The following is a 72,089-nucleotide window of genomic DNA, read 5'->3' on the forward strand; positions in this document are numbered from 1 at the left end:
CCTCTAAGAATAAACCAACCCAACCTCTACAGTACTTCAAACAAATATCCCAAGGTGAATTTATGGATTTGGTCGAAGCAAGCAGACCTTCCGGTTGCCCTTCTGACCCTTGCCCACCACAAATCTTCAAGAACATTCTTCTATCTACTTCTGCTGCCACACCTGTAAGAAGAATCATTAACAACTCTTTAACTACAGGAACATTTACCTGTAGACCTGAAAAAGGCATACATATGACCGTTATTAAAGAAAATAAACCTAGACCCACAAGACCCCAACAACTACAGACCAATCACAAATGGACCTTTCCTGGGCAAACTGATAGAAAGAGCAGCATTCACCCAGACGTCACAATTCATTGAAGACAATTCTATACTTTCAGACTTCCAGAATGGATTCCGCCCAGGAAGAAGCACTGAATCGGCACTCATAGCAATCTGGGATGATCTTAAAAACACAGTCGACCGCAATGGAGTTGCTGCACTACTTCTCTTGGACCTCTCGGCTGCCTTTGATACGGTTGACCATGACACCCTAATTCAAAGACTCCACGAAGCCGGCATTCAAGGGATTGCTCTCAAATGGATTACTTCCTATCTTCAAAAACGATCTAATATCATCCACCTTTGCTTTTCAACATCTACATGATATCTTTACCAGAACTGATCAATGATTTCCATCTCACATGCTACAACTATGCAGATGACACACAAATACTACTTAAATTAGAATGCCCCAAAAACATTGAAAACTCACAAATCTTCAGTTGCCTCAGAGCTGTTGATCAGTGGATGCCCTGGAGCCATCTCAAACTAAATACCTCCAAAACAGAAATACTCATATGTGGTGACTGGAAAAGTTATGACCCTCTGTGCGTCTGTCATGACGATCTCGGACCACCTCCTCAATTATCCAAGGAAGTTAAAAACCTTGAAATCACCATGGATTCCAAGTTAAATATGAATGCCCAAGTGGACAAATTAGCACGAACAAGCTTCATCACCTTGAAGACTTTACGACGCATCTTCCCCCACTTCAGATTTCCACACAAGGTGCAAGCTACTATCTCGCTTGTACTATCCAAACTGGATTATGCCAATGGCCTCTACCATGGATCATCTCTATCTATTATGAAAAAACGTATCCAGAATTCCGCAGCCAGGCTACTATTACATGTAAAGCCGCAAGCCCATATCTCCCCTGCCTTGAGAGCACTACACTGGTTACCCATTGCCAGAAGATGCACTTTCAAACTGCTCTGTATCACCCACAAAGCTATACATGGAACAGGACCGCTTTTTATCAGAAACAAAATAACCAAATACATCAAACAAAGAAACCTCCACTTAAAATTGGCACCCCGCCTTAGAACACCACCATACAAGAAAAAGACTGTAGGTGCTACATCCTTCTCAGTTTAAGCAGCCACACTATGGAAATCAATACCCCCAACTATGAGAGCCACAGATAACTTTCTTGTCTTCAGAAAACTACTCAAGAGTTGTCTCTTTCCTTCATAACCACCATATTCAAACAACTACGGACTGCATAGGCCTTTGTTGATAAATATGTTTTCTGATTATGTGTATATTTCTAGTTATGTATAGTTCTTTAGAAAATATGTATTGCTACTATGTCATAACAATAATATACACACACACTCTTTAAACCTGTTTGACTAAGAATATATACCCATGGTTCTAATTATGTATTGTATGTGCATATGTGTGTGTATTCATGTGTGTTTGTATGTGTGTGTGTATGTATATATATGTATGTATGTGTATATGTTGTTTCTGTGCTTGGCATGTTCGTGGGTGATTGCATGGCTCCTGGGTGGGTTGTTATACTAGATATCCATGAATTCCTGCTCTCATCTTATCACACTTATCTACCCATCATCATCATATGTCATGTCTCTATCAAACTATCCTCCCTTCCCACTCTGACTCATCCCAAATCCTTTCTACTACTTTCATCTCCTAAATAACTCTGCCTATGCTCTTCCCTCCTGTTAGAAATGGGGTCTTTGGTTGGCAGTCAGGTTACCCCCTGTCCAAGCAAGGACCATCACTCTAGTCAGGGTAAGTCACACACAATCGAAATTATCCTGTGCCCACCCTCTGGTAGCTTGGCACTGAGCAGTCAGGCTTAACTTAGAAGGCAATGCGTAAAGTATTTGTGCAATAAATCATACAATAACACCATATAGCACCACAAAAATACACCACACAGTGTTTAGAAAAATATATGATATTTATCTGGATATTTGCAGGTCAAAAACGATCAAAGATGCAATAAGAAAATGTAAAGATATCACTGAAAAGTGATATAAAGTGTCTTAAGTCTTTCAAAAGCAAACAAAGGCCCTCATTCTGACCCTGGCGGACTTTTCGCAAGACTGCCGAGTTACCGCCGCGGTGAAGACCGCCGACCGCGGCGGTATGCCGCTGTGCGCATTCTGACCGCTGGGAGCGTTCCGCCGGAAAACCGCCAGCAGCCACACTGGCGGTCGGCGGGAAAGTGGAGACTGGTCAACCTCCACCGCCACGCCAGCAGAACACCGCCCACAGAATTACGACCCACATTTCTGTGTGGCGGTCTTCTGTTGGCGGTCTTCTGTTGGCGGTCACCTCCCCATGGCTCCCGTCGCCTCCCGGAGGACCAACGCACAAGGTAAGTTGATCGTCCGTGAGGGGAGGGGGTGGGGGGGTGTTGTGTGATGTGGGCGTGCATGGGGGTGTGCGTGTGAGTGTGTAGAGGGGGTGTGTGAGTGCGTGTATGCGGGCGGGGGGTGCTGCTGTGTCTATGGGTAATGTGTGCTGTTCGGCAGGTGCGCATGTCTGCATGTATGTGTGCGGGTATGTGTCCCCGTTGTGTATGTGTGTGTAGGGGCTGTGTATATGTGCATGTTGGGGGTGTGTGCATGTCGGGGTGCATGTATGTGCATGTCGGGCTGGGGGTGGGGAGGGGGTTCGTACCACCTCTGGGGGGTGGCAGGGGGGTGGAGGGTGTGGGGGGAGGACTCGGGTGGGTAGTGGGGGGTGGGGGAGACCCCTATCAGTGCCAGGGAAGGAATTCCCTGGCCCCGATAGTGCTTACCGCCATGGTTCGCACGGCGGTTCCCGCCCGCAAGAAACCGCGGCGGTAGGCAGGGTCATAATACCCTTGGCGGTCTTGGGACGACCGCCGGGCCAGAGTGCGCAAACTCCAGCCCGGCGGTCATGACCGCCGTGGCGGTCGGAGTGGAGAAGTGGCGGTCGGTCGCGGCGGGGACCGCCGCGGTCAGAATGCCATTTTTAATACCGCCGGTCTGTTCGCGGTCCGACCGCCGTCTCTCCGCCGACCGCCAGGGTCAGAATGAGGGCCAAAGTCTCTTTCAAGCACAAAGTACCTGGTTTGAGTGAAAAATCTCTGCAAAGGGCCGCAAAGGAGGAGATGCAAGGAAAAATGGTGTGTGCGTCGGTTTCGCCCCTTGACACACGGACTTGTGTCATTATTTTCCACGCGGGGAAGACGTTGCGTTGGCTTTCTGGCGCACGGACGGCCTCCTCTTCGAGTTGCAGGGTTTTCAGATGCCCCGGGGTCTGTGCGTGGAATTCTGGGCTTGTTGGCAGGCTCTGTGTCGTTCCAGTGGGTGATGCGGGGAAATTTCTCCCTCGCCGCAGGCGTGGCGTCGATTTCCCCTCTGGGAGTCGGGCGTTGTCGTCCAAGGTTGGCTGTGCGTCGATCTGGTGTGCCATGCGTCGAAGTTCCTGTTGCACCGCTGGCGCTGCGTCGATCTTTTCCTTGCAAGGTCGAGCGGTGTCATCCCGGGTCGGCATGCAGTGAATTTTTCACCGCGGAGCAAGCTGTGCGCTAAATCTTTCGCCGCACAAGGAGTCCAGTTGCAAGAGGGAAGTCTTTTTGGTCCTGAGACTTCAGGGAACAGGAGGCAAGTTCTATCCAATCCCTTGGAGAGCACTTCTTCACAACAGCCAGGGAACAGCAAGGCAGCAGGGCAACACCAAGGCAGCAGTCCTTCAGAGAAAGCAGTCAGGCGAGTCCTTTGGGCAGCCAGGCAGTTCTTCTTGGCAGGATGCAGGTTCTGGTTCAGGTTCTCTTTTCCAGGAAGTGTCTGAGGTGGTAGGTGCAGAGGCCCTGTTTCATACCCAAATGTGTCTTTGAAATGGGGGAGACTTAAAGAGTGGCTTAGAAGTACATCAGGTCCCCTTTCTGTTCAATCCTGTCTGCCAGGGTCCCAGTAGGGGGTGTGGCAGTCCTTTGTGTGAGAGCAGGCCCTCCACCCTCCCAGCCCAGGAAGACCCATTCAAAATGCAGATGTATGCAAGTGAGGCTGAGTACCCTGTGTTTGGGGTGTGTCTGAGTGAATGCACAAGGCGCTGTCAACTAAACCCAGCCAGACGTGGATTGTAAGGCACAGAAAGATTTAAGTGCAGAGAAATGTTCACATTCTAAAAGTGGCATTTCTACAATAGTAATATTAAATCCAACTTCACCAGTCAGCAGGATTTTGTATTACCATTCTGGCCATACTAAATATGACCTTCCTACTCCTTTCAGATCAACAGCTACCACTTCAATAATGTATGAGGGCAGCCCCAATGTTAGCCTATGAAGGGAGCAGGCCTCACAGTAGTGTAAAAACAAATTTAGGAGTTTTACACCGCCAGGACATGTAAACTACACAGGTACATGTCCTGCCTTTTACCCACGCAGCACCCTGCTCTAGGGGTTACCTAGGGCACACCTTAGGGGTGACATATATGTAGGAGAAGGGGAGTTTTAGGCTTGGCGAGTACTTTTAAATGCCAAGTCGAAGTGGCAGTGAAACCGCACATACAGGCCTTGCAATGGCAGGCCTGAGACACAGTTAAGTGGGTGGCACAACCAGTTCTGGAGGCCCACTAGTAGCATTTAATCTACAGGCCCTGGGCACAAACAGTGCACATTACTAGGGACTTATAAGTAAATTAAATAGTCCAATTGGGTATGATCCAATGTTACCATGTTTAAAGGGAGAGAGCATATGCACTTTAGCACTGGTTAGCAGTGGTAAAGTGCGCAGAGTCTAAAAACCAGCAAAAACAGTGTCCAAAAGTGGAGGGAGGCAGGCAAAAAGTTAGGGGTGACCACCCTAAGGCTGTCAGGTCTAACACCTCCGCTCCCACATCTGAATCACCAAACCTCACTCTACTACCATGACCTCCCACACAACCCTACTAAATTCTCCCTCATTTATCTCACCCTGCTACTATGCTCTCCCTAACCCTTCCACAGACTCTTCCCTCCTCCATCCCCGTTTACTCATCCCAAGCCTTTGGGTTGAGTAAATGAAGGATATACTCCCAATTAACACTTCTGGATTTCTTTCCTCCTCCACTCCTCCATTACTCCAGTCAATCTATCTAACAAACTCTCATGTGCGCGGCTCAAATTAACTCATAATAATACTAAAACTGTACTCATATTTCCTGATACTAATCCATCACTAATTCTTGTTGGTTTCCAGAGTAGCGTGCTACTCACCGAAAAGCGCTTCAACGTCTCGTCAGGGGTAGTAAGCGCTATATAAATACTATTACAATACAATACAATACAATATGACCATCAGCAGCTAAAGGTCCAGTGGACAATTTCCGCTACGCCCTTGCCGCATACATATGGTCAGACACAGGGGAATATCATTCTCATACCTAGCACCCCACCATTGGAACAGACTACCTGTACATATACGGTTCTGCCTAGACTTAATCCATTGATTCCGCCATATCTCTCTTTCCTGTTATTGTGCTATAGCACTGAGAGACCCTCTTGGGGGTGATTCGTTTTGGCTATATCAGTTTAATTAACATAGCATGCTACCTGCACTTTGAAGGGTCTAGAGAGATCCCTATTGCAAGTGTTTGAAGAGAGTGACTGCACCCACCTGAAGGGGGATGTTTCTCCTCTCCATAGGGCTGCCTTTAGGAGGCAAACTTAAAGTGCATTGCTGTTGGAAATGGACCTATCTGCAGAGTTTTCCCTGGCTTTTTGCCTCAGGCCTCCTGTTTTTAATCCTGTGCTGAATTTCATTTTTCCTGTTTTATGACTCTGAGAACTTTACCACTGATGATCAGTGCTAAATTGTAAGTGCTCTCTGTCTAAATGGTATTGATGATTGGTTTAACCCTGATTGGCATACCTGATTTACTAGTAAGTCCCTAGTTTAGTGCACCATGTCTGCCCAGGGACTGTAAATCAAATGCTACTAGTGGGCCTGCAGCACTGATTGTTCCACCTCCAGGAGTAGCCATGTAAACATATCTCAGACATGCCACTGCAGTGGCTGTGTGTGCAGTTTCACAGCTAGTTCAAACTGACAACTGCACCCACTTGCCAGGCCCAAACGTGCAAGTTACCCATAAGGTACACCCAAGGCAGCCCCAATGGGCAAGGTGCAGTGTATTTAAAAGGTAGGACATGTACTGCTGTGGTTTACATGCCCTTATTGTAGAAAACTCTTAAATACAATTTTCACTACTGCAAGGCCTATCTCTCTCATAGGGTGACATGAGGATTGGCTTATATATATTTCTGATGTTATTTCCCATAGGGAGCAGATAGAGATGTGGAGTTTGGTGTCTCTGAACTAACTATTTAAAAATACATCTTTTGGTGAAGTTGTTTTTTAAATTGTAAGTTTGAAAATGCCACTCCTTGAAAGTGGGCATATCCTTGCTTAACCACTCTGTGCCTCTGTCTGTCTGTGGAATACACATCTGTGTCAGGATGGCTGTTAATTCACTCTAGACGGTCACACAAAGGGAGCTGAGGTGTGCCTTAAATATCCTGATGAGTTTCCCTGGGCTAGAGTGGTGGAAGGAGTTGACATTTGCACTTGAATAGGGTTGTGCCTTTCCTTACATGAAGCAGTCGCCAACTCCCTGGAGTGTGTCTGGGGGCAGGGCAGGAAAGGCAGGGTCTTGTGCACTACAAAGACTTTCCTTTGAAGTTTGCCTACTTCAAAGGCAGAAATTAGTATAAGTATTGCACTTCTGAGACCACAACCTTAGAACACTTCTGTACTGAGGACATTCTGTCAAGGAGGAGAGCAGGATGCTGTAGGAGGAACTGCTACTCTGCCTGTTGCTTTGTTGTGCTGACCTGCTGCTTGCTGCTTCTGTCCTTGGAGTGAAAGGACTGGACTTTGCTTTCTACATCCTGCTTTCCAAGGATCTCCAAGGGCTTAAACTGAGCTTGTCTTCTGTTAAGAAGTATCAGATACATCAGAGACTTCACCTGCCAGTGCCTGAACTCTTCTGCTTAGAGCCCTGACTAGCCAAGTGGTGCCAAATTCAATCCCTGGGCCCTTGGAAGTGGAAACTGGTGTCCTGATGAATAAAATCCATGCAATGGATCGCCGCCGCTGAAAATTGACTGCCTGGCTTGCAGAAGATGACTCAATGCAGAGCCTGCCTGCAGCTAAGGAATTGACACAACACCTACCTTGTGGTGGAAGGATTGCCGCAACTCCTGTAGGACTGATGGAGCATCTGTTCCACCGTGGCTCTATCATCAAAGTGTATCTGGATTTTCTAATGCATCATCCCTGGGTGCCTTTTTCGTATTAACCCCATACCACAGGAAGAAACCGAGGTTGCTTGACCAGAAACCAAGGCAACCCCACCCCTGTGGGGAGAGACCCAACTCATCAAATCCCCTGTCAGCAAGGAACCAACGCATCACCTCCCCTGCGCACTATGGAACAGACTCATCACTTTGTTTTCCCAAATCTCACCTCTAATGCGGCCACATCATCTTTGTTTTTGACGCCTTCCAGGTACTGTGTGTTAAAAAGAGACAAACATTGATTCCTCTGGAATAGGACTCTTTGCAACTGTTTAAAAGTGATATTTTTGCTTGCGTATCTTGGATGTTTTGGTCTTGTTTTATTCAGATAAATATTGGCTATTTTTTAACTGGTGTGGAGTTCTTTTGTAGTGTTTTTGCTTTGTTATTGTGTGTGTGTGTGTGTGTGTGTACAAATACTTTTCACAATGCCTCTGAGATAAGCCTGACTTCTCTTGCTAAACTACCAAGGGGTTGAGCAGGGGTTATCTTAGCTGTCTGTCTAACGTACCCTGAAGAGAGTGAGGGTCTCTACGTGGACAGGGTGCAAATCACTGTCTACTAGAGACCCCATTCATAACAATTGCCTTTTTGTAGCACACTTTTAGTGCACCTCCTAAGAGCATGTGTGTCTCTACGCCTGCACCCCTCATATATACAGGCACAGGCACAAAGTGATTGCCTTATTTTCTTCAGGCCACTCCCCACTGCAAATGAGGAATCACCCTCTCATGACAGCACTGACGCTACATGTGTGTCAGACCTTTTAGAATTACAGAATGGGATACAAAAGCATCTGCAGCCTCTTCTGAAATACTTTTATGCCCCGGGGGCACACAAAACTAATGCACATTCCCATTGTGCACACAGGACACAAAGTAATATATTTCCCCAGGAGGTACTATTATAATGCAGAATCATCATTAGTGCACTGGGCATGAATTTACCTACCTCCTCAGAGTTTTGTTTTCCATTGAGAAAAAAACATGTGGTTTCTGTTTTACTATGCAGTGAAACCACATTATTCTCCTCACCGACAGATGCAAATCTTGGATTCAGGTCATATTTCCATGTCAAATCCCTCCTGGGATTTATGCCAAGAGTAAAAGTTGATCAGTATAAAATGTGTGTCACACTAGGAATGTTAAATTGGGTGCAAACAATTGTTGAGACCAATTCGGAAAAATTGAATAATTGTATATTTGTTTTTAGAATTGGATCTGTTTAGCACCTTTATACAGTTGTGTTTGAGCATTTTCACATAGTCGAGGTTAGTGGAACTGGTTTTGGAGCTACATGGCTGTGCTGTGGAGATAGAAGTCAACCCATCTCCAAGCTAATAAATTGCATAGGTGCTTGTAACTTTGGCAAAGTTTATTAACAAATCTACTTAAAATCTGAAATCCTCCATTACAAGGCCCTGCACCCAAACACCTCAGGCACCTATTTACTGTTCTCAGACTTTGGCATACATAACAGCGGGGTAGCTGTTGAATGCCAATTCCTTCACTGAACCAGCAGTGGAGGCTGGCCTCAGGGTCTTGCCTATTTTAACAACCTACAACAAACAGGCATAACGGGTGGACAAGCCCTTCCACCAGACAACAGTATCTTAAATATGCACAGTGTCCCATGGGACTCATTCAACATGTGGGACACCCTTCAATTAGTTTGTGGAGCCCACCAATCAATGTACTATTTTAAGAAACCTTGCAACATTCAAATTGTTATTAGTAGAGTCGGTAGCAGAATCACAAACTACAATGATGCACTACAAGGGTTAGCTGCAGGCCCTGGTCTGCTGTCAGGCCCTGTGGCCCACCCTTATGTGCATCAAACCCTGCACCACACCCTACCAGGCCCTGTGGCCAACCCACTATAACAACCAAAACCCTGTACCACACACAGCCTCTATCTGGGTGTGAAAATGGGCGTGAGAGGGTCTGTGTGTATGTGAGAGTGTCTCCACTATGTTATGTCATCCCCAGGGGTGTGGCATTCCCTGGGGCTTTTGGGGGGCCACGCAGACACGCCCAACATTGGTTTGATATTCAGTCCCGGGGAAGTGGTGGTCCCAGGGGCTGATGGGGGAGGTCATATGGGCCTCTTCTATTACAAACTAATGTTCAGCCCTAGGGTGGTGGTGGTCCCCTGGACGCAGGGGGCTGACAGTCCCCCCTGCATACTTATTTTACAGTGCCCCAGGGAGGTGGTGGTCCCCGAGGCTTTGAAAAGCCCTAGCAGGAGGGTCTGTGCACGCCCCTTTTTTTTCCACCTCTTATTGCCCCAGGGACCGGGCCTACCCGGGGTAAGTGGACGAAAGGAAAAGTGTGGCAGACTGCTCTAACTATAACTCATGGCAGACTGCAGTAACTATAACTCATGCTCCACCATGCACAGTTTTTTCTTCTTTAATTTGACTGCTGATGCTTTTTATGATGTATAGTGAAATGTGTGTGTTGACCACTAACTTCGTGTTGCACCACTTTGCACTTGGCTTGGCTGTCCACTGTCACACTAGTGATCACCAGTTACAGACTCCATTTTGTATTCAGATAAGCCTTAGCTTCATTCTGCCCATTGACTTTATCATAGCATTAGACACTGCCATGTTAAAGGCTGCCAGTAATTTTCCACGTTGTCTGTCTTGTTTTCATTCTGTCTTGTTTTCCTATTGAATCCCAACAAGGGCTTTGGCTTATAAGAATGTACTCAGACGGCAGGGAACGGCCTTGCTTTCACTTGACATCTTGGGATTGTGACCAAATCCCAACGTGTTAGTTTCTAAGCATACCCAAACTAGCAAGCGTGTTTGAATACGTTTTGCGCCAGCGGGAGGGGTTTTTCCATAAAGCTCCTTCTTCAGTTTTTTAAGATATAAAAGAGACCCAGATCGACAGTAGGAGATTCAGAGACTTCAATCAGGATTCAGACTTCAGATGCCTGACATACATTCCCGTGAGAGTAGAGATCTCTCTTTCTCCCAGTCAAACAGGGTCTTCAGCTTGCTGCCAGAAGAAAGATGAAGCACCTGACAGGTCCTACGGTGATGGATTTTTTATTCATTATTTGCTTTGCATTATAATAGAAATACATATATTTTCTTTGTATATTGCAGTGGAAAATCATTTGTGTATGATTTCATTTATTTGTTGTAACTATTTTTAAATGTGTGCTTTCAACATGCTAATCTACTTTTAGGAACCTTGATTAGTGAAATAAGAACTGTCTTCTTTGGACTAAAAAGTGCATTCCAGAGGTTTTTTTGTTGGTACATAAGTATTTCAGCTCAGTCATTAGTGAAAAGCAAAACATGATCTTACTTGAAATAACTGTAACTACAAATGCTGAATTTCTAAGGGTATGTGCGAGTAAATTCAGAAGCTAACTATTATGTCCTTGTAACCTTTGGTTCTTTAAGTGAATTTCTAAGTTTTTTAAATTCTATTTCCTAACTATAACTTCCCTGTAACCATGGCCAGGCTCTGAGAGCAAACCCCTATAACCACCCAACCCTGCACTGTGTATGACCTTTGGCCATGCACAGTGGGGGTTTGTCGCAGGGCCTGGACTGTGACATGACCCTGAGGCCAACCCCCTATAACCACCCAACCCCAGCAATGCATGATTGAAGGGGATGCCGCTCTAGGTATCAGAATTGGTGTGACAGGGTGCCTCTGGGTGTGAGAGTGTTTGTCTGGGTGTGAGAGTGGGTGCATAAGGGTCTGAGTGGTTCTGTGAATAGATGTGTGACATCAGAGTGGGTCTGTGAGTGGGTGCATTGGCATCTGAGTGGGTCAGTGAGTGGGATGATCAGTGTCTGAGTGTGTGTGTGAGTGTGTGTGTGAGGGTCTGAGTGAATCTGTGAATGGGTGCATGAGTGTCTGAGTGGGTCTGTGAGTGGGTGCATGAGTTTCTTAGTGGGTCTGTGAATGGGTGCATGAGGGTCTGAGTGGTTCTGTGAGAAAATGTGTGACACTCTGAGTTGGTCTGTGAGTGGGTGCATCAGTGTCTGAGTTTGTCTGTCAGTGAGTGCACCAGTTTCTGAGTGGGTCTGTGAGTGGGTGCATAGGGGGCATTAGGGTCTGAGTGGGTATGTGAGTGGGTGCATGACTGTCTGTGTGGGTCTGTTAGTGGGTGTCTGAGTGGCTCTGCCAGTAGCTGAATTATTGTCTGAGTACTACCATGAGTGAATGAATTAGTGCATGAATTAGTCTGTAAATGTTTCTTTACATTTTTTTGCTGATATTTGTGAATTAGTCGCAACATTACGCAGCAATATTATAGGAGCATTACCCCGTATTTGTGAATATCGCACACAATTAAGGTTCATTGAAAGAGGGCATTCTCTCAAAACCATACAACAGGCATGTGAGAAGGATATACATGTCAAAGGAGAAGAGCTGATGATCAATAAAGTGAAGAATAGCAAAGAGGTTCAGCCAGTAAGATTCATCAATTCCTTCGATAAGTAGCCATATGAAACTTTGAGAGGTACTGAAAACAGATGAACATTTAGACAAGTGTATTGGTGATGGTCTTTAAATAGCCATTAAAAGGTGTACATCTCTTAAAGATACTCTCAGCTGCAGCTCAGTTGAATCAGGTGGGATTGCTGAATGCATACGAATACAAGGCTTTTTTTACATGTCAAGCATGTAAATATAGTACTAATTGTAAGTCACTCCAATTATCAATGGATTGTCGGCCATTCAGAATAATGAAACATCTTACATGTAATTCACAGAGTATGTGTTTAAGCACTATGCTGTCCATACAAAAAATATTATACTGAAAGTACGATCCACAAAGCCAAAAAAAGATTGTTAGAGCTTATGAGAGCAACTACAAATGAAGATAAACAACATCCTATTGCATGACACTTTTAAGTTAAAGCATGATAGAAACATCAGTCTTTTGAGGTTTTGTGTGTTAGATAGGATTCCTATTTGAACCAGAGGGGGGAACCAAATGCAAGAGCTGCGAAGACTTGAGCTCAAATTCATCACCAGGGGCGGGACCCTACATCCAGGAGGACTAAACATGGATGAAGAATTGGCAGTTCATTTAGATTAATGGTTGTAATTGTTAATTTGAATCAGTACAAGTTTCAGGGTAGATTACGTTGTGAAAATAATTTTCATCTCTCTTTTTTTTGTTCTCTGCTACATCCTTTGTTTTATTCTCTTGAATGTTAGTTTGCTAGGTTTGTTTGTCAGTTTTGTTATTGGAAATATAAGATGTGACAGGAATTTTATGTCTGTTTTTCTTTTATTTTAGAGGAACTACTCATGGCAGAATAAGGAATAAGGAATTCAAGAGAGACATGTATATCTACTCCAGTTGGGTTTTAATATTTTTGTAGAATGAGATGTAGTATGAGATGAGGTATTGTACAGATTATATTTCTTCTTCTTTTTTCCTAATTATTAGGAGGGACTGTGACATTTGCCCACTTGGGCAGAATTGTTATTCTATATTGGTGGGTTATTGAAAGTGAATTGGAAATTTTAGTTATCATAGAGTCTCATTTATTTAACTATAGGAATGACCTATGTATTTATGCAGAAATGCAAATATTTAAGTCTGTACAATAAGTTAAGTATGTGATAAATTTGGATGTTCACTCATGTAATGAACAATGTTATAAAATGGCTGATGCATCCTACATGCAATAAGACACTGCAGGAGAGTTCAATTTTTATGTTGTGCTCTTTGGTATCACGTGGTGTATTTATCTGAGGAAAATGGAAATGTAACATGACCCGTGTTCAAGGTTCGTATGGCTCCGAAAGATGTTGGGTAGAACTTCTGTTGCATATGTGACTTAAATAAACACGCTGTAAGGATTTGAGCTGCAGCCAGTTTCTCTTCTTTGGCGTCTGAGGGGTTGGCCGCAGGGCCTGGCCTGTGCCTAGTCCCTATGGTCAATCCCTATAACAACTGAACACTGCATGCCCCCCCTCCTCAGGCTGATATTGGCCTCTGGGGCCCCCTCCCACAGGGCCCAACATAAATATTTACTTTTTTGAGGGAAGGGGACTGCGTGGAGCCCCCAGACCGTTCTCAGCCCCTGGGATCCCATCTCCTGTGACCCGGCCTAATTTTATGGTGGGCGAGGGAGGACTCTGTGGCCTTTCTCCCTAGGCTGATCATGAGCATGGGGATCCCATCCCCCTGGGCTTGGCCTAAATATTTATTTTTGGGGGGCAGGGTCTGCGTGGCCCTCCTCCTCAAGCCCGATCTTGCCCCAGGGACCGCAGCTGTCAAAGCAAAAGCTATGTCCCAGGGATTGGCACCCCGGAACAGAACAGGACAAAACAGGAGCCGGCCTTGTGGGGTGGTGGACCCTAGGGCCATTAGTGGCTCCTTGAGGGGGACCACAAGGCCCCCCTCCCACAAAAATAGCCCCGGAGAGCTATTTTTTACAGTTTGCCCCTGGACTGTGGGGGTGCCATGGAGCCCCTCACACACAATCTGCTAAATGCCTCTGGGAGGTGGCAGTCCCCGGGGCTGCAGTGGGAGACTGGGTGGCTCCCGATTACAAGTGATAAAAGCCTCAGGGAGGTGGTGGTCATGAAGATTCATCTACCCACGCCAAAGATATAGGCAAGTAAAAACATGCTTTTTCTATAAAAACTAGGTCCTAACTCTAACTACCTAACTCTAAGCAGCTATAGATATAGATAGACAGATATAAAATATTTAATATATATATATATATATATATATATATATATATATATATTTATATATATATATATATATATTTATATAATCTACATATATATATATATTCATATTTATATCTACACACCCACTCAGACACTGATGCATCCACTCACATACCCACTCAGACTCACACACCCACTCATAGGCCCAGCCAGACACTGACACATCCACTCACAGACCCAATCACAGACACACCTATCCACTCACAGACCCACTCAGTGAGTCACACAGCCAGTTACAAACTCTCATTCACCCTCTGAAAGAGATGAATTTATGCACCCACTGATGGACCAACTCAAACTCTCAAACACGCAGTCACAGACACACTCAGAGAGTCATACATGTAGGAAATTATATATATATATATATATATATATATATAGAGAGAGAGAGAGAGAGAGAGACAAAGAGTTATGAATTTTGAATGGGCTGGTGTCCATTCAATGCCTGCCTTTGTTTTGTGTAGTTGTGACTATGTCGCGAAGATCGCGATGTCATTGTGAATATTTTGAAAAATTGAAAAACAAATTTTATAAAGGAAATGAACAACTTCGGGCATTAGGGTGGCCCTGAGAGGAGCCTTTGTGTTCATTGTGAGTATGTGACAGCTGCATATAAGAGTGGATGCAGTATTGAGGTGCACCCCATCACTTCTATAGATACCATCCATGTCAAAGTTCAGGTTGTTGTTGTAGATACAGTCCATGTTATTGTCTCTGAGGAATACAGAAACAATTTTATTAGCATGTTTCCTTGCTTTGACAATCTGTGGACAGAACTGATTTGACCACTTCCATTTCGACCTATGCCATACGTTGGAGTACTCCAAGACAGCATTAGGGTAAAGTGACATCAATTGTGCAAAGCTAGCCTTCATTAGGATATCCAGTCCTACCTCAGTCAGTTTGCCTAGGTCATTACAACCACAGGGCACAATCATGAGGTCAGGAGGTTTGGAATGCTCAATGCTTTCAACCAAAGGGAGCACCTGATCCTACTTTAACCCTCTCTAGCAAATCCAATTAATGTCCATATTAGCCAAATCCAAGTCTCTGTCAATACCACTCTTCTAGTAGCCTCTCTTGCAGGAACGACATAGATGTGTTCTACAATCCACACTCTAACCATTTTGAAGTGAAGCAGCAGTATCAGACAGGAGAAGGCTGGAGCATAATGAAATAGTTATGAAAATAGAAGGCAGTTAAAATGGAAGTGTGCTCCTAGTTTAAAAACACATATTTAATTGGATGCTGTCAATGTGCTAGGGATTAAAATTAGGTAGTGTCTTGAAAGGATGAGTAATTGATCTATGATTGGTTCTGGTAAAAAGAAAACATTGTAATATAGACCTGAGTGTGCTTTTCAATCTGTTTAGTACACCCCACCTGTTGCAGTTCATTTTGTAACTACTATGTCCCTTCTAGAATGTGTTGTGAACTTGTGACCTACTGGTTGTAGTGGGTTGCTTTGGAGAATGTGCTAAGAGTGTTTTGGAAGAAGGGTGGAAGGGTGTTACAAAAGAGTACTCTCTTTTTTTAAATTAAATATGTTTATATGCATTATTGTTTAATAAGGGTTTAAGTGCCTAGTGATGGATTCCTAATCCGGATTCCGCAGCAACCACAGCACCGAATCAGCCCTCATCGCCGCCACCAACAACATCAGAACCATACTGGACAACGGCAAAGCTGTGGCCTTCATCCTCCTGGACCTCCCAGCTACGTTCAACACCTTCTGCCACCACACCCTACACACATGCCTCAACGAAGCAGGAATCCATGACAGAGCCCTGGACTGGATCACCTCCTTTCTTACAGGCAGAACTCAGAGAGTCCACCTCCCTCCATTCCGCTCTGAAGCACCAAAATCATCTGTGGCGTACCCCTGGGTTCGTCCCTCAGCCCAACCCTCTTCTACATCTACATGGCTCTGCTTGCTAACATCGTCCGATCTCACAACCACAACATCATGTCATACATCGATGACGCGCAGCTGATCCTCTCCCTCACCAAGGACACCACCAAGACCAACCTCCATGAAGGAATGAAGGCCATCGCCGAATGGATGAAGACAGCTTCCTGAAACTGAATTCCGACAAGACAGAGGTCCTCATCTTCGGCTCCACCCCCTCCACATAGGATGACTCCTGGTGGCCTGCCACACTGGGAACCGCACCGACACCCACCTACTACGCACACAACCTGGGATTTATCCTGGACTCTTCACTATCTATGACCCAGCAAGTCAACACCATCTTTTCCTTCTGCTTCAACACGCTCCGCATGCTTTGGAAGATCTACAAATGGATCCCCACTGAAACCAGAATAACAGTCACCCAAGCCCTCGTAAGCAGCAAACTGGACTATGGCAATGCCCTCTGCACAGGAACCACAGCCAAACTCCAGAAAACACTGCAACCAATCCAGAATGCCTCTGCACACCTCATCCTGGACATCCCCAGCCCCTGCCACATCACAGCCCACCTGAGAGACCTACATTGGCTTACCGTCAAAAAGAGAATCACGTTCAAACTCCTCACCCATGCTAACAAGGCACTGCACAACACCAGACCAGAATACCTCCGCCGAATTTGCCCTCGCCACCGCCCCACGCATCCACAGAAGAACCACCGGTGGCAGATTGTTCTTGCACCTCACCTCCAAGATGTAGAACACTCTTCTCACCCACCTGCGTCAGATCAAGAACCTCCTTACCTTCAGGAGACATCTCAAAACATGGCTGTTCGAGCAATAGCACCCCCCCCTCAGCGCCTTGCAACCTTCACGGGTGAGTAGTATGCTTTACAAATTCCCTGATTGATTGATTGATCGATTGCTAATAAAGTGTACTGTACTTTTAAAGTTATAAAACTATCAAGCTACAAATGTTTTTGGACACCCATTTTTGGTGAATTGGTCTCAACAATCGAGATCAAGACATAAATATATACAAGAAGTTCACTATATTGGGCTTCTTTATAAAAGTGCATGAACGGGTTAAAACATACTAACCATTCAAAAGAGGACTTACAAAGCTAAAATATGAAAGGTATGTTTTTATTTGTTGCTTTCCACATAGTGCAAAGTTAAAAAGGTTGCCATTTGTGGTTGCTTTGTGTGAGAGTTATATGTCATTCTTATGCTTAGTTTTCACAATTGCTGAGAATATTAAATCTATCTAATAAATGCAAAAAAAATTTTTTCACCAGCGAACTCCATCTTCAGGTATGTGAACTACATTTAATTCTGAGAAACAAACATATTAAAAATGCATATGTCTATGTGACATTGTTGAAAGAGCGTGTCAAATATATAGAAAAGTATTGAAAGTACCTGGGATTATCTATGAGTAGTAGTGTGAATTACTTTATATATTTATTAATAGATGACTGGGATGCAATTTGTCTGAGGTGCAGACTAGGTGTGTGAGAATTTGGTTCACAAACTGTTGTCATGGACCTGCATATTGTAGATATGCTGTGCTACTGCATGCTCTAATTTCTAGAATAAAAACTGAACACTAAGGGTTAAAGTTATACTTAGCAATGTATTAGAAGATATGAACATTTTACATGTCTGTACATGATGTGCTGCTCACAACAAATATTTTTCTTTGAATTCTTGGACATGACAGTTATGTATTAGGTACAATTTAGCATAGGTGTTGGTAAACTAAGGGGCAGGCTTGTATGTGCTTAGATGGTTAAATACGTTGTTCAAACTAATATTGAGTCAGATGTGTAGAACAAGACTGCTAGGCATAGTTAAACATGGGTCACATCTACTAGGGCAGACCATGTCTGTGCATTCACACTGCCAGCTTCTCATGGCATATACAAGCTGTTTCTCATGTGTCAAACACATGTTTTAGTAGACATTACTCATCTCTGAGATATGCAGTATGTATGTTATTAAGTATGGTGTTTAAACATGAGAGATGTCATTTTCAGTTAATTAACTTACTCATGCACTTGCAGCCCCCTAAATCAAGCAGTACAAAGAGTACATCACTCATAAAGAAACCAACAGGCTTGTTTCCAGGGCATGGCTATTCTGTCTCACCGAGTCAGAGAAGTAAACAGAGGCTACATTCAATCACATACTGAGAAAGTACTTGTGCATGTATAAGTATCAAATTCAATTGGAGACTCAGCCACATATCCCTGTATTTTCTAACACAGGCACTTAGGTATTCTTCCAGCCGTTTTCATACACAATTAGAAAGCCACAGAGGCACTAAAACAGAGAATCACATATCAGCACATTTACTGAATCATCTCATGGCACTTCTATGGGTAGATTCCTACATTCAGTGAGGAATATAGGCAAGTTGTGACATAATCATTCTACGTATGAGTACAAATATTGCTTTATTCATGGGTAAGGCCTTCTAATGCAGAGCCTGCATGTGCACTCTCACTGCCTATTCAAGTTGGCCTCCAAAGGCCCTTTGTCAAGTCTAAAACCCACATTTTAGTAGAAATAACTCACCTCTAAGATATGCTGCTGGTGTGCCATCAAGCAAGGTGCTTTGTGCTTAAGTAATTGAGATATCTTTTTCATTTTTAGAATCATGTTCATTCACTTGCAGATCCCTAAACCAAGCACTATATTGAGTATACTACTCATAATGAAACTGACATACATGTTTCCAAAGCATAGATTTTCTGTCTCACCCAGTCACAGAGCGACACAGAGACTTCTACATTTATTCACATGCTCAGAAAGTACTTGAATATGCAACAGTACCAAATGCAATTAGAGAGACAGCCACATACCCATGTATTCTCTAACACAGGCATTGAGGTATTCATTCAGCTACTTACATACTAATTTAGAAAGCCATAGAGGTACTAACACAGAGAGTCATATACCAGCACATTTACTTAAATATCTCATGGCACTTCTATAGGTGTACTCCTACCTTAAGTGAGAAATATAAGTAAGTAGTGACAAAATTGTGTTATGTATGCAGACAAATATTGCTTTAATTATGGGTGAGGCCTACAACTGCAAATGCAGAGCCTATATGTACACTCTTACGGCTACACATGTAGGTCTCTAAAACCTCTTTGTCAATTTTTAAACCCACAGTTTTGTAGAAATAGGTCACCTCTGAGATATGCTCCACAGATTCACATGCTGTTATGGGTAAAAAATGTCCTGAAGTTAGGGAAGGACACTTCGAATCTGTCTTTTCTTTCATAGAACATTATGTAACATGCTCCATACCAAAAGAAACTGCTGACAAGGGATTGCAACAACAAGTTCTGCAATTTCAAAAGTCATAGGCGTGCTAAATACTGTTGACGAAAACACAGATCAAAAGCATAATTTTACACAATATATTGTTTTGGATTCCCACAACCTTTGATCTCAGAAGGAAAAGTGAACAGCTTTTTGTCTGTAGTCAGACACACCTTAACACTGAGATCACCAAAAAATACAACCTCAGAAGCACAAATATATACAACCCTGTTATTATGAAGATGTGGAATGCAAATATGAATGTACACTTTGTTGCAGATAATTCCATTGCTGTAGCTCGCTATGTGACTCCTTATATAACACAGTCAGAGAAGACAGAGTTAAAAGAGATGTGGGAGGAGATTTCTGTAGAAAAGAGTCTTTCTAAGAAATCCTACAGTTTCAGTTTGCAAATGCTTTTCCACAAGAAAATTGGATCTTATGAATTTACAGATAGGTTGAGCTCGGCAAGTTTGTTATCCAAGTCTAAAGGAGTCGTTTGGGTAAGTCTAGGCAGTGGTTATAGAGTATTAAAGTCTTTCCTAGAAATACAGTGCCTTGCAGAATTTGATCCAAAGAGTACAGACATTTTAACCACTAACATGCTGGATTCATACTTCCCAAGAAGTTCCCTATCTTTAAAAAAAGTGTGCGCATGAAGTACATCAGCATTATATGTATAGAAGTAATGTAACTGAAAACATAGAAGAAGGAAGATTTGCAGTCCTTGGATGTGACATTTGTTTGGTGAGACACAACAAAGGAAATCAAAATTACCACAGAAATCTTAGCTGAGCAACTTCAGAAAGAAAATAGTTTTACTACTTGGCTCTTTTGCAACTGTTCAAACCATGGCATGACAAATCAGATTTATTTGGTCACTATGACTGTTATGTAGACTCATCCAACACTGTAAAAGACAGTATTCGGTGTTCTGTGTTCCCAGTGTACTTGCAAATGTTAAAAGAGGACATTGAACTGGAAGAAACAATAGCTACTGAAATAGCCAGAGAGAGTTCACAAAGCTGCCAAAACTCTGCACCAGCAAGTCAAGATCCTCTAGGAGAACTAGTAATTCAAAATGAAGCACCTATAACTATGAATTAGGTGGAGATAGCAAATCAACAGGCAAGAGAAGAAACTGTGGATTCAGAACAATCTGGACTGGGATAACTGAACAATGAAAAGAAGGAAAGAATGAAAAGAAGGAAATGTACAACAAAAGTTCAGATAAAACAGAGCATGGATTTCTCCACAACAAGAAACAATGTGCATGTTCTTCATATAAACCAATATTAATCTACATCGGTGGTCAAGCTGGCACTGGGAAAAGGCTTTCTTCAAATTTGTCACGTGTGTTAACAGCAACAACAGGATTAGCTGCACATAACATTAAGGAAATTACTCCACATTGACTGCTAATGCTGAACCTGACAATAAACTAGAAGATCTGAAATGATCTGGTGACGCTTACCATGAGACAGCAAGGGTATTAAAAAAACGGAAGCTTCTTATCATTGATGAAGTCAGCAACGTATCAAACATAATTCTTGCTTTCATACACAGAAGGATGCAGCAGAACAAACTATGATGTACACTTTTGAGGAAAGCATTTAATTGTGTTTGGTGACATACTCCATTTTACCCCTATAAAAGGACAACCTGTTTTCAAAACACATTTGCATAATGAAATAACATGAATATTTGGTTAAACTTTGAATACAAAGAATTAGTGAAAAAATATGCACCAAGCATCTGATGTGGAATATGGATATATACTAAATGACATTGGAGTAGGAGTGCTCACAAAAGAGGGGAAACATGCTTTGTAAAGCCATTTATCAAGAGTCTATTCCTGTCTAATATTACAGCAGTAGTACTAATGATCAATTGCATTAAAAACGAGAATTCTATAGTTTTATTAATGCTAACACTTCAAGAGTGGTCCAACTTCGATGAGAAATTACTACAACTGGAGAAAGAAAATATTTTGGAAATTACAGCTATTGGTAAAATGTAACATCAGCTAGTCACGATATTACTGACAGTTAAACTGCAAGCAAATTTGGATTATTTGGAGAAATCTGTATCCAAGTCAGCAGGATTAGAAAAGCGTTAACATGTCTGCAAATTTTGTCAGTTTATTTTGTGACAAAATGTAAATGTTGAGGAAGGGTTAGTTAATGGTGCAACGGGTAAAGTTACTGATTTCTTCAATTTTCCAAATAGACATGAAATAGACCATTGGACTATAAAATTTAATCAGAATGATGACGTGAAGAAGACTGGCTGGTATATTGCAGGTTTTTGCTTGTAAAAGACATATATCCAGTGGGAACAGTTCCCACTCTTTCTAGCATATGCTGCAACCATCCATAAATCCAAAGGTTTAAATATGGATGCAGCTTTTGTTATTGTTGGAAGTTCTATATTCAGAAAAGGAATGTGATATGTAGCATTTTCGTGAATTAGAACATTGACTGATTTTAGATGAGAAGAAAGTTAGTGCTGATACAAGCTGTTTAAGAGAGTGCAATCAGTTAAGAGGTTTATACCCTGCACAGTTTGGCCAGTACCTTATTTATGAGAAATGGACAATTTGTCCAAAGCAGAAGATTGCAAAACAGTCTACAGATCCTCAAGAAAAGAAAGGACAGAAAGAAAACACAGAGGGTGCTAAGAAGAAAAAACTGGCAAAATGATGAAAAATGCCAGGTTACTAGTTGGAAAACAGTTCAGGTGTCAACTGTTCTGTGAATGTTGTTCTCAATGTACTGTTCCATTTATCCCATGTAGTAAACCAAATTGAACAAAAATCAGATAAAAGAATGTCTCCTGCACTATATATTTTGCTGCTCTGTTTAATGACTGACAGAAGTGTAATACATTGTGCTTCAGGGAGCCGACATCTTTTAGACACATGTTTAGGATCAATAATAGTTACTCTCAACCTTCAGCAAGATGACAAAAAAATTGTATGGTTTTCCTTGGAGTCTTAGAACAAAAAGAAGTAAACGTGGATGTTTTATTTGGACTAAGATTACTCTTTCACACCTAGCACTGCAATCAATTCTGAACTATTTCTCTATTTAACATTACCAGATTTTAAAACTGTGCCTTTTGACAAATTGTGCAGAAATGATAACCCATAAAGGAAGTGCAGATCAGACGTTGTGCTGGAAACACCTTATAATAATGCTACAATGATGCAGAGCAGATGGTTCCAAATTGGAAACTCAGATAAGAAACTTTAAAGCTGGACAAATATCACTTTGGGCAGAAATGTTACTACTTTGGCTAGCATCTATCACAAAGGACTTAAAACAAGCTCTCAACACTACACTATCTATTTAAGGAGGGAAACTGGATGTATTTTGTTTTTATAATCCAATGATTGTTTTTTCCCCATTGATCGAAGATAATGCTTTATGCAAACCATGGATTTCGATAAATAAGTATAAAAGCTGAGAACAGTAAAAAAGTGAAAATGATACTTTTACTACATTGTAATACAGTATTACAATATAAATAATGACTATTCTTTTGGTAGTATAACTTCAAAGAATATCTTCATCTTCTTTTTGTTTTTCAGAAGCAGCTGCAGTTGAACGACATTACATGTCTCAAAATGCTTGTTGAACCATAGACATATTGCTTGGAGAGATCCATGGAGAGTGTTTTTAAACATACAGTACCCTTGCCATACCTTTGCATTAGTTTATTTTTCTTATTTCATTCCTAAACTTTCAGTGCAATACAACTGATTTTCAGGTAGTCACACAACCTAATAATTAAAGCACTTGTTTATGAAGAGACTCACACAACCAATCACTTACCCATGCAGCCTTCAGAGAAACAGTCACTTAGTGATAGAGCCACTCACATATCTACTCTTTCGCTCAAACAGTAGATTACACCACCACCCATTCACTAAACTAGACACTGACACACCCATTCACTCGCTCACACACACACCTTCTCAGTCACTGATACAACCTCTCAGACACCAACTCATTCACATATACAAGCACTGTCACATCCACTCTCTCACCCATACAGTTAGTGACAAATCCTCTGATTAACCTACACAACAAACACAACCATTAACTCTCCCATACAGCCACTCACACTAGTAGTCACTCACCTGTAGAGTCAGTCACAGAGGCACTCACTCTCTCATACATCCATTTACACACACAATCACTCACCCATACAGCCACTCAAACTAGCACTCAGTCACCTGTAAAGTCAGTCACAGAGGCATTCACTCTCTCATACAGGCACTTACACAACCATTCCCTCACCTATACAGCCATTCACACAACAATTCACACTACGATACAACCACTCACATAGCCACTACACTACAATCAAACAGCTAGTCATATAGGCACGAATTCACTTGTACAGCCACTCATCCACCCTCTCACTCACTCGTGCAAACGCTAACACTCACTTACACAGCCACTCGCTCTCCCATACAGACACTCACACAGCTACTTACTCAACAAAACAGCCACTCATTTAGCCACTAAGTCACCCATTCAGCAACTCACACGAGTGTTCACTCAGCCATAGAACCAGTGACACAGGCACTCAGTCTCCCATACAGGCATTCCTGCACCCTCTCACTCACTCACACAAACACTTGCACAGTCACTCACTCACTCATACAGCCATTCACACATCTACTCACTCACCCATACAGCCACTCAAAATAGCACTCATTCACCTATAGAGCCACTCACACAGGTACTCACTTTCCCATACAGGCACTCACACACGACTCACTCATCCATATAGCCCTTTACACATCTGTTCAGTCTTCCATACAGCCACTCACACAGCCACTCTCTCCAATACAGCCACTCACACAACCAACCATTCACTCAACCAAACATTCACTCAGGCACTCACTCTCACATACAGGCACTCACACAGCCATTCACTCACCCATACAGCCACTCACATAACAGCTAACTCTCCCATACAGCCCCACACAGACACACTAACTTAACCTGACACTCACACATTCACGAACATACCCATACAGCCACTCATGTACCCTCTCACTCATTCATACAAGCACTCTCACAGTCACTCATTCACCTATACAGTCATGCATGCACCCACTCAGTCACCCATACAGTTACACATGCACCCTTTCACTCACCCATACAGTAACTCATGCACCTTCTCACTCACTCAGACACTAATACAATCACTCATCTAAGCACTCACTCACTCATACAGACATTCACTCACCCATATAAACACTTACACATCCAATCAGTCACCCATTCTGCCACTAACACACCCACTCACATACTGATAAAACAACTCCCCTTCATATAAACACAGACATACAGTTTATCTTTTTTATAATCTTAATTTTTAATTTGTTAATTTTCTTTTAAAGAAAATGCAATTAGGAGGATTAAAAAATCTAACCAGAAACACAAAAACTATGCAAAAACAGGGATACATAAAAAATAACAAGATTGTTGCCTTGCATCTTCTACGATGGTCTCAAAAGACTACTCACCAGCTGGAAACATAGTGCTGCACTCAAGGCAATTCGTGCCTTAACCCTGGTGCAGTTGTGGGCACTGTCTCTCCACTTCAGATAGCACTCTTTCTCCAGGGACAGGTGGTGCAGACCTGGATGTGGATGGTCCCACTCAATCTCTCTCCCACTGTGCCCTCTTTAAATTATTCCTCTTGTATATTTTCACGTAGTACAACATACTAATTGTACTACAGGCACATTTCTTGGCTGATCCTCTTGAGAGCATATTGTCACACAGGCTACATTTTAGGAACTTGACAATTGTTTTTCATTCCCTAAATGGGACAGTAAAAAAGTCCCAGGCACAACTTTGCCTCTTAGCAGGAGGTCCCTCATCCTCCAAATCCTCATGATTTTGTGCCTGCTCCTGTTCCTCTGGCTGCTGTGGCACTTCCTGATGCTCACTGTCTCCTGTTGACATTTTGCTTGCAAAAATATGACAAATAAACCCTAAACAAAGTTTTAGAATAGTAGCACAGTACAGCTCCAATGAATAATCTAGATAAGAATTAGAAGAGTCAAGAAGCGATAAATAGGTGGGAACTTCCTTTGAAGATTAATCAAAACTGTCTCCTCCAATTATCGCTTCTTATTTCCAGGTCATATGATTTTCAAGACTACTGTTGTCATCGTGACTACTGGCGTTGTTGAAAAGGCAAGAAATACAATTTGAAAGTGCTTTAGAATAAAAACTATTATTAGAACATAGCTATTGTCAAGCTTTAACTACACTATGTGTATATATCTGTTTTACACTTTTTAAAAACATGCCGTCTTTGCAACATTTTCCTGAAACCAGAGAATACATGCCACAATATTTTGTGACAAGACGCACTCAATCACAGACTGATAGACCCACTAACACAATCACTCACAAACCCATAGCAGTCCATAGAGGGACTCACTCACAGACACACACAGCCTCTGACAGAAGTAGTCACAGACTCGCACAGGTACTCACACGGCCAGTCTTGGATCCAATCACACACTTTCAGAACACTTCACACACCCACTGAGACACTCACACTGCCACTCACAGACCCATACAAACACATCCATACACCTACTAACAGACACACACAGATGCTCACATACCAATTGTGAAATGTTACAAGTTACTATTATGAATTTCTTTTATAAAACCCTTAGAAATTCATTGAAATAAACAAAGGTTACAGGGACAACATAGTTAGGGGATAGACTTTAAAGAACCCTAGAAATTCACTGAAAAAAACAAATTTACAGGGACTCTGTATTTAGGAAATAGAATTTAAATATCAGGAATAACTCGTCTGTTAATGGTAGAGCAAAAAAAAAAACATCTAACAGCCACAGCGAGTACATGTTTCACATCAAAGATACGTCTTAGGGCTGTTAGATAAAAAAGAGATGAACCCAAGGATATTGACATAGTACAAAAAAAATTATATTCATATAAATATTCAGAAAGATATATGCAATGTACATACATTCAAAACTCTTCCTCGTAGGTTTTATACCAAAAGTACAAAAACCTTTGCATATGCAGGTGAGGAAAAATTAAAAATTAAATTTGAAATATACTAAAAATACATGTGTAAATTATGCAGATATTTTAACATAATAGCATTGTACTCAATACGAAACATCCACAATCATGTTCAAACAATGCAATGCAACTTGCAGAAGTCGAGTCAAAAAACTGTTACAGTCCCTTTATGAACATTGTTCACAGTAAATGTACTCCAAAGGCACAAAGTTTGAAAATACGCGATGAAAAGAGATCAATACTCATCAGAAAACAGAAAGGGAATGGTTCCCAAATTTGCCAACATTTTCAATGTAATTGCAAGGTTTAAAATATCCATTTCACTTCAGCCTTAGGCAGTATAGAGTAACCTCATTAATAAAAACTCTTACCATTGATTAACTGACTTAAAATCCTAATCTTCACAGTAAATCAAAAGTAGTTAAGATTATAGCTTAGTACACCATCCCAATAATGGTAGAGCTATGTGTGAACATATACCAAAATTACTCAACTCTGTTAGGAATACCTAATTGAATTCAAAGGCTAATACCTGCCCCTAATATAGACTACTAGTCACCTCCTTAGACTGTGGTCAATAATTCATGCAAGCTTGAATGGCTCAATAATACAAAAACTGTAATAAGACAGTAAATAATTACAATGTAGTATATTGTAAAAAGCTTTTCTGAGCATTCCAGCTTGCCATGCTTGCCTGTCCCACCGAGATCTCTCTTCTTTATTTCCTCTTCCTCTAGTCCTTGCCTCTGATCTTCTGCTTCCCTCTTGGGAGGTTGTATCTGCAACATACTTGTTCTCTTTATTTCTCTTGAAAAAGAAGATTTTTTTTTTGCCAGAATTACAGTTTGAAGTGGATGGGTTTTTAAGCTCTGAGTCACCTTTAATTTGTTTACATAAGTTTCCAGATCCTGCAAGAAGAACAGAATTGGTAAAAGTCTGTTTCCTGTACAATTTCAACACCAATTGTCCGTCATAAATTCAAAAATCAAGGCCTAAAAACAATTACTATTTTTACTGTATTCGAAACTCAACAGAATCTATTCTCATTGAGATAATGATGGAACTCTTTTAACTCAAACTCACAACCTTCCAAAATTAAGAAAATGTCATCAATATACTGTCCCAAGTACACAAACCTGTCAATGTTCTCTCAAAGACCATGCTCTATCTAATACTGTCACATGAAAAGATTTGCATAAGAGGGAACAAACCTGGACCCTATCACTGTGCCTGTCATTTGGTGGTATAGAACATCTTGATAATAGAAAAACAAAAGTGTTCAGAACAAATTCCACTAGATCCAATATCTTTAACGAATGTTAAAAGAAACTAGCTGACTTGGTAAAAAGAAAGTATTTGACTGCCTCTAAACTGATCTCATGTTTGATGTTAGAATATCAACCGTTCACATCCATTGTAACTAACATATATTCAGATTCTCATATGATGTATCTAATCTGTCTTAAAAGTCTTTTGTACCTTTTATGTATGATGGCAGTTACTGACAAAGGGTGTAATAAAATCATCAACAAATACTGATACATGTTCAGTATGTGCTCCTATACCTGATTTTATGGGCGCCCTGGAGGAATTCTGCTCCCTTTTTCCACCTTAGTAAAAAATAGATAATGGAAGTAAATGAATAGAAGACACCCAAATAGCTGAATCCCATCCATGTCGGGTAATTGATAATCCAAGTACATTTTCGGTTAATTACGAAGTGATGTAATAGACTTGTCTAATACCATTATGCCTACCCTTTTGTAGTTAGTAGTTACATTAAGTTGCCTAATGGCCTCAAAAAGATAGTTTCAGAATTTAGGGCCAGATGTAGAAAGTTCAGATTTTGCGAATCGGAAACTGCGAGTCGGTGCGACTCGCAATTTCTGATTTGCAAAATTGGATGCAGAATGGTGTCTCAGACACCGTCTGCAATTCGCTGTGGTGTCGCAAAGACCCACCTCATTAATGTTAATGAGGTGGGTCGCATTGTGCGACCCCATAGCGAGTCCCTGCACTCACAGGGATGGTGGTCTGCTGAAGACAGCAGACCTCCATGTCTGTGACTGCTTTTTAAATGAAGCAGTTTTTTTTTAAATTTTGCAGCCTGTTTTCCTTAAAGGAAAACGAGTTGCAAAATAAAAAAAATTACGAAACCATTTGGTTTCATTTTTTCAGAGTAGGCAGTGGTCCATTGAACCACTGCCTGCTCTGAAAAAACCTTTTTGGCAACATTCACAAAGGGGATGGGGTCCCATGGGGACCCCTTCTCTTTTGTGAATGAGTTACCACCAGTGTGACACTTGTGGTAACTGCGAATTGCTTTGCGACCGCGTTCGCGGTCACAAAGCAATTTGGCATTGCGATGCGAGTCACAAATAGGAAGGGGACACCCCTTCCTAATTGCGAGTTGCATTCACATTTTGCGAGTTGGTACCAACTCGCACAATGTGAATGTGCATCGCGATGAGCATTTTGCACCATGCAAATTGCTTGCTACATCTGGCCCTAAATCCCAACATTTCCCCCATTATCAGCCGGTTTTATAATGAGTGAAGTATCAGATCTGAGGTACAAGAGGGCCTTTCTTTCACTTTTATTCAGATTATATTTTATATGACAGTCATGATTTGATTCATTGTCCTTGAGCACCGAGCTTTGAAATAAAGTCAAGTACATTATCTTTCTGCAGTATGCAGAAGTATATATTGGTTTTACTTTCAACTCCCTATCTACTGCAAAATCTAGGTCAATGTCCAAATCGTGTGCTATATCTTCTATATCACATCATTCCTGGTTATCCAAACTTATAAGGACCCAATATATCTGACAATTGTATTCAGTATGTGCTCACGTTCTACATATTATTGCATGTCTTCGCTTAGGTAGACTATTAGCCAAACTATTTTTCAGTTTCAATTTATGTGTGAATGTCACTAGATCCGTTTTCCATTCTAAAACATTATGCCTGTAGGTGAGAGCAAAACCTAAGCCCTTATTGAGAACTTTCAGCTCATCAGAAGATAAAGACCTGTGAGAAATGTTAATCACTGAGTAACTTTTTTGGTCCTCTCCCTCATCCTCTGTGATCTGGTTCTTATCCATCACTAGTTACGATACAGTAAAGCGTAACCTCATTAATAATACTCTTACATTTGACTAACTGATTTAACGCCATAACCTTCAAAGTAAATCCAATGGATGTTAAGAATTTAGTTCAGTATGCCTTGCAAATAATGGTAGAGCTAAAAGAGAAATACAACTACACTCAACAATTTTGTGTGAACATATACTAAAATTACTCTACTCTGTTAAGCACACCTCATTGAATCCAAAGGCTAATACCTACCTACATAATACACTATTAGTCACCACCTTAGACTGAAGTCAATCAATCATGCGGGCTTGAATCACTCTGATATTATAAAAACTGTAATAACACAAGAGAAAATTATAATTAGGCATATTGTAAAAAGCTTTTCTGAACAGTTCAGATTTTTCAGGTGTACAATCAAGCGGGTCTGAAAAAAGGGCAGGTTCCAAAATGTATTTTCCCCATGCATTTTCCCATAGGGATTTTGAACACGACTACAACCCAAACCGCTGGGCAGAATTACACCACTTTTGGCAGAAAGATAGCTCTTGGTCCATAAAGTGTGTTTTTTGTGACTTGGTGCAAATACCTTCAGTAATTTTTGAGGTACTAGAGATTACAAAATATAGATATCTAGGGATGTGGATCCTCTCACATCCAACTGTCTATGTGATGATATGTGATTGGCTGCCAACACTTCAACAAGGACTCATTGACAGCCATCTTGGGGCTTGGCTTCAGCCGAGTCCCACAAAAAAAAGTTAAGGAAAAAGAAAAGGGGTCAGGGTATGTTCTAGGCCTCCCTCAGGTACCACACCAAGGCTAAAAAGCTTTTCTTTTTTAAAAAAAGTCTCTGAAATATCTCTGGATCAGGATCCACTGATTTTTCTGAGATTAAAAAAAAGAGCTGTCTCCCACCCTTTTTCTTTTACTGGTTGGGCCAGGTCCCGGGGGCATTGGGGGATTGAAAAAGAAGGGGGTTTCATGCTCCCCCTTTTAGGGCTTCTGTTAGCCCTGGGGACCACCGCTTCCCTAAGGCTATTATGCCGATAAGTGCGGGTGAGCCATACTGTCCTCGCACATCCCAGGTACTACCACCTCCCCGGGAGCAAAATCTTTATTCAAAATGAGGGATGCCCAAATGGCCTCCCCCACAGCCCTGGGGACCACCCTGTCCCTAGGGCTAAATTTAAAATTTCAGTGGGGGGTCCACATGCCTCCCACTTCTCTGGGGACCACCAAATCCCTGGGGCAATTGATTGCAATTAAGGGGGGACCCACAGCCCCCCACAGTCCTCAGGGACTGCCACCTCCCAGGGTTAAATAACATGATGAAGGGAGTCAATTGTGGACCCCCAGCCCTGTGGACCTCCACCTTCCCGGGCCTACATTAAAGGTTGGAAGGAGGTTGTAAGGCCTCCTCGTGGAACCAGTAATGGCCATGGGGACTGCCACCCCCCAGGACTGGCTGCTGCTATGTCCCAAGGTGCCCTAATCCGGTACATAGCTGTTTGCTCTGACTTGGTGGGAGCTTGATAGCTCCCACCAAGTCAGAGCAAACACTCTGCTTCTAGCGGGCGATAGCTGTCAAAGTGCTCTCACCTGCTGGAAGCCAAGGTTTCATCTCTTTCTTTGCTGAAGAGATGCGAGCAGGGAAAGCAAAGAAACTATTACTTTCTTAGACCCAGTCCTACATGTTTAGCAGCTCCCTGTGTGCAAAAGAAATGCCGGCTCTAGTGTACATGGTTCTCCCTTTAAATTACTACAAGTATGCAAATGAGCAAACCACCTGAAAGCTCTGCTCACTTAGCCCTAGTAGTATGTAAAGGTCTTCCTGCCTTTCACCAAGATGATGTACAACTTACCAAGAGGACCCCAGTGACTTTCCTGTTGATTTTCTGTGGCATGTTCTTGATGCTGAGGAATAGGAGGACTTCTCCACAAAACAAAGAAGCACTTACATCAAATAGATAAGAGGAGGACCCTGGTTTGGTGGAGATTTACATCTTTGTTGTCCTGTTGGCTTCTCTATAGCAGGATTCATGTTATCACACATATCTGGAGAAAGAAGCATGAGGAGCAATCACATTACTAAACGCACACCAGGTCACTTCAATACAATTCCTTGTGGTCCATTACCCAGCTGTACTGTGGAATACACACTGGAAATTTACTCTATGAGGTATCACTTACTTAGTTATCAGTCAAAAGTTTTTCGGTTGGCTAGACATTTTGTGCAAAACTGTGGACTCTTGTTGGATAAATGGGCAGGTGCAGTTCCTTTCTGGCTGAGTCACTCACACAGCTACTGACACACCCACACAGACACTCACAGACCCACTCAGGCTCACACACCCATTCACAGACCCAATCAGAGACTTATGTACTCACTCACAGGTGCACTCAGAAACTCATGCACTCACAGATGGACGCAGAGACTCATGTACCCACTCACTGACCTACTCAGACACCCACTCATAGACCAGCTTAGACACTCACACACCCACTCACAAACCCACTCAGAGATTCATGCACCCACTTACAGACCTGCTCACAGAGGTACACAACTATTTACAGACCCACTCAGAGAATCACTCACTCACAGAACCACTCAGAAACTCATACACCTGCTCACAGACACTCTCAGACATTCACACACCTACTCACAGACCCACTCAGACTCTCAGCCACCCACACACAGACCCACACAAACATGCACACACCCACTCAAAGAGACACTCTCACTCGCAGACACTCCCTCTCACACCTAATCTCATACCAAGACAGACACTCTCACACCCATTCTCATACCCAATAGACCCTCTCACCCCAGACAGACACTGTCACACCCACCCTCACACCCAGAGACATCCTCTCACACCTGTTTTCAGAACCCGAGGGACAGGCCCTGTGGCCAACACTCACCACGCACGGTCAAAGGCCATGCACGGCTTGGGTGGTTTTAGGGGGTTGGCTGCAGGTCCTGGCTACAGGCGGCAGTTGGATTAATGTATAGTAATTAAAATTACTTTACGGTTAAAAAACATAGAAATTCACACAAAAAAAACAAAGGGTATAGGGACGTTATAGTTAGGAAATAAAAATAAAATACATAGAAATTTACTCAAAAAAGCAAAAGTTACAGGGATGTTATAGTTGGGTTCTGAATTTACTGGTACAAAACCTTAGAAATTCAGCAGTTATAGTTAGAGTTATTTCAAGTAACTATATCTTGCGCCCTAAGGTAACTATAACTTGTGCCCCTACCACATACTGCCTATTACCCCAGATATCACAGCACTCATGACAACTTCTATAACGCTATTCAAAATATAAATGAAGCATTAGCAGTCAAATTGATGTAGAAAAGACTGTACATGAGGGGCGTGAGGTATAGATAGCGTAGGGCAAGAGTTATAGTTACTTGAAATAATTAAAACTGCTGAATTTCTCTGGTTTTGTACACGTAGCTAGCTATAACAACCCTGCAACTTTTGGTTTTTTTTCAGTGAAAATATTTACATATATATATAAATTATGTATATATATATATATATATATATATATATATGTATATATATATATATATATATATATATATATCACTTTGTGCTATGAATTTCTTTGTCGCAGATAGCCGCATCAGACCAACTCTCTATACCACCATGACACCGTGATGCCAAGAAGAGGATACTGCAGCATCAATCCAATAATTCTTTTAGAGCAAACAGTGCACCAGCCACAACAGGACACCAATGTATTTCAGCCACATGTGTTATGTTGCACTACATCCAAAATGGATGTACATTACATTTTAAGCACATTATAAATCCATATGCACCATACTGTTATACCATTCCATCCACAATCCACACTTCATCCCTGTGTATCTTAAGTGACATGTGCAGTGCAAACCGTATTTCACAAGATATAAATTAGCTTTTCCTAAAAACAATTCATATGAAAAGTAGTGCATCCACTATAGGTGCAGTACTTCGTTATTAAGAACTCAGCTCATCAGATAACCACAATCCCCATATTATTGTACCCATCAACCTTCCAAGCTAGATCACAAAACACCTAAAGTGACAAGTGCTATGCAGACCATATTATACATTTCCTTAATAAAGTACACATAAGCAAAAACATGTCACAGACTATCAGCCCCATGCATCTGCCATCTCTAATGAAATAAAGAAAATGAGGTTATTGGATATAGAGGGACAATTATTATTTTATATATATATATATATATATATATATATATATATATATATATATATATATTCACTTGTGAAACCATGCTAATCTACTGATAAGAGTTAATCATCCAACTATGGACCTCATCAACATGTACAAAAACATGTATTCTTACTTAAAGTGCTCTAATAGTTTAGCAGCATATCATTAATTTGAATGTCTTAGAATGTAGTATAAAAGCCTCCTCTTATAGAACTCTCACATACTCCAGAGACTTCAATGACATCTCTGAGGTACTTAGGAGCTTCAACCACAATCAGTTAATTGGAAGATATCAGGATTTCCTGTAGGTACTGATTATCACGGCCCAATGCCACAGTACAGAGATTACACTTCTTTGTCTAAATGTGGACATACCTTTCTGTATCAAGGGTATGTTCCCATGGTTTCTCAGATCCTAATGAAAGAATTATCTTGGACTCAATCATTTCCAGTTCCAATTCAAGGTTCCCCCTCCTTGGATCCATTTTTTAATTATTTGATGCCATAAAAGATTAAGCTCTTGCAATCATCATCATGAGGATCCCAAAAATGTTTAGCCATTGGATCGGTCCTGTCCTGATTCCTGATGACTCACAAGTGTTGCAAGAAGCAGGCCTTTAGCTTACGAATCGTGCTTCCTACATAGCTTTTATGGCATCCATATTGAAGTATGTACACCACAAACTCAGTTTTACAAATGATTCTTTCTGATATTGGGCTAGATCTCCCCTCAGATGTTTCATAAATTAGTCTGTTTCAACCACATTTGCATGCTTTGCAGTGACCACTCAAAAATCTCAGTCTCTTTTTAGATAACCAAGTTCACCTATCTTTCTCTGAATATGTACTCCTGGTAGGAATGTCTCCCAATGACCCTGCTCTGCAGAAGGTGATCTGGGGGTGCAGGAGAATTCTAGTTGTCATATGTTCATCCGGTTGCAAAACATGACAATTCTGGGTGAGAATAGTTTTAATCACTTTGTGCTTGTGATTAAATTCCAAAAATAATCTAATGGGAGATGACTCAGTGGGTTGCTGTTCCTTGGGGGTACTTCATCATGTAGTAGATCCTCTCTCTTTTTAATCTGACCCTTACAAGTGCATAATGTAGAACCTCGTGGGAAAATCCTCTTTCCAGGAACCTGCACATCATCATAGAGATTTTCCTCTCAAATGTCATGTCATTTGAACATATCTTGCATGCCCTTCAAAAATAACTGCAGGGGATGCTCCATTTAAGAGCTCTTGGATGGCCAAGATTTATGGAAAACATAAGTTTCCAATTTTCCTTCTCTTGCTTCTAATAGGACATCCAGAAAGTCAATCTTGGTATTGCTCCAGGTTGCTGTTAGCTGGATACATATTCTTGTAATTGACTCTTTTCCCCATCCCATATCAGGAACAAATTGTCAATAAAGCAAACCCATAGCACCACTTTTTCCATGTAGTGATTGAATTTGTCTGGCCAAAATGAACAGTTATCTCATCAATAAGTTTACTTCATATGTTAGTTGTTACAGAAACATTAACAATGGTGTTATAAAAGATGTCAAGAGTGCTGTAATATCTGGTATAATTAGCTGTACATGGCAAGGGCACAAGTTATAGTTACCTTAGGGTACAAGTTATAGTTACTCGAAATAACTCTGACTGTAATATGTGTATTTCTATGGTTTTGTATGTTCAAAATGTGAGACCAACTATAACGTCACTGTAACCTTTCCTTTTAAGTGAATTTCTATGTATTTTTAAATTCTTTTTCCTAACTAGAACGTCCCTGTAACCTTTGTTTTTTTCAGTGATTTTCTATTTTTTTGCATGATCCAACCACCTCCCATACCCACCCTAAACCTTAAAAAAACGTACTACCGAAAAACCCATACCCACACTAAAGCCTAAAAACACCTCAAAACCCAAAAACCCATACCCACCCAAAACCCTAAAAGTTCCCATGTAACCCAAAAACCCATACCTACCATAAACTCTAAAAATATCCTTGCCACCAAAAAAAAACATACCCACCCTCAACTCTAAAATTTCCCTTGCCACCCAATCATCCATACCTGCCCTAAACTCTAAAATTAACCATGCCACCCAGAAGCCCATGCCAACCCTAAACCCTGAAAAAACATATGCCACAGAAAAACCCATACCCACCCTAATCCCTAAAATAGATTTTTTCCCATATCTAGAAAACGTGCCCCCGCCAGGTATTTTTTTCATAAAAAATATTGCTGCAAATATTACATTGATATTATCAATGATGTTACCAAAGATGTCACGAGTGCCGTCATTTGTGGGGTAATTAGCAGTTCATGGCGAGGGTGTGAGTTACAATTATCTTCCACTATGAGTTATAGTTGCTTGAGATAATTCTAACTATAAGAGATCATTTCTATGGCTTTGTACATTTAAAATGTGATCTTAACTATAACGTCCCTGTAACCTTTGTTTTTGTTCAGAAAATTTCTATGTTTTTTTATCTCTGTTTCATAACTATAATGTCCATGTAAACCATTGTTTTTTTTCTATGAATTTCTATGTTTTTTAACATATAATAATTTATACGTTAACCCAACCACTGCCACGTACAGCCTTTGGCTGTGAGCTGTTGACCAAAGGGCCTGGCAGCCCTAACCACCCAACCTTCCTTTGCACACTGCCCTTTGGCAGTGCAGGGTGGGGGTTGGCTGCAGCCTATCAATTTGGTGGGTGTGGGAATAGGTGAAGGAGGGTGTATCTGGGGGTGAGAGTGGCTGTGAGGGTCTCTCTTTGGGTGTGAGAGTGCATGCATTAGTGTCTTAAAGGGTGTGTCACTGTCTGTGCAGGTCTGTGAGTGGCTGCTTGATGGTGTCAATGGGTCTGTGAGTGGGTGTGTGAGAGTCTAAGTGGGTCTCTGAGTGGGTGAGTGAGTGTCTGAGTGGGTCTGTGAGTGAGTGCGTGAGGGTCTGACTTGGGCTGTGAATGAGTGCACCAGGGTCTGAGTGGGTCTGTGAGTGTGTGCAAGAGTGTCTGAGTGGGTCTGTGAGTGGGTGCGTAAGGTTCTCAGTGGGTGTGTGAGTGGGAGAAAGAGATTAAAAGAGAAAGAGAGAGAAAGAGGGGAAATGACCACAGACACACCTGGGCTAGAACCCTCAAATTCAGTGTAAGGGTCTGTGACCTTAACCACTATAGCACAGGTGACTCCTTGCTTCTTTTTTTAACTCACTGCATGGAGAGACCATTGCATTGACCATGTCTCTCTCTCTCTTCCATCCCATTATAGGATGCAAGAGAGAGAGAGAGAGAGAGAGAAAGAGAGAGAGAGAGAGAGAAGATTGAAAGGGCCATGGGGGAGCCTCGAGGCCCTTGGGGTCCAAACCGGCTTCCCACGAGTTGTGGACACAGCATTGCTCATCACAAGAAGGGAGCTGCTTTTAGTAGCAGTTCCCTGCTTACATGAGCAAAGTTTTTATCAGTCCTCCCTGTACGCATATTTGTGTACAGGGTAGTCAGATGAAAACTCTGCTTTCTGACAGCTCTCGCTGTCACAGAGTGGACTTTGATTGCTTTTGCTTGGTGGGAGCTGTTGACCACAGTGGGCACCCCAGTACATAGCAGAAGCTGGTCCTAGGGGGTGGTGGTCCCAAGGACCATCAGTGGCCCATTGAGGGGGGCTGCGTGGCCCCCCTCCAACAAGCAAGGATCCCACTTGATGGATCACCCAGAAACTTTCCAAACAATAGCTGAAGAGAACGTAAACGTTTTTGGGAAATTTTGTTTAAAGATTTGGCAACCCGTGCCGAAGATTTAGGCAAATCAAAAAATATTTTTTCTTAAGAAACACGGTGCTATCTATAAGGTTTTACATATATTACCTACTGGTGGTCTATGGCTCCATAGAAAAAGTGTTTTTTGACTTGGCACCATTTGACAAATCTTCAAAACATTTCAAAGATAGTGCCCCAGTGATTCTTGTTGTGACTGACCCAACATAGGTGTCAACACTTCCTTGTTGAAGTGTTGGCAGCCAATCAGATCTCAGCATTAGATTGGAAGGAGTCGCAAATCCTTCATGTCCCTATATATATAAATTTGGATTTTTGTTAATTTCTCTAAAACTACTGAATGGATTTACACCAAATAACAGAAAGGCCTCTTTCTGGACCAAGAGCTACCTTTCTGCCAAATTTGATTTAATTTTGTCCAATCGTTTTGGCGCTATCGCTGTTCAAAATCTCTAAGAAAAATGAATGAGAAAAATGCATTTTGGGTCCACCCTTTTCTCTCAGACCCTACTTGATGGATCACCCAGTAACTTTCCAAACAATAGCTGAAGAGAACGTAAACATTATTGGGAAAAGTTTGTTAAAGATTTGTCAGCCGGCGCCGAAGATTTAGGCAAATCAATAAATATTTTTTCCTAAGAAACAAGGTCCTAACTATAAGGTTTTACATATATTACCAACCAGTGGTCTATGTCTCCATAGAAAAAGCATTTTTTGACTTGGCATCATTTGACAAATCTTACAATTTTTCCAAAATAGTGCCCTGTGATTCTTGTTGTGCATTGAAAGATTCGGGGTGATCAGTCAATCGGAGACCAAGAAAAAGGGGGGGGGGGTCAAGAAAGTTATGTTTCCCATGTTAATTCCCATAGAAATATAGCTTGGACCGCTCAATGCAATTGCACCAAATTTGGCAGAAAGCTAGCTTTCAATATGCAGATTGTGCTTTTGGTTAGTTGGTGTAAATACATTCAGTAATTTATAAGAAATTAAGGAAAATCCAAATTTATGTGTACCACTTGTCACTGGTTCCCCATGCCACTTGTTGCGGGAAGCTCACAATATGGTATTGAACCATCATCAATCCAACACCACTGAATATCTTCTATGTGTCCTATCCAAAGCCAAAGAAGAGAAACTGGCCATGGCTCTCAACAATACAGCGTGTTTATTTCACGACATAAGCAGCAGAAAATTCAGACCCCCATCTCCTGGAGCATGGCCTAATTCTTTTTTGGGGGGAAGAGGGAGGCCGTGTGGCCTCCCTCCCCAGGGCCTATCTTGTCCCCGGGAACCCCATCCCGCTGGGCCCAGCCATGTGACGTAGGTGCCCAGGGCACCCAGTCACAATGTTGGAGACCGTAGGGGTAGCCAGAATGCCCCCAATAGTCTCAGCTGACTCCAAACCTCCTGAGGGAGCCAGCATTGCTGTCACAGAGTGAGAGCTGCTAAAGCAACTCCCTCTCTGTCAGAACACTTACCTCTGTCACCCTGCCTGCATCTCCGCGGCAGGGAGACAGAGTAAACCTCTGCTTGCAGTGTGGGAGAGCTGATTAACAGCTTTCCCTTGCTGCCAGCAGATTGTTTGCTGTGGCTTTGCAGCAGCTGTCAAGGTGCAGCAAAGCCACAGCCAAAAGCAATGTCCTGAGGGTGGGCACCCCAGGATATAGCAGGTTCCGGCCCTGGGGGTGTCGGTCACCAAGGCCATCATTGGCTCCTTGAGGGGGGCCACGCAGTCCCCAGGGCTGCCGGGGTCCGAAACAGACCCGCTTTTCTTTTTTAATTCAAGAAGGGGGGGCTCAGCCCCGGCACATATTTTGAGAAATGCCCTGAGAAATGCCCCAGAAGATGGTGGTCCCCAGGAGCTATGGGGGTGCCACGCACCACGCCTGCATTATATTGATTTAAAGCCCCGGGGAGGTCGTGCTCTGTGGGTTGGGGGGAGCAGGGACCCCCTGTTTCAATTTGTTTGAAGCCCCAGGGAGGTGGTGTTCCCTGGGACTGTGGGGGCACTAGGAGGACCCACCCCAATAGAAATGTAAATGCCCCTGGGACCTGCTCCACCAGGGCCCCACACAGAAACAAGTGTGTGATAAGAGTTTGGTGGTGGTCCCGTCATCCTGGAACCACCACAGGCTGAATGAATTTCAATTTGGACACCCCGCAAAGCATTTGGGATGATTTTTTCCAAGGCAGTGCATATTTGAAGAGCTGCTCTCTTGATGTACCAGTGACAGCCGCGTTGATATTTTCCTTTTTTTTGTGCAAGCCACCTTGTTCCAAGTTTTTTTTCTTTCAATTGAGTGCCCACTCCCATCCGGGCACACCAGGGATTTCTCTTGTTGCAGGGCAGGTCAGAGAGCCAACCTTCAGCTGCCCTTGATAGCTCCCACTGCTGGCAGCATGCTGCAGAAGGATTCTGCAATCTTTATTTGTGTCTGCCTACTCCAGGCAGACGTGCACTGTTGTGTGGCCTTCTCCTACTCCCCCAGACACAGGCATGGGGAACAGGTAAAGGGGACCACGTGGAGGTGCGGGGGCACTCCTCTATCTTCCTGAGCAATCCCGGGCCCACGGATGGGTCTTGTGCCCCTCCTGCCTCTTGTGGGGAGTGTGATGGCAACCCCATAGCTGAAACTTCAGGTAAGCACAGTGGCCCATCCCCAATCCCCAATGCGTGCCCAGCCTCCCAATCAGAATTTGCCTAGAGGATGGGATCCCCAGGAAAGGAAGAAATGTTAGGGGTGACACACTCATGCCCCCTCTCCCAACTTGATGAACCCCAGCCTCCCCAAGGCATATTATCAGAATGGCAGCAGAGCAGCACACTCTCCGAGGCAGGAAAGTAGGTCAAAGGTCATCAAACTTTAAACTGTCATATTTTGGGCCCTGTTGGGCAGATTTGGATAATCCTGGCCTCATTTTACTCCTGGTGGTGAGCTCAATCCACCAGAAACCCTCCTCACTCCAAACTGGTCCTCTTTGCTCATTATCCCAGGTCTCCTTTGATGCTCTGTTGTTAGGTACAGAAAGGTCTAGGGCTTTCCCCTAACTGCTCCTCACTGGGTGATCCATTGATCCTAGGGTCAACTGGGCAGACTCTTGGCTCCTGAGTGGGAGCCAAGGGTTTCCTCTTTTCAATTCTCCATGGCAGTCCCAGGATCAAGCTGTGAAGTGGGTAGAAAATCCACAGGCAAGAGAGTGTCTCCATGTTATGCAGGAGTTTATAAAAGGGAGTGGAGGTTACAGAAGACAGGCACCACTAGCCAATTCTGGGGTGCCGCATCATCTTTCCACCCCTGTCCCAATCCTCCTGCACAGCATAATGGGACAATTCAAATTGGCGTCATCCAGGAGCCACTGGTCACATCAGATCCTTGGGTCTCAGCTCCGCCCCTCGCTCACATCACTGATTAGAATTTCAAAGGTATCCCTCAGTTGGTTGGCTCCAGTTGTCTGGCACTCTCCATTGTTCAGTGGGCTTCAGTAGGCCCAACCCTGGTGCAGTGTGACACCTGGCTGAATGACTGATACATACAGGAACTGTGAGAAGTACTTCTAATTTCTCCTTTTGTTTGGGGGTAGTCTTTGTTCCGGCTTCTAGTGGAAATGTCATTACTAGGCACAGCAGGGTGACATAAGGCCTGTACTATGATCCTGAGCTAAGTCAGGTAAATATAGAAACTGTTAAAGACCTAAAAGAGGTACAGGTATCATTTTGCAAGTTACAAATTTGGTTTTCTCACACAGGGTACACTCCAATTCAAGACATCAATATTCTCTGTAAGCCAACGGGAAGTAAAACTATATTCAAAGCAGTTCCCTCCCTATGTTTATAATATGGTGCCACTATAGTTAAAGCAGTAAAGCAGACTGACTTTCCCTAATAGTGTACAGTATCATCATGAGGCCTATCACAGGTGAATACCTAATCCTGCAGAGTCCCCGTTGAGCAAGGGTACCTGTGTGCTGCTACCAGGCACAACAGTATTCTCCCAGACACACCCTGCACATGTATTCATGTGTAACCTGGCGAGTGCTCCTTACCCTTACTGCATCACAGCAGCCTTATCTTAAAAGGCAGACAAGGGAGGTAAACATGTGCAACCTGTTGGCAATATGATAACCGTGAGTGAGGCACTGGTAGTGAGACTCAATGACAGTAAGAAGCACGAAAACCCATTGATCAGAAAAGCAAAAGATCTGGGTGCACCTCAGGGGCAGAACTCAATGCATATGTACATATATATATATATTTGACTTGCCTATAACTTTGACAGCAATTGGCGAATCATTATGTTTAGTTGGGTCCTGTTGTGCATGCAAAATTATGGAATGGTCCATCAAGCGGGGGCCAAGGAAAATGATGGAATCAAATAAAGTATTTTACCCATGGTAATTTCCATAGACTCTGTAGACACACCTGCAGCCCGAACCACTGGACGGAAGTACCCCAAATTTAGCAGAAAGGTAGCTTCTGGTCTTCAGATCACCCTTTTTGTATTTGGTGTAACCTGCTCAGTAGGAAATCTGTGTCTGGATCCGCGGATTTGTTTTTGCCCTGGGTGGGCCAGGTCCCGGGGATATTGGGAGGTGAAATAAAGGAAGGGGATCATGGGCCCTCCTCCTTGGGCTTTTAGAAGCCCCAGGGACAAAGACGCATCCAAGGCTATGCTGATTACATAGGCTGGGGGTGCGTGGCCTGTCCGCACCACCAGGGCCACCACGTCCCTAAGGCTAATTTAATAAAAATATAATGGGGGTCCTTTGGACTTCCCAGGGGCTATATATACAAAGTATGTGGGGTGGCCACGTGGTTCCCTCATGCCCAGGGACGAGCAGCTCCCAGGGGATATATCAAAAATAAAAGAGGTGTCATACGGACACCCTGAGCCCCAGACATTGCCATCTCCCCGGGGATATGTATACAAAGTATGCAGGGGCATGCAGCTCCCCCACACCTCGGGGACCACCACCTCCCTGTGGCAATATATCTAAAAAATAAAAGAGGTGTCCTGCGGACCACCGCTGGCCCCAGGGACTGCCACCTTCCCTGGGATAGAAAATGCTTTAAGAGGAGGTCTGGAGCCAAATTGAAAGAAGAGGGCTGGCATTGGCTGTGACAGCTCCCGCCGAGCAAAAGCAAACAATCTGCTTTAACCTCTTAAGTGCGGGCGTCGGCCACTGGCCGACGCCCACACACCCTCCCTGGTGCGGGTCACGACCAGTGGCCGACACCAGGAAGGGCATTAATAAATCCTCGGTGCGTCGCACCCGAGGATTTATTTTTTATTTATTTTTTCCCCCGGGAGACACGGAAGCTACCGTGTCTCCCCCCGCCCCCCACCCGCCCCTTTGTGACGTCAGCGCGCCGCGAGGCGCGCTGACGTTGCAAAGGTGTTTTCCCCATGAAAGCAGGAAGCAGCCTTGCGGCCGCTTCCTGCTTTCATGGGGAAAACGGCCTTTTTCACGTTCGGGAAGGCCTCGTAAGAAAGGGGAGAGTCTCCCCTTTCTTACGAGGCCTTCCTGAAAGTGTTTCCTGGCCCCCGATCGCAGCACAGCTGCGATCGGGGGCCAGGAAACACTTTCAGGAAGGCCTCGTAAGAAAGGGGAGACACTCCCCTTTCTTACGAGGCCTTCCTGAAAGTGTTTCCTGGCCCCCGGTCGCAGCTGTGCTGCGATCGGGGGCCAGGAAACACTTTCAGGTTTCCTGGCTCCCCCGATCGCAGCACAGCTGCGATCGGGGGGGTCAGGAAACATTTTGAAAAGGCCTCGTAAGAAAGGGGAGACTCTCCCCTTTCTTACGAGGCCTTCTGAAACTGTTTCTGGCCCCCGATCGCAGCACAGCTGCGATCGGGGGCCAGAAACAGTTTCAGAAGGCCTCGTAAGAAAGGGGAGAGTCTCCCCTTTCTTATGAGGCCTTCTGAAACGGTTTCCTGGCCCCCGATCGCAGCACAGCTGCGATCGGGGGCCAGGAAACCCCACTAGACACCAGGGATTTCACTTTTGGGTGGCGGCCCCCCCCGGAAAACGGGCCACCCCCCGCCATAATTTTCTTTAAAAAAAAAAAAGGTAGGTGCCCCCTGGAAACCATACAACAACTAAAAAAATATATATGTATATATCTATATATATATATCTATGTAGATAGATATATCTAGGTACATGGATATATCTATAGATATATCTATGTAGATATATATTTATATATATATATATATATAGGTAGATCTGTATCAAAGAGATTTATAAAGCGCGCTACTCACCTGTGAGGGTCTCAAGGCGCTGGGGGGGGACGGGGGGGAGGGAAAGGGGCTAGGAGATTCACTGTTCAAAAAGCCAGGTTTTGAGGCCCTTCCTGAAAAGAAGTAGGTTTTGGGTCTTGCGAATGTGGGTTGTGAGTGCGTTCCATGTTTTGGGTGCAATGTAGGAGAAGGATCTGCCCCCGGTGGTGGTGTGTTTGATGCGGGGGTCAGAGGCAAGAGAGAGGTCAGCTGAACGGACGTTTCGTGTGGGGGTGTGGAAGGTGACTCTCGTTGAGGTAGGCAGGGCCTGTGTTGTGGAGTGATTTGTGTGTGAGGATGAGGATCTTGAAGGTGATCCTTTTGTCAATGGGGAGCCAGTGGAGGGATTTGAGGTGGGGAGAGATGTGTTCGTGTCGGTGGAGGTCGAGGATGAGTCGTGCTGCTGAGTTCTGGATGCGTGTAGTTTGCACTTGAGTTTTAGAGTGGTGCCGGCGTAGAGGGCGTTTCTGTAATCAAGCCTGCTGCTGATGAGTGCGTGAGTGACAGTTTTTCTGGTCTCTGTGGGGATCCATTTGAATGTTTTTCAGTATACGGAGTTTGTTGAAGCATGAGGAGGTAAGAGCGTTGATTTGTTGGGTCATAGAGAGGGAGGAGTCTAGGATGATGCTGAGGTTGCGTGCGTAGTTGGCGGGGGTGGGTGCAGGGCCTAGCGTGGTGGGCGGCCATGGTGAGGGCCAAAGAGGATTATTTCAGTTTTGCTTGAGTTGAGTTTCAGGTGGTTGGCTGTCATATATACATCACTTTTGTCAATATGTGTGTGGTTTCCCTGGGGGGAAAAGGGTCCGACTTGTCTAGTGGCAGTTTTAGTGCCATAAAGAAGCGCAGAAGGTTTATATGCCTACTGCAAAGAGCACATCTGTATTTTATGTAAATAGCTGAGTACATTAGTAAAGTCTATGGAGAGATGAAGGGCACTTTTGCTGGGTGGTAATGAGGGAATCCGAGGAGGAGGGAGTGGGAGCACCAATAATGATTGTTGGACTGGGCGCAGGAGGTGCTAAAGACTGTGACGAATGGTATGTGACAAGGTGTTTTTTGAGTGTCTTGAAAGTACGTGCTGATTGAGGGAAGAAGCGCAGGTAAGGTGGCCTCTACTGTTGCACGTAACTCACACACACCATCGATTTTGTGACTGTCTACGTAGGCTAGTGTTTTAGAGCAACAGTTTAGCCAATAGCAGAGATGGCATCTTGATGGATGACTGCTGCCTGCACTTGGGTTATAGAGGACCGCTCTGACATAGGATCAGAGACTGAGACATCAGATACTGAGACAGCATCTGAGGGATAGGACAATGGCGCAGACTCTGGGAGTGATTTTTCAGTCAGAGGAGTCCCATTCGAAAACTCCTCTTCCAGTACATTATGAGGGAGGTGATGAGGACAGTCCTGCTGTCCCTTCGCAAGCTGTTCGTGCAACTGGGTAATAGTGGGTTAGGCCAACCCAGAGAGCAGGTGAATGCGGCGGCAAGCAGAGAGAGAGTGCTCTCTTGGGAGCTCACCAATTTAGTTCAGCCCCAAATTCCACCACCCAAATCATATTGTGGAGACATCAAAATTGTCTATGGCAAAACAAACTGGTTTTGTAAGGCAGGCACCTGTGTTTTTGGTCCTGGATTCGGCGGCCATATAGAGAAACACACTAAACCCAAACATTTCTGGAAACTAGACATTCGGGGGAGTCCACAGAGGTGTGACTTGTGTGGATTCCCCAAAGTTTTCTTACCCAGAATACCCTGCAAAGCTGAAATGTTGAAAAAAAACTCTATTTTTCTCGCATTTCTGTCACACAAACTACAGGAATATGCTGGGATCCACAACATTCCTACCACCCAGGGACTCCTCACCTGTCCTGATAAAAACACTACCCCACTTGAGTGCCTACACCTAGTGCCTGTGTCAGGAATGGATCACCCCAGGGTCAACAGCTGCCTCACGTAAGGACCAACATTGACCGTTGTGTGATCTATTCCTGTCGCAGGCACCAGGCCTAACCACACAAGTGAGGTATCATATTTATCGGGAGACTTGGGGGAACGCTGGGTGGAAGGAAATTTGTGGCTCCCCTCAGATTCCAGAACTTTCTGTCACCGAAATGTGTGGAAAACGTGGTATTTTAGCCACATTTTGAGGTTTGCAAAGGATTCTGGGTAACAGAACCTGGTCCGAGACCCACAAGTCACCTCATCTTGGATTCCCCTGGGTTTCTAGTTTTCAAAAATGTGCTGGTTTGCTAGGTTTCCCCAGGTGCCGGCTGAGCTAGAGGCCAAAATCCACAGGTAGGCACTGTTTTCTCTGAAAAAATTTGATGTGTCCACGTTCTGTTTTGGGGCATTTCCTGTCGCGGGCGCTAGGCCTACCCACACAAGTGAGGTATCATTTTTATCGGGAGACTTAGGGGAACGCCGGGTGGAAGGAAATTTGCGGCTCCTCTCAGATTCCAGAACTTTCTGTCACCGAAATGTGAGGAAAACTTGTTTTTTTGGCCACTTTTTGAGGTTTGCAAAGGATTCTGGGTAACAGAACCTGGTCCGAGCCCCGCAAGTCACCCCTCCTTGGATTCCCCTAGGTCTCTAGTTTTCAGAAATGCACAGGTTTGGTAGGTTTCCCTATGTGCCGGCTGAGCTAGAGGCCAAAATCTACAGGTAGGCACTTCTCAAAAAACACCTCTGTTTTCTTCCAAAAATTTTGATGTGTCCACGTTGCGCTTTGGGGCGTTTCCTGTCGCGGGCGCTAGGCCTACCCACACAAGTGAGGTATCATTTTTATCGGGAGACTTGGGGGAACGCCGGGTGGAAGGAAATTTGTGGCTCCTCTCAGATTCCAGAACTTTCTGTCACCGAAATGTGAGGAAAACTTGTTTTTTTAGCCACTTTTTGAGGTTTGCAAAGGATTCTGGGTAACAGAACCTGGTCCGAGCCCCGGAAGTCACCCCTCCTTGGATTGCCCTAGGTTTCTAGTTTTCAGAAATGCACAGGTTTGGTAGGTTTCCCTAGGTGCCGGCTGAGCTAGAGGCCAAAATCTACAGGTAGGCACTTCTCAAAAAACACCTCTGTTTTCTTCCAAAAATTTGGATGTGTCCACGTTGCGCTTTGGGGCGTTTCCTGTCGCGGGCGCTAGGCCTACCCACACAAGTGAGGTATCATTTTTATCGGGAGACTTGGGGGAACGCTGGGTGGAAGAAAATTTGTGGCTCCTCTCAGATTCCAGAACTTTCTGTCACCGAAATGTGAGGAAAACTTGTTTTTTTAGCCACTTTTTGAGGTTTGCAAAGGATTCTGGGTAACAGAACCTGGTCCGAGCCCCGCGAGTCACCCCTCCTTGGATTGCCCTAGGTCTCTAGTTTTCAGAAATGCACAGGTTTGGTAGGTTTCCCTAGGTGCCGGCTGAGCTAGAGGCCAAAATCTACAGGTAGGCACTTCTCAAAAAACACCTCTGTTTTCTTCCAAAAATTTTGATGTGTCCACGTTGCGCTTTGGGGCGTTTCCTGTCGCGGGCGCTAGGCCTACCCACACAAGTGAGGTATCATTTTTATCGGGAGACTTGGGGGAACGCCGGGTGGAAGGAAATTTGCGGCTCCTCTCAGATTCCAGAACTTTCTGTCACCGAAATGTGAGGAAAACTTGTTTTTTTAGCCACTTTTTGAGGTTTGCAAAGGATTCTGGGTAACAGAACCTGGTCCGAGCCCCGCGAGTCACCCCTCCTTGGATTGCCCTAGGTTTCTAGTTTTCAGAAATGCACAGGTTTGGTAGGTTTCCCTAGGTGCCGGCTGAGCTAGAGGCCAAAATCTACAGGTAGGCACTTCTCAAAAAACACCTCTGTTTTCTTCCAAAAATTTTGATGTGTCCACGTTGCGCTTTGGGGCGTTTCCTGTCGCGGGCGCTAGGCCTACCCACACAAGTGAGGTATCATTTTTATCGGGAGACTTGGGGGAACGCCGGGTGGAAGGAAATTTGTGGCTCCTCTCAGATTCCAGAACTTTCTGTCACCGAAATGTGAGGAAAACTTGTTTTTTTAGCCACTTTTTGAGGTTTGCAAAGGATTCTGGGTAACAGAACCTGGTCCGAGCCCCGCGAGTCACCCCTCCTTGGATTGCCCTAGGTCTCTAGTTTTCAGAAATGCACAGGTTTGGTAGGTTTCCCTAGGTGCCGGCTGAGCTAGAGGCCAAAATCTACAGGTAGGCACTTCTCAAAAAACACCTCTGTTTTCTTCCAAAAATTTTTATGTGTCCACGTTGCGCTTTGGGGCGTTTCCTGTCGCGGGCGCTAAGCCTACCCACACAAGTGAGGTATCATTTTTATCGGGAGACTTGGGGGAACGCCGGGTGGAAGGAAATTTGTGGCTCCTCTCAGATTCCAGAACTTTCTGTCACCGAAATGTGAGGAAAACTTGTTTTTTTAGCCACTTTTTGAGGTTTGCAAAGGATTCTGGGTAACAGAACCTGGTCCGAGCCCCGCAAGTCACCCCTCCTTGGATTCCCCTAGGTCTCTAGTTTTCAGAAATGCACAGGTTTGGTAGGTTTCCCTATGTGCCGGCTGAGCTAGAGGCCAAAATCTACAGGTAGGCACTTTGGAAAAAACAGCTGTGTTTTCTATAAAAAAAATAGGATGTGTCCATGTTGTGTTTTGGGGCATTTCCTGTCGCGGGCAATAGGCCTACCCACACAAGTGAGGTATCATTTTTATCGGGAGACTTGGGGGAACACAGAATAGCAAAACAAGTGTTATTGCCCCTTATCTTGCTCTACATTTTTTCCTTCCAAATATAAGAGAGTGTGTAAAAAAGAAGTCTATTTGAGAAATGCCCTGCAATTCACATGCTAGTATGGGCACCTCGGAATTCAGCGATGTGCAAATAACCACTGCTCCTCAAAACCTTATCTTGATCCCATTTTGGAAATGCAAAGGTTTTCTTGATACCTCTTTTTCACTCTTCATATTTCAGCAAATGAATTGCTGTATACCCAGTATAGAATGAAAACCAACTGCAGGGTGCAGCTCATTTATTGGCTCTGGGTACCTAGGGTTCTTGATGAACCTACAAGCCCTTTATATCCCCGCAACCAGAAGAGTCCAGCAGACAAAACGGTATATTGCTTTCAGAAATCTGACATCGCAGGAAAAAGTTACAGAGTAAAACATAAAGAAAAATGGCTGTTGTTTTCAGCTCAATTTCAATATTTTTTTATTTCAGCTGTTATTTTCTGTAGGAAAACCTTGTAGGATCTACACAAATGACCCCTTGCTGAATTCAGAATTTTGTCTAGTTTTCAGAAATGTTTAGCATTCCGGGATCCAGCATTGGTTTCACACCCATTCCTGTCACTAACTGGAAGGAGGCTGAAAGCACCAAATATAGTAGAAATGGGGTATGTCCCAGTAAAATGCCAAATTTGTGTTGAAAAATTTGGTTTTCTGATTCAAGTCTGCCCGTTCCTGAAAGGTGGGAAGATAGTGATTTCAGCACCAGAATCCCTTTGTTGATGGCATTTTCAGGGAAAAAACCACAAGCCTTCTTCGGCAGCCCTTTTTTCCCATTTTTTTGGAAAAAACTAAATTTTCACTGTATTTTGGCTATTTTCTTGGTCTCCTCCAGGGGAAACCACCAACTCTGGGTACCATTAGAATCCCTAGGATGTTGGAAAAAAAGGACGCAAATTTGGCGTGGTTAGCTTATGTGGACAAAAAGTTATGAAGCCCTAAGCGCGAACTACCCCAAATAGCCAAAAAAGGGCTCAGCACTGGGGGGGGAAAGGCCCAGCAGCTAAGGGGTTAAGGAAGTGGGAGCTTTAAAAATGCTCCTTCTGCTGAAAGTAGAGTTGTCATCTCTTTCCCTACCCTCTAACGTGCAGGCAGGGAAAGAGATGAAAACATTGCTTCCGCATATTGGGAGCTGCTATTGAAAGCAGCTCCCTTTGTGCTGGCACCTGCAGGAGACAGGAGCTGGCGGGAGCGCAGGGGCCTTGAAGCTCCCCCCGATCACCATAGGTTTCAATGGGTGCCCTGAGTATCCTTGAATACATGGGCAGGCCCTGGGGGGTGTGGTCCCTGGGGCCAAAATCAGCCTAGGGTGGGATGCCACATGGTTCCTTCCTTTTGAAAGAAAACATTTGTCCCCAGGGAGGCCAGGGTGCCTGGGGCCCAAGGGGTCCTTTCAGTCCCCCTATAAATATTTTCATAATAGCCCCATTGAGTGGGTGGTCCCTAGGGCTCAGAGGGGCCCACACAGCCCCCCCACATGGTTTTATAATATATCCTCAGGGAGGTGGCAGTCCCCAGGGCCCAGGAGGGTCTAGAAAGCCCCCAATATATATGTTTTACATGTTATCCAATGGAGTAGGTGGTCACCAGGCCCCCCCGGGATCTGTGAGGCCTAACCTAAGTTATTTTTGTATGGAGCCCCGATCAGTGTGGAGCCTTGGGGCCCAGGGTGCTGCGGGGTCTGTGTGGCCCCCCAATATGGTTTTTAGTGTTGTTCTTGGGCGGTGGTAATCCCCAGGACTGGGGTGTATATAGCCTCCTATATATTTTTTTAATATTGTCCTGGGGAGGTGGTGTCTGTGTGGCCCCTTCTAAGTATTTTTATTATTTAGCCCCAGGAAGGTGGTGGTCCCCTGGGCCCAGGGGCTCTGTGTACCCCCCATATTTTTTTTAATATTGGCCGGTGAGGTGGTGGTCCTCAGGTCTCAGAGGGGTCTGTGCAGCCCCTATAAGTTTTTTATTATGTAGCCCGAGGAAGGTGGTGGTCCCATGGTCCTAAATACATATTTTTTATGTTGCCTCCTTTAATCTCCAAACCACTTTGGTCGTGCATGGCACAGGTTTGGAGCTTAAAGGTGGGTGACTGCTGTGGCCAGGCCCTGTGGTCAAACCTCACTACGTACAGCCAAAGGTTGTGCATTGAATGGGGTTGGTGGGGCCAACCTCTACTGCGCACATCCAAAGACAGTGCATGACGCAGGGTTGGGTGGTTATGGGGAGGTTGGCTGCATGTCAGGCCATGCAGCTAATCCATGCTGCACATGGCTGAAGGCTGTGCATGGCATGAGGTTTGCTAGATATAGGAGGATTGTTCGCAGGGCATAGCCATAAGGCCAGGCCCTGTGCCCAGCCCCGTCACACATGGCAAAAGACTATGCATAGCATTGGGTTGGGTGGTTATAGGGGGTTGGTCACAGGGTCTGGTGCAGGAAAGGCCCTTCATCCAACACCCCCATGTGCATGACAAGGGTGTTGGGTGGCTATAGGGGGTTGGCCACAGGGTAACCATCTTTGCATTTGTGATAAACCCGACCCTTGATGCTAAGTAGGAAGAAAACATTTTAGAAGTTGTTGATAAGGAGCTGTAAATAAATAATGCTTTATCTTTTCTATGATAGACTCCAGGTCTGCCATCAAACTCTTTATAGGCAAGATCTTGTTTTCCTCCAGGAGTACCTTTTGCATTTGGCTTATGTTTGGTTTTGATATGAAAGCCTAGCGGTTGTGCTGCAGAGGCTATCCATACAAACCTTTAGATAATGTTTTGCCTATATTTCTTCTGAAGTTCAGAATTGCATCTACTGTGGCTTGCAATTTAATTTTCCAGGGCCTCAAGTATGCTTTCTTTGATGCAGTGTTGAAAATCTTGATGTCTGGATAACAATAGACATAGATTCCCTCAAGACTGTCATAATCCAGATAGATAATGCTTATTTTGCTCTTTATAACAGGCTTTTGATTTTACATAGTGTGGTGTTCATCATACCACTCATTACCTGCAATAGGATGTCATTATTTGTAGTTTAACCTGGAGCGTGTGGTATGCCCTTACCATATGGATAAAGACATTCAGCCTGATTTAGATTTTGACAGTGTTACTGACAACCCACATCAGCTGCTTACCCGAAAAGACCGTCAAGTCGATGGTGTTCAGCCCGCTGTGATTAAATTTATTGCAGCTCAGCCAAAGACTGCCACGACGGAGTGTACTCCATCATGCCAGCTGCTTCCCACAGCTGATGCAGCATACTCCAATGCTATCGAGTAGCCCTCCCTTGCTGTCTTAATGGCATAATCCCACAGAGCCCATTTAGATAACACAGTTGCGCTGCTGGTGTATCAGTGACAGGCCCATTATGGCAGGAGTCCATTGCGGGACTAGTTCAGTATAGTACCATGGTTGTGGCTGTTGGTTGGCTGCTAGCAGCATACATCTCTTGTATATTGGACAATTGTGAACATCTGCAAAACACACTATAAAACTCTTTTAGCATGTCCTCGCAGTACTCCCTTGGTTCCAGTGTTTCTGGACTTAGGGTTCTCCCACATTTCTGACGTAATAGCTCTAAGGCCTTTAATTTTTTGGGTTAGTATCTGGACCACCCCCGAAATAGTTGTATACAAGGAGTCTCTACAAGATTTACTGGATAGACCGAATGTACTCTCTATCCCTTGGCTCAAGTATATTTCGGATTGGTTCCATACTTTGGGACTTAGTGACTTTTGGAGCCAGCCCTACAATTTAAGGAGGGCTCACAAGGAACATTTGAAATCAGTTTACTGGTCCCATGTTAGGAACAACTATCTGTTATGTACTTCATATGGTAGGTTGACATCCCAATTTCTCGATTTCAAGTGGTATCCTCACTTCGAACCCTTTTTAGATTTAATTTCCGATCAACTAAGCAAATGTTTGTATGTCCGGTTCAGGTATGGATGTCTACCCTTGAAGTCTTTTACTAGCCCATGGTGTTCCACTTCGCTAACCGACCAATGCCCAAGTTGTAACGGCTCTGCAGAAACTGTAGTGCACTTTATGTTTATTCGTCCTGCTTATGGGCTTGCTCGCCGGAAATGGCTCTGCCCCGCCTGCATGAATATGGGGTTGAGAACATGTAAAGATGCCCTAAGGTTAATGATGAGAGATTGTTCCTCGTTTGTAATTTGTGCGGTCAGAAAGTTCCTAGCTTCCGCATGGCACATATGCACACGCCTTTTAAAAAATCACAGTGACTTTCTCTAAATTGAACATCGATCTTAACTTATTTAATTTAACTATTGCTTTCTATAAAAGTTTTAAGTTCAATGTGTCTTTTATCTAATCAACAATGAGGAAGCTAAAGATCGATGATTCTTCCTCACATATGGGAGGGGAGATAAATGTGAGATTTACGTTATTATTTTATTGTATAATCTCTTTTTTTTATTACTTTTTAATCCTTGATATTATATTTATTTTGCACAGATTGTGGTTTTATTTTTGTAAATTATTGCTTTGATGGTTAAACTAGACCGAATAAAGCTTGTGTGTGAACACACTATAAAACACACTCTATTTCAGACCCTGATCCTTTGCCATCTCACTGCAGAACACTATTTTCTTAGCAGAACCAGCAATTTTCTATTTTTCTCTCCCTCTTTGCTTTTTGTAATTGTTTTTATTTTCCTACATCTTTTTGGGCACTATACTTTTAAAACATAATCACAATGGCAAGGAGGAGAAATCCCCGTTTCACAGAGAGAAAGTTGTCATGGTGGATGAGATCATTAGAGTAGAGCCACAATTGTTTGGATCACAAATACAAAATGCAACCATATCCCAGAAAAAGAAAATGTGGTCCAGAATAGTAGACAGAGTGAATGCTGAAGCAAACATCTTGCGCACACAGGAGGAAACTAGGAAGAGGTGGAGCAACCAATGGGGGAATGTGTTTCCTGGCTTCCAAATGTCACCTAAAGACCCAGGTAGTGGTTCTCCCAGCCAACTCTTTCCCTGGGAAGAGAAGTTCTTGTAGGGCCTACATCCTGAAGGCTTGACAGGAATCCCTTGTGGAGTAGAGACTGACAAGTTGCACTTAACAATGTCTCAACAATGTGAGACAGGAGGTCAGGCTCCAACTGGTAACACAAATCCAGAATAGTTTGCCTATTTGACAAAAAACTTCTTAATAGCATCTTTTCCTCATTGTGGCAAGGTCTGGAAATGGTCTCAAGACCTGAGGCCATCTTCTCCTACCCATGCCTGGGTTCATATGTCTGCATGTATGGAAAAGAAAATAGCAGCTTAAATGGTCACACCATACTTTGTTAATCAACACACATCTCATGGCTTGGGAACATTAGGAATGTCATTGTGTTATTTATGTAAACACAATGTTGTCAAATCAATTTCTATTTCAAAAATCACTTTTTTACGTGTCGCTTTTTTATCACTTGCAAATAATACATTTGAAATGTATTTTTTACACAAATGTATTTTTAAAACTGTTTTTAAAAATACAGTAAATTAAGGTATTAGCGCAGTCACTGTACTATTGAAGTCAAACACAGTCACAGTTCACTTTTTAATGTGTCATATCTTGCCAAAAACAGTGTTGTTTATATCTGAGTTTTTGAGTGTTGGTGATGCACTAGCAATTTAAAAATACACAGCTTAACACCCTGAGGAACAGGTACATGTTTGAGTGGGATATGCTTGTCAAAGTAACTTGTTCTATCTTTTGTCCACAGGTTATTTGATCAATTATTTGTACATGACTGAAGTGTTGTGAGTGGAGGGTAGTGAACTTTGTTTGAGGATGTTGGAAATGTCTGTGCATTGAAATTAGTTACCTGTGAAAATTAGCCAAGTTTTCACCGCATGTTCCTCACAATTCCAGGTTTAATGAGACAAAATGCTGGCCCTTTACTTCCAGTGGCTCGTGGGAATTGTACCACTAGGTTAAGTAGATCACACAGCCCATGTCTGAATGCTTGAAATCCGACATCCAAGTAGATTTTTCAGAGTTCTGAAGTTGGCTGATGCTGTTCTGTCAAGTAAATGTACAGGCGTTTTGTTTTAAACACGCCATGGTGCCTCGTATGGGGAAAGGTATTACTTGTGCTGCCAGTTTAAATGACACAGGCTCACAATCAGCCATACAAGTATGTCCCATTACTAAACACACTTGTTCATACAATACCCAAAAGTATGCTTTCAATTCCACATGGCAGCACTCACATACTGACCTTAGTCACTGCAAGTGGTGCAGACCATAGTATCTCACTCTTACAAGGTTAGGCATGAAGCCAATGTAGCTGTGCGTGTGGTTATGTGCACAAATGTACAGGTTGCTTAGCCTTTAGTAGCTCACAACAAGTTGGACTAATCTTTAGTTTTCACTACATGTCAAGTTCCCTGATCCTTACTTAGAAGATGTTTGTGTCCGGTATTTATAATATATGGAAAACATTATTGCTGAGGCTACTCTACAGATTACTGCAAATGAATGTTTCTGAGGAACATTGAAATCTTTGTCGATAATCTGTACTGTCTATTCTGGGAATGGTTGTAAGAGATGCTACTTAATTTTGTGACTGCACTACATGCAACCAAAATCACTCAAAACCTGTTTTGGTGTTGTTTATTCTCATCCAATACAGGTCAATGCTCATAAAAAGCAGGACATCTGGAAGGCCATTGCAAAGAAGGAGCAGACCCTAGAGGTCTTCAAGCGGAGCAGCCTGCATTGCAGGAAGAGGTGGGGAGACTTTCAACGCTAGACCGATAAGTCAGCGGAAGTCCAGCTCAGCCCACCTGGAGCTTGATGGGCAGTTGAGGACCCAGCAGCAGCATCACATTATTGTATGGCTATTCTTGTTTAACCTTTTTAATTATAGCAATGTAGTTTGGCATCAACATGACGATTGACACACATCCAACACAGACAAAGATTTCAAGAGGTGTATGTTTTTTCAGACAGTGTCAGTTGCTGTGTTTGGAATGTATTTTTGTGCCAACATTTGTCACAAGATTCCTCATCACAAGCCAAGTATTGTCTAGAGAAGACACATGGTAGCATGCGAAAAAAGGGGTGCCTGCATTTTCACCATGTTATGAGGGACATTTGTACCAAACATGCCCCATTTGAGTATTGGGTCAGGTGTGATGTTCCATCACAGATGTGAGTAGGTAATAGAGGCCCTATTACTAGAGATATGGAATAGTAAGTACTTGTGAGACACTTGCAGTTTCAGACTTTACATTTGTAAATTGGTACAGTGAAAATATGTTCATACACTACTTCACCAAAATGACTGGAAACATGAGTACAATGGCAGCATTCCTTATCTGAAGACGGTTTGAGAAATGTTTCAATAACAAGAATCAGTTTATTCCATGCAGACAGTAGCAGGTTCTCATGAAGCCTTACTCCTTCCCAAATGTGCATGTGAGCCAGTCTGTTTCAAACAGCACATCTTTTCATGCCAGAATGTATCGATTGAAACAGACAGCAATTTGTACACAATGGTGACAGAGTTACATGTAGTCCAAAGGACATGTAAGTGTCCTTAGTTATGTCCAGACGGGAAAGCAATGATGATGAGCAAAGTGATACTTGAAATGACAATTACAGATGGAAGGTTCCATTACACAGATGTTGATCCATCCCATCTTGATGAGTCAATATCCGAGCCAAAACATGTCTCATTTATATGCTGACAAGTTTTTGCTCTGTACTGCAGTGGTTTAGGAATGTATCCAAGCCTATGTATTTAATAATGCTGTCAAAGCCATTTCTCATGCAGAGAATTAAAAGTGGATAAGAGAAAAAGGGCATACATGGTTTGGGTGCTAGCATGGGGAATTTTCAGACTGTGATCAAATGGATTGTGGAATTCTTCTCACATGCATGAGATACTGATGATAAATAAGCCAAGTTTCAGTGCTTTGAAGCTGGTGTAATCTGTTGACTTGCAGTGGTTTTCTGAGCAAAGTTCACGTTAAACTCCATGTCAAACTGTTCTATCTGTTTTTACAGCATCATTTTGGAAAGGCGATGGCGACAGCAGCCATGTCGGTGGAGAAGGAGTTGGAAACTTTGCCACTAAGGGTGAGGGGGACTGGCGTAGATGCCACAAGTGACTCATCATCTTCTTTGGAGGCCTTCACAGATGACCAGTCCCTAGTGGTGGCAGCCCTAAGTGTATCCACTCCACATCTGCATTGTTTTCTGCTACACACATTCCATTGTCCACCCTCCCTCTTTTCACCCCAGTTGGCCACAGCCGATCCCCTAAAATGCAAGCACCTCCCCACCGCCCCAGTCTCCCAAGCTGCGCTCAATCAAGAGGCTGTTGATCTTTTGAGGAATATCACTGTAGGTCAGACTGCACTATTGAATGCCATCCAGAGGCTTGTTGGATAGAAAACCCAGATGCTGGCTTACCTGGATGGCATTCATGGTGTCCTGTCTGGCAAACAGCAGTCATTCCAAGGTCTAGCATCCTCATTAATCTCAGTCTCCAACCCCACAACCTCGTACCCCAATTCCTACCCCTTCCCCATCCTAAAACCCTCTTCCCAGCCCTAGCCACAACACACACATACATTTACATGCACCTACTCCAACAGCCACAAACAGCACATCCTCACACTAACACAACAGAAACGGACACAGACACACACATGCTGACACCACACACACCACCACAACCACAAACATAGCCACACACCACAGTCACACCACACAAACACCCACACTAACTACCAGCACACCTGCAGACCCCATACCCACTACTACACAGCTATCTGCACTCACCACCAGCACACCCAAAAACACCACACCCACCACTACACAAACACCCACACACACCACCAGCAAACTTGCAGTCACCACACCCACGACTACACAAGCAGCCACACAAACTACTAGCACACCCGTAGTCACCATACCCACCACAACACACAACAGCACACCCACAGACACCACAACCACACACACCACCTCCACAGCAGACACATCCACACACAAAAAGAACATAAACTCACACTCACCTACACAACAAACACCCAGTAAGAAATACAAAGCAAAACATATACCACATACACCAGACCTTCAAGCACCCCCACTGTCAATAGACACATACACAACAGCCACTGACACTCCCTCTACCTCCTAACCCCAAATCCCTCCCAGTCAACCTACCTCTTTTTGCAAAGAGGACCTTATGTTTGCCTTGTCCTTGATCCCTTCCTCAACCCAGGCCACCCCTTCCAGACCACCCCACCCAAACATCTCATATCCCTTCCAAATCCCAACCCACCCCTTCCAAATCCCAAACCACCATTCCTAAACACAAAACTGCCCCTCCCAAGCCCAAGGACCTTTCTCCCAATGACATTATTGAGGTGCCTGCTCTGTCCCATAGAAGCCCCTCCCAGTGGAGGTTTATTTCGGCGGTGACATTAGGAGGCAAGTTGAGGGCATGCAACCCATACTATGGACTGATGGCCTAGTGCCTTTGTGCTTTCTTTGCACAATTATTTATTTTACTTATGAGAGAGTTATCTCAGTTATATAAAATACTTTTATTTTGAGAATACCTTTGTCCTGGGCTTATTTTATGATTGTTGCAAATAGTTTGCTGTTGATGTTATATTTGCTAATGTGTGTTCCATGCACGTACTCGGACTTGTGACAGTGACAAGCACATGTTGCATATATTAGATAATTTTACAATGCATACATTAGTGTTGTATATTTTTGATGGATATGTCAATTTCGGTGCAAGCGTTTGTGTTGTTACTGGACACTTACACCAAAATGATATGTGTTTCTGTTATTGTGACTGGAGAATGCATGTATGTTTATTTTGACATGATGTGTCAATAATATGTACATATGCATTACACAGGGAACCTTGCTCTTTACAGTTAGATGACATCTGATGTATGTTATATATTGCACACACCAAGGGGACATATGGCCTTCCTACATCTCTGCCATGTTTGCAGTTTAGAGTTAAGTTTAGTAGTACATTCTTGTAGCATATTGTAGTGAAATTGCTACATTATAATGGGATTGAATAGTTCCTATTGGATGTACTGTTTATGTTTATAATTTATGATTTATTGGGGAATTATTGCACATGCATGTACGGACACATTTCTGTTTGTGATTGTTGCGACTTATTGTGAAGGTGTCCATTGCCATGAAGGTAGTTAGTACCAGATTGGTGGGAGCTACCAATATCTCAAGGTGCGTCATAATACAATTGTTCTAAGTACAACCTTATGCACACATGCATTGTGCATCACTATGGTGCTGTTTGCAAAGATTTTTTATTCATGCATAAGTCCATTGTTCCTGTACAGCAACAATTCCAAGGATGATAGGTATGACAGCTACTTATCTTCTGTTCCAGCTACGATGAGGTTGATTTATTTCTTGGTCCAGGAGCAGCGGCAATGGCAGGACTAGTAGGACCCGGTTCATGACAGCACCAAATCGGAAAAGTGGAAAAAAGATGAGCTTCGTTCTTTTATCTCTCCCAATCCCCCAACTCAGGTGAGGAGGTTTAGCTGCCACAGTTGCGTACGCGGGAATGCACATTGTCATTGGCTCAGTGGTAAAAGTCACTGGAGTCCCGGTGCCAGATGTTTTAACCTATGGTGACACCGATGTGGTTGGAGATTCTTCATGGTGACGGCGTGCCGTCAGACATTTTTTTTTACCTATGCTCCAGCTAACACTGAACTAAAGGCTTATTTGCAACAAATTCGGATAAAAACTGCAATGTATGGGAATGAGGTTTTCTTCTCTTCAATGTAGATGTGTATTAACTCTAGAGACAGATGTATATTGCTCATGACAATTATGTATATCAGCTTACTTAGCCAGTTGACTTTAAATGTGCTTGTAGTGCCTTTTTACCTAATTAACCACAAGGATATTTTACCGTGACATCAGAACACAGCGGGAGAATTCTGAAAATCCCTGATTAAGACAGGCAATCTCAAAGTTGTTATTGTGTTCCATGTGCACCATCCCGGAGTCTGCAGTTTGCCCATTCTGACAGATTTTAGAGCATGACTTGCATCCACTTCTCAGTATAAACATAGCTTGAGCCAACATGCCTTCCAAAGCCCATTGACAATGAATGGTGGTTGCAGTGTTCTGAGAGCTGTGTAATTATGGTTTTTGTGGTCAGGATTAATAAAGGTAACTCTGCTGCAGTTAACAAGAGCTGTTTCAGAAATATTTCTATCCATTCCATTAAAACATCCTGTCATTTCTTTCATTTTATGGTGCAGCCTTTGTGAACATTTGTCAATGTCGGTACGGTTTGATTGTTTTTTCCCCTTCTCTTTTCCAAGTGAGAATCGGAGGGCAGGGGCCTGGCTTGGCACCAAGAGAAGATGGCTGCCTTTCTCGAAGCTCTGTGACAGCGACAGGAGTCAAAACATTCATATATTGCTTATAGGCAGATCTAGAAATCTTCAATTGACTGACAGTAAAGTACAAGGTACTAAAAATATCAAAAATATTGCTTTGTCTAATTTAGTTTCCCTCTTGTCAAATATGGAGAGCACAGGAATTATCAAGCATGATGCTCCACTTTCAGTGGTTAATAAAGTATCTTCCAAACTTCCAGCTACAACATCCACATCTACTAATAAATTAGCTAAAAGGGACCCGCAGTCTTCTATTAAAACAGTTGATACAAAATATCCATGGAGTTATTTCTTGAGGAAATAAGAGTTTTTAAACCTCTTATGGAAGATATAAATAAACAACTGCAAATTTTGGATGACAAATGGACGCATGTGGAGAACAGAGTCACTCATGTGGAACGAAAGGTGGTAGGGCTTGAAGATTCACTAGCATCTATTCAATCTTTACAACTTGAAGTAGCTATGTTGAAGAAGCATGCAGAGGATAAGGAAAATTGGAATCAAAGAAATAGTCTTTGTATTTATGGTTTGCCAGAGGGAATTGAAGTATTAGATTTGCCTTTTTTTTTCAATCGTTCTTACCCAAAATTCTAGATCTTCCTACTTCTCCAGTTTAAATATACAAACAGTGCATAGACTTGGACATTCTTCCCATATGGCATCGATGACAAAGAAACAAAGAGGAATAATCCTTAATTTTTTGGAGTACTTAGATCTGCTAAGAGTTCTTAGAACAGGAAACCCTAAAGATCGGATTGCATGGTTAGGCTCCAATCTCTTCTTTGCTCAGGATTGTGCTAAGTCAACAGCAGATAAACAAAATAAATTTCTGGATATGCATCCAGCACTTACATCTCTTAATGACCGGTATGGTCTTTTTCACCCCTGTTTGTTTAAGGTCACTTATAATAATAAGACCGCAACGTAAGAAGATCCAGCATTATTGCAGAAATGTAATGACTCCTGTAAAAATGAAAAAATGGATACCTCTAAAGTAATGAAGACTTGACAGATATAATATTCTTAACATCTTTACATTTGCTCATTCAGGTTTACGTAATGTTAAGAATGAATTATTATCTAAGCGAATTGATTTTTCCTATGTTCTTCTATTTTTTAGATTTTACTTCACTAAAGTAACCGTTTTCTGTGGTAGCAATTTTTGTGGCCCGGTCTCTCTTCCCTCTTGTGTCTGCAGTCATGGAGTGACGGTTGCGTCATCTTCCTTTTGTGGTTTCACCACCCTCATTTAGGGGGTCATTCTAACTCTGGCGGGCGGCGGAGGCCGCCCGCCAGAGTTCCCCCGACAGAACACCGCTCCGCGGTCTGAAGACCGCCGCGGTGATTCTGTGTTTCCCGCTGGGCTGGCGGGCGACCGCCAGAAGGCCGCCCGCCAGCCCAGCGGGAAACCCCTTCCCACGAGGAAGCCGGCTCCGAATGGAGCCGGCGGAGTGGGAAGGTGCGACGGGTGCAGTTGCACCCGTCGCAAATTTCGGTGTCTGCTAAGCAGACACTGAAATTCTTTGTGGGGCCCTCTTACGGGGGCCCCTGCAGTGCCCATGCCTTTGGCATGGGCACTGCAGAGGCCCCCAGGGGCCCCACGACACCCCATGCCGCCATCCTGTTCCTGGCGGGTGAACCGCCAGGAACAGGATGGCGGTATGGGGTGTCGGAATCCCCATGGCGGCGCAGCAAGCTGCGCCGCCATGGAGGATTCCTGAGGGCAGCGGAAAACCGGCGGGAGACCACTGGTTTTCCTGTTCTGACCGCGGCCAGACCGCCGCGGTCAGAATGCCCTGCGGGGCACCGCCAGCCTGTTGGCGGTGCTCCCGCCGACCCCGGCCCCGGCGGTCCTTGACTGCCGGGGTCGGAATGACCCCCTTAGTTTTGTTTTATAGGTATGTTTCTATTACTAATTATGTTTATTTGTATTTTATTGTTTCTTCCTATCACATGCTATGTTTCTCTCTCTTCCTCTTTTATTCTTTCTCTATTTTTTCTTCTTATTCCTTTCCTTTTTTTTCTTTCTTTTATCCATTTTATTCTCTTTTTCTTCTGTATAGCATTATGGCCCTCATTATGACATTGGCGGTAAATCCCACTTACCGCCATGCAGACTGCCACCAACATAACGCCATGGCAGAGAATAACCACCAACCATATTATGATATACACATACCAATCCGTCACTATACAGCCACACACACATGTCTGCCAGGCCAAAGGTCAGTGATAAACTGGCGGTAGCATAACCCACATTGTTACGCCAACAGAAAAATGTCCATCACATTATGAACCACAAATCACCGTGGCTGACATTCAATGGCGGTAAACCATTGGCGGTACTTACCACTGCGCACAATATACACACACACATACCAAACAACACCACATTGGTCAATTCAAAATACACGCACCTGACACTCATACACACACCACACCCACATACCCACACTACTATAAAACACACACCCACAACGCTTTACGACTACAAAGCATTGCCACCAGAGAGAGATACAGCAAGAGCACCCACACAACCAGAGCCACATAACACCATCACCTATACACCACCCACGCCCCCTATATTACACACCCCAATACATCACACCTCACACCCTCACCCACACCACCCATGAAACCACAATGACACCCTAGGTTCTCAGAGGAGGAGCTAAGCATCATGGTGGAGCCACAGCTATTTGGATCACAGGTGCAGCAGACATCCATTGCTATGAAGATGGAGCTATGGCGGAGAATTGAGGACAGGGTCAATGACGTGGCCAACACCCAAGAACAAGGGATGACATCAGGAAGAGGTAGAACGACCTACGGGGGAAGGTGCGTTCCTTGGCAGCAAGACACCAGCTCGCAGTACAGACGGCTGGCGGTGGACCCCCACCTCCCCCCCACAACTAACAACATGGGAGGAGCAAGTCTTGGCAATCATGCATCCTGAGGGCCTGGGAGGAGTATGAGGAGGACTGGACTCTGGTAAGTCAAATCTCTATTACTATCACCCCCCCCATCTGCATGCCATAACAAACCCTCCACGCTCACCCTCACTCCCATCACTCCACCACCTCCCACAAACCCCACCATCACAACCCACTCATCCCAATACCAAGCCCTGCATGCAACACCAATGCATGGACACCCCTCACAGACCTTCATGGACACCTATCACCACTGCATGCACACTGGAGAGAATCACCTATCCCACCAAATAACAACTCACACAAAGCCAATCAGCCAGGGCAATAACAATCATAGAGGGAAACACACCCATGCACAATATGCCACACACAGAAACAATAACACTGCAATTACATCCCCACAGGTATCACAGCCAATGTCACCGGAGAATAGGTGCCAGCAACAGCTAGGCTCCCCACAGAAGAGGCCCACAGTGATGACAGCAGCTCTACTCGCCTAGATCTGGATGACCAACCTGGCCCATCAGGGATCTTCGGACAGTCGGTTACCCAGCCACGGTCTCACACCACCACAGAGCCTCCCCCCTCAGGAATCACCACCACAGCACCCACCCAGCGGGCCCATACCTCTGTCTCCAGGACAAGACAATCAGTAGAGTGTTCTCCACTACAGGGACCCCAGGCCACCCCACAGACACAGGGCGATCAGGGACCTTGGGTCAGTGGCAGGTGACACAAGGTTCAGGGGACAGAGCTACAGGACAACAGGGAAGCTGGGAGTACTGCTGTGCGATTGGGGGAGGACAGGACCAGGGAACCAAATCTCCACAAGGCACTCACCGCGATCCAGGGAGCATTCCAACATTCCCAAGAAATGCTACATTATCATGGGATTGAATAGTTCCTATTGGGTGTACTGTTTATGTTAAGTTGTAGGAGAACATGCAGCTGCAGGGGGGACAGTACCTGGGGATCAGGGAGGACTTGAAGGACATCAACACCATCCTGGTCTCCATTGCAGGGGTGCTGGCAGACATGGCCAACACTATGAGGGAGGCAGTAGCACACCACCGGGCCCCTGACACTAGCCAAACCGATGAACAGCCCTCCACCTCTGTTAGTGGACAGGAAGCCCCGCCACAGGACCAACAGGCCACCAGCACCCCTTCCTCTGCTGAAGGAGAACCACCCTGCAAACATTCCCTGCAATCCAGGCAGAAGCCAGAGACTATTGCCAAGACCCCTGTCAGGAAATAAGACTCTCCTGATTGTCACCCTTGTGTCACCCTGTCCACCTTGAACTGCCATTGCTCTCCTTCCTATGCCCCCTGGGACAATGCACCTGTGATACAAATAGACTGGACTCTATCCTGGACTTTCCTCCATCATCACTCCAGCCCATTGCACTACCCCCTTTTCTTCATAGCACTTAAATAAACACCCTTAGAAAAAATGCAAGTATGGAGTATGTCAAATTATTTTCAAAATGTATTTGTCTAATAAGGTTCAAACATTGCAATTCAACTGTACAGTAATGTTTACAGAGGAAAGACCTCTAGTTGGCTGCAGTGAACACACCAGGAGCGATCGTGGGGCACCAATATCTGCACATAGAGATGCTAAAGGGTACAGTGAGTGGCCATAGAGGTGGGAAAAACAGCCTGCCAGTGAAAAAGTCAAATAAAACTGTCAATTCAATGTGAAGTTACACTGTCTTACCTGTGTGTCATTGGAAGTATTGACAAATAATTGCACTTCTGTTGTCCTCATCCTCATCCTCTGCCTCCTCATCTTCACTGTCCACTGGGTGCACTGCTGCCAGACGGTCATCTCCAGCCTCCCCCTCCAGCAGAAAAGGCACCTGGCGAAACAAGGCAAGGTTGTGCAACATACAGCATGCCACGATGATCTGGCAGGCCTTTTTGGGTGAGTAGCACAGGGATCCACCTGTTAGATGGAAACAAAGAAACCTGCCCTTCAGGAGGCCAAAGGTCCTCTCTATACTTCTTCTTGTTCACCCATGTGCCTCATTGTAACGTTCCTCTGCCCTTGTCCTGGGGTTCCTCACAGGGGTCAGTAGCCAAGAGAGGTCGGGGTAACCAAAGTCACCTTCAAATATCGAGGGACAACTGTAAGCCACACACTAACACTTAGGGCCCACACCATACCCATACACCAACATATACTAGGTGGGAACCAGGGCTCACCTATTAGCCACACCCTGCCTCTGGAGTTGAGCCTTCACATTTAGGATGCAGCTGTTCCTCAGGATAAAGTCATCATGCACAGACCCTGGATACTTTGCATTGACGTGGGAGATTTACTGGTCTGCCAAACACACCATCTGCACATTCATGGAGTGAAAGTTCTTTCAATTTCTGAACACCTGTTCATTTCGCCAGGTGGGGGGAACAAATGCAATATTTGTTCCATCAATAGCCCCAATAAGGTTGGGGATATGTCTCATTGCATAGGAATCAGCTTTCACTGTGGACAAATCCTCCACCTGGGGGGAAACTATGTAGCTGCACATGTGTTTAATCAGGGTAGACAACACTCTGGTCAGCACTATTGAGAACATTGGCTGAGACATGCCTGCTGCCAAGCCCACTGTCACTTCGAAGGAGCCAGTTGCCAGGAAATGAACCACTTATAGCACTTGAACAAGAGGGGGGATCCAGGTGGGATGACGTATAGCAGAGATTAGGTCAGGCTCCAATTGGGCACACAGCTCCGTGATTGTGGCCCTGTCAAGTCTATAGGTGAGGATAATGTGCCTGTCCTCCATTGTTGCCAAGTCCATCAGAGGTCTATACATGGGGGAATGTCTCCATCACCTATTCATTGGCAGCGGTTGCAAACTATGGAGTAAAATAGTGAGCAGCTGGTCATTATCTCTTAATTCCAAACACTACATTTCATGTTGTGATTGTAACAGTATTTTGTTGGAGATGTCCAAATGGTGCATTTGTGTACTGTGACGCAGTTAGGATCCATGGCCTACCCCCCCGAAATGGCATCCGCCTGTCCTGTATAGAGGGACAGGTGGAAATGAGGTAATTCCAGTGACGTGCACCGTTGCGGGAGGCGGTCGAGAACCGCTGTGCAGCTCCTCATTGGTTAACATTGGGCCCTATAGGGTACAGTGGCCAATGGTGATGTACGCCGGTGGTGATGGTATGCAACCCTGCGGACGTCATTGCCACTTTCTATCTGATTCCTCACTTGCTTCCTGACCTTCAACAGGAGAGGACCTACACTGCATGTGCTGCTGTGACCTGTGTCTGGAACTGACCTTGGCTTGTGTGACTGGAGAAAGGGCCTCTGCCTTCACCTCAGTGGAGCTGGAGCGACTGGTGGATGGGGTCCTACCCCAGTACCGAATGCTGTTTGGGCCTCTAGACCAACAGGTGAGTACAGTGTGAGTATGATGCATGGTGCGAGAATTCATGGAGTGCTGTGTGTGAAGGCCTCATGTAGGGGGTGGGTGGTGGATGGGCCCTGGGCAGCGTGCAGCATGCATGGTCAGCCATGTCTGTGCTAAAGGAGATGAGAAGGGGCATGGTGGGCCAGAAGTGTAACAGGCAGGACGGTCAGACTAATACCTTTCACTCTATTTCCCTGCAGGTCAGTGCCCATCAAAAGAAGCGTATATGGCATTTCATCACCAAGGACGTGTGGACCCTGGGGATCTACGGCAGGCGGAGCACCCACTCTTGGAAAAGGTGGGAGGACCTGAGACGCTGGGTATGGAAGACCACGGAGGCCCAGCTGGGGATGGCCTCCCAATGAGGAAGGGGTGCCCGTCAAACCCTGACCCCCCTGATGGCCCGCATACTGGTGGTGGCCTATCTGGAGCTAGATAGGCACTTGGGGGCATCGCAACAGCCACAAGAGGGTGAGTACAGTACCCCAATATACAACTTGCGCCTGGTGGGGTGGTATCAGGGTGGGGGGTGTGGGCCTTATGGGTACCCTTAGGCCAGGCCTGTTATTGCTAGGTAGGTCCCATGTTGGGCAGGGTCCTGATGTGAAAGTACTCCAACCAAGCTAGTAGGCATCCACAACTGGACAGGGATCTGTGGGCCTCAGGTATGCTGCAATTGGTGTTAGGTGTCCGTATCCATGGCCTGGTGTCTAGCATTGTGACTGGTAGTGCATTGCCTAGTGCGTAGGGCTATTTCCTGTGTGTGAGAATGTTGTGTATGCCAACGGTGGTGTTGTTGGTGCCAATGACCAAGTGTATCCTTTGTCTCTTCCCCCCCTTTTTGTTTTGTCATCCTGTCCTTCTGTGCATTAGCATCATCTGGCGGAGAAGCAGAGGCACCGCTGATGGAGGGAGCTGCATCCCACAGGACCCAGGAGGCCGAATCCACCAACGGTGAGGGCACCAGTGGGACGGAGGGCGAGGGGAGCACCATGGAGTAGACAGGATGGGACAGTTCCGACACGGATACCTCCTCCAATGGGAGCTCCCTGGTGGTGGCAGACACTTCTGTGCCCACCCCAGCTACAGGCACAGCCACCACCCCCTAACAGCCCTGCCCTCCCAGCAGCCCCTTAGTGATTTTTCCGTACCCACTCACCCAGGAGGGTGGGCATCACCTTCACACCAGCCACCTCAAGCCCTGCCCCAGTTAGCCCTGCTGCCCTGATTGAGGAGGCTATTGATCTCCTGCGATCCATTTCCTTTGGGCAGTCAACCGTTGTGAAAGTCATCAAGGGTCTGGCATTCCAAATGCAACAGACAAATGCATTCCTAGAGGGCATTCATACTGGCTTGGCGGCCCAACATAGATCAATCTAGGCTCTGGTCTCCTCTCTGATGGCAGCCATTGTCCCTGTTTCTTGCCTCCCCCTCCAACTTCCTCTTCCCAATCCCATTCCCCTCAACCCCAACCTATCCCAAGGACACAGTCAGACCAGCATACACCCAGGACAACACACAAGAGTGAACATGGCAAACACAAACATCACATCCCACAGGCAGTCACACAAACACCATCCAGAAGCAGACATACCAACATCCATTGCCTCCACTGTGCCCTCCTACTCCTCCTTGTCCACCTCCCTCCCAGTTTCGTCTACACTCAAACCTGCAAGCATTACATCCTCATCCACTACCCCCATCACCAGCACACCTAACAGTATATGTCCCTCACTGGCAGTCACCACCTCCACATCCATGCACATGTCCCCTGTGTCCTCTCCCACTGTGTCTGTGCCTCCTCCTCCCAAGGTACACAAACTCAAGCACTAGACACCCAACAGCCATCCACCTCACAACCGCATCCAGCCCATGCACCTGCACCCAAACACGGCAGACAGACATCTCCTAACACCACTCCCTCTTCCTCCACTCCCAAACCATCTCCCTCTTCCCACCCAAATTTCCCTAAGAAGCTTTTCCTCTCCACCATTGACCTCTTCCCTAGCCCTCCCCCCCTTCCCTCACTGCAGGTGGTCAAAACCCAGGCAAGCACCTCAGCCACCCAGTCCACGTGCATGGTAGTGTCCCCAACTACTCCAGATGGGGAAGGATCCTGGCCACCAGCCAGGCATACAGACAGGGTGCCAGCCTCAAGTTCATTGAGGAAGGGCAAGGAGTCAGCCCAGGCTGCAGGACGGAAGGGCAAGGAGTCAGCCCCAGCTGCAGAATGGAAGGGCAAGAAAGCAGCGCCAGCTGCAGGATGGAAGGGCAAGGAGGCAGCCCCAGCTGCAGGACAGAAGGGCAAGGAGGCAGCACCAGCTGCAGGACAGAAGGGCAAGGAGGTAGCACCAGCTGCAGGGAGGAGGGGCAAGGGGCCTGCAACAGCAGGCAGTAGAGACAAGGGGCCTGGTGCAGGGACTCAGTCGGAGCCCCCACCACCAACCATGGTGGTGCAGCCGTCCGAGGCTGCAGGAGAAGGGCTTGAGCTTCTCCCCTCCCCTGCCAGCACCGCCATCTTCACCTCCACCTACACTGCCACCTGCACCGCACCAGCACCACTGCCAGCAGCAACAGCTCCAGTGGGCAGTCGTCCGAGGATGCAGGGGAAGTTCTGGAGCCTCCCCCCACCACTGCCAGCACTGCTAACTGTACTGCCACCATCACCGCCACCAGCACCACTGCCAGCAGCAGCAGACCCAGTGGGCAGCCATCCAAGGCTGCAGGGGATGGGCTGGAGCCTCCCCCCACCACTGCCAGCTTCACCAGTAGCACCACCACTGCCATCACTGGTCAGCCGTCACCACCGGTGGACAGTGTGTAATCCTGCCTCCATGGGCTGGTGTGCGGCCTGGCCCCAGCAAATCCTGTGGGACTGACACCCAGCTGAGAGACTGTGACCTTGCACTCCCCAGTATCTGCATCACAGGGCTCCATGCCCCATCCAGAACCAGTGGAGAAGCCATCCTCTCACCCCATCCTCCACAGGATGAAGCTCACTGGGCACAATGCCCCCTCCAGAACCAGTGGAGAAGCCATCCACTCACCCCATCCTCCGCAGGATGAAGTTCACTGGGCACAATGCCTCGTCCAGAACCAGTGGAAGAAGCTATTCACTCACCCCATCCTCCACATAATGAAGCTCACTGGGCACAATGACCCCTCCAGAACCAGTGGAAGAAGCCATCCACTCACCCCATCCTCCAAGGATGAAGCTCACTGGGCACATGGCCCCCTCCAGCAGAGCCAGTGGGCAAGGCACCCACTTGAGAGACTGTGGCCTTGCATTCCCCAGGATCAAGCACAGGACATGTTGGCATCTCCAGAGCCAGTGGTCAAGCCACACACTTGAGAGACGGTGACTTTGCACTCCCCAGGACCATGCACAGGGCATGTTGCCCCCTCCAGAGCCTGTAGGCAAGTCACCCACTTGAGAGACTATAGCCTTGCAGTCCCCAGGATCAAGCCCAGGGCATGTTGGCCCCTCCAGGACCAGTGGCGTTGTACCATCTTCTGGCTGAGGTGCCCCTCCAGTCCCCATTCCCCTGAGGTGCCTGGCTATTTTTCACCTGATGCCCCTGCAGTGTTCTCTCCATGTTGTTGCAGGAGTGAGGTGGGGCCTGGGACTATGTGATGTGACCCTGTGGCCCACGGACATTGAAGACTGGGAAGTGTCCCTACATTTGTAAATATGTATATACTAGTTGATTTGGATGCATGTTTTTATACTATTTTATCTTATTACACTCACTTTAATCAATTCATTTTCTCCTTGCCTTATTCCTGAGGGGTACGGGGTGAATATGTAATGGAATTGGCTCTGCTTGTGTGTATTGTGTTCGGGGTGGGGGTGTTGCATGTTGCGTGTGTGTGTCACTCTCTTTTTCCTCACCCCCTCCCCTGTGTGCTAGGCGGCAGTACTCACTGTGGTCGACTTCGCCGGCATTGATGTTTGTAGTGAAGCAGAACGTAGAAGAGCATGGAGAGCACATGCAACTCGGTCTCCATGGCGGCGTGGTTCTTCCTTGCATCTCCAGAGGTGAGTGGTTTCCCTTCTGTGCAGTGCTTCTGCCCGGCTTTTAATGTTGTTGGTACCGCCCCGGAAAAGATGGTGGATTGGTGTGTCATAATACAGTGGGCGGAACATTGTCTTCTGCCTGGCTGTAGGCGGTTACTGCCTTGGTGCCTGTCGATTTCGCCCTGGCAGTCAGTGTGTGTCTGCCTGAGCAGTTTCCACCATGGTCATAATTTCTTAATTTATTACCGCCGGCCTGTTGGCGGTATTACTGCTGCTTTATCACCAACGTGAGGGTTGTAATGAGGGCCTATGTTTCTTTCAGTTCAATCTCTCAATGTATGTAGTGGATTTATATTTAGAATTTTGTGGTTATATTATAAAATGTATTTGTTAGATGACAATTAGCCTTATTTCTTGGAATGTTAAGGGTTTAAGTTCTCCAATAAAACATCAAAGAGTTTTAACGCATATTCTAAAATTAAAAGCTGATATTGCCCTATTACAAGAAACTCATATTTCATATATTGAAGCAGCTAAGCTTAAAAGACAATGGGAAGGTCATGTTTTCTCATCTCCTGGAATGGGGAAAAAATTGAGCAATTATACTGCTTCACAAAGCGTTAAATGTTTCTGTTATATCTCAAGATTTTGATGCTATGGGTAGATGGATTATTGTTTAATTGTTTATTAACAAAATTCCTTTAACTATATTTAATGATTATGCTCCTACTCAATCTGATAAAACATTTTGGAATGACATATTAGCTGAGTTAATGAACTTTTCTGATGAATATTTGATTTTTGGAGGGGATTGCAATATGATTATGGACCCTTTTATTGATCGTAAGTCTAACTCTAGATTTACACCTTCTGCTGTATTCTCACAATTTGCATCTACAATTAAACAAAGAGTATTAACAGAAGTTTGGAGATTATGCAATCCCACATTACAGTAGTACACATTTTTCTTCCCTGCACATTCTTCCAAATCTACGATTGACTATTTAGTAATTTCGAAACATCTTGTGCAACATGTTTTAGGTTCAGAAATTGTCTCTTTATTAATCTCGGATCATGCTCCAGTAAGTATGGATCTCAATATTATACCACATAGTCAGCCAAATAACAAATGGGGATTTAATAATTCCTTACTTCTTGATACTAATTTGTCTCAACTTTTTGGTACGTTTGCAACACAATTCTTTTTGGATAATGATACCCCCTCAAATATCTGTTAAAATAATTTGGGATGCCATCAAGGCAGCTTCTAGGGATTTTATTATTGCCTATGTGGCTAATAAAAAGAAAGTCGCTACTAAAAAATTACTTCAATGCATGAATCTTATTCAGCAACCAGAGAGTTTATATTACTCATCCAAATCTAGAAGTTGTCTTAATGATTTATTTCATGCTAAATTTAT

This window comes from Pleurodeles waltl, chromosome 1_2 (assembly GCF_031143425.1).
Source record: "Pleurodeles waltl isolate 20211129_DDA chromosome 1_2, aPleWal1.hap1.20221129, whole genome shotgun sequence".
NCBI lineage: Eukaryota > Metazoa > Chordata > Amphibia > Caudata > Salamandridae > Pleurodeles > Pleurodeles waltl.